Source organism: Malus sylvestris, chromosome 8, assembly GCF_916048215.2.
Source record: "Malus sylvestris chromosome 8, drMalSylv7.2, whole genome shotgun sequence".
NCBI classification, from domain to species: domain Eukaryota; kingdom Viridiplantae; phylum Streptophyta; class Magnoliopsida; order Rosales; family Rosaceae; genus Malus; species Malus sylvestris.
In genome coordinates this window covers 4,673,452-4,744,166 of record NC_062267.1, presented here as the reverse complement: position 1 = coordinate 4,744,166, position 70,715 = coordinate 4,673,452, and the positions used below count along the sequence as shown (strand labels likewise).

The 70,715-nt window shown below is 38.7% G+C and overlaps 6 protein-coding genes and 2 long non-coding RNA genes across 11 annotated transcripts in view; 5 read left to right on the top strand and 3 right to left on the bottom strand.

Annotated features, from left to right (window-relative positions):
• Positions 1-2,684, bottom strand: part of LOC126633354 (uncharacterized) — a 2,772-nt gene extending 88 nt beyond the window's left edge. The window contains exons 1-7 of one of the 3 annotated variants that reach the window (XR_007627035.1): positions 2,286-2,684; positions 2,108-2,207; positions 1,875-1,995; positions 1,240-1,361; positions 1,031-1,152; positions 593-679; positions 1-385 (exon numbers count right to left, since the gene is read on the bottom strand). The exon at positions 1-385 is cut by the window's left edge and continues 88 nt beyond it. Coding sequence is in view for 2 of the 3 variants with exons in the window: in XM_050303934.1 (XP_050159891.1) it covers positions 358-385; positions 593-752; positions 1,031-1,152; positions 1,240-1,361; positions 1,875-1,995; positions 2,108-2,207; positions 2,286-2,442 (810 nt within the window). In the remaining variant the exon portion in view is untranslated. Of the gene's footprint in view, positions 386-592; positions 753-1,030; positions 1,153-1,239; positions 1,362-1,874; positions 1,996-2,107; positions 2,208-2,285 lie in introns of all 3 variants that reach the window. The other 2 variants (XM_050303934.1, XM_050303935.1) reach the window with 2 other exon arrangements.
• Positions 2,685-15,290: 12,606 nt separating this feature from the next.
• On the bottom strand, positions 15,291-16,614 carry LOC126632493 (pathogen-associated molecular patterns-induced protein A70-like). The gene has a single exon (XM_050302912.1). The coding sequence runs from the start codon at positions 16,477-16,479 to the stop codon at positions 15,529-15,531; it is 951 nt and encodes a 316-aa protein (XP_050158869.1). The 5' UTR covers positions 16,480-16,614; the 3' UTR covers positions 15,291-15,528.
• Positions 16,615-18,529: 1,915 nt separating this feature from the next.
• LOC126631119 (uncharacterized) lies at positions 18,530-19,584 on the top strand. Its single transcript, XR_007626242.1, has 2 exons — positions 18,530-18,857; positions 18,937-19,584. It is a non-coding gene; the product is annotated as an uncharacterized LOC126631119 (long non-coding RNA).
• Positions 19,585-29,188: 9,604 nt separating this feature from the next.
• Positions 29,189-32,290, top strand: LOC126632607 (receptor-like protein 33). The gene has a single exon (XM_050303036.1). It carries the CDS (start codon positions 29,189-29,191, stop codon positions 32,288-32,290), a length of 3,102 nt encoding a protein of 1,033 aa, XP_050158993.1.
• Positions 32,291-37,949: 5,659 nt separating this feature from the next.
• LOC126632388 (zinc transporter 4, chloroplastic-like) lies at positions 37,950-41,236 on the top strand. Of its 2 annotated transcripts, none has more exons than XM_050302772.1 (4): positions 37,950-38,131; positions 38,218-38,275; positions 38,466-39,182; positions 40,617-41,236. In XM_050302772.1, the coding sequence occupies exons 3-4, from the start codon at positions 38,469-38,471 to the stop codon at positions 41,070-41,072; spliced, it is 1,170 nt and encodes a 389-aa protein (XP_050158729.1). In that variant the 5' UTR covers positions 37,950-38,131; positions 38,218-38,275; positions 38,466-38,468; the 3' UTR covers positions 41,073-41,236. The 2 variants fall into 2 exon arrangements, with proteins under 2 accessions (XP_050158729.1, XP_050158728.1); XM_050302771.1 differs by having other exon boundaries at positions 37,952-38,131; positions 38,452-39,182.
• LOC126632389 (uncharacterized) lies at positions 41,051-45,642 on the bottom strand. Its single transcript, XR_007626717.1, has 2 exons — positions 45,323-45,642; positions 41,051-41,279 (listed from the first exon to the last, which is right to left on the bottom strand). It is a non-coding gene; the product is annotated as an uncharacterized LOC126632389 (long non-coding RNA).
• A 682-nt stretch (positions 45,643-46,324) lies between these two features.
• LOC126633484 (probable beta-1,3-galactosyltransferase 12) lies at positions 46,325-49,097 on the top strand. The gene is made up of 7 exons (XM_050304100.1): positions 46,325-46,892; positions 47,149-47,301; positions 47,401-47,483; positions 47,572-47,671; positions 47,778-47,891; positions 48,087-48,229; positions 48,618-49,097. The coding sequence occupies exons 1-7, from the start codon at positions 46,468-46,470 to the stop codon at positions 48,704-48,706; spliced, it is 1,107 nt and encodes a 368-aa protein (XP_050160057.1). The 5' UTR covers positions 46,325-46,467; the 3' UTR covers positions 48,707-49,097.
• A 12,090-nt stretch (positions 49,098-61,187) lies between these two features.
• Positions 61,188-63,410, top strand: LOC126631576 (GATA transcription factor 21-like). The gene is made up of 3 exons (XM_050301697.1): positions 61,188-61,707; positions 62,197-62,661; positions 62,858-63,410. Exons 1-3 carry the CDS (start codon positions 61,450-61,452, stop codon positions 63,200-63,202), a joined length of 1,068 nt encoding a protein of 355 aa, XP_050157654.1. The 5' UTR covers positions 61,188-61,449; the 3' UTR covers positions 63,203-63,410.
• The last annotated feature ends 7,305 nt before the right edge of the window (positions 63,411-70,715 follow it).

Genomic DNA, 70,715 nt, shown 5'->3' with positions numbered 1-70,715 from the left:
TTGACACAATCACAGTATCTACAGTTACAAAACTTTGGCCTTTGAACCTCTTTCACTTTCCCCTGCGCTGTGGCGGCCAATGGGCAGTCACCACGTCACAGCCGCAGGGAGAGAGCAGTTCATTAGAGGGGAAGGGACATGCTTGACTAAATTCATGTTTGTTTTGCACTTGGATAATAATTTATTCAACCCAAAATTGATTAATCTAATTGCTCAAATGGCAGAGACACATGTTTGACTAAAACTGGAGAGTACTACGGAGCAGTCTTTACCTCCAATGACTCCTCATTTACAGAAAGTTTTCGAGCATCTGATAGCCGCTGCGCAGAAAACGCCATCATCTCTGCCTTGCCTCTATCACAAGCATTCTTTAAAGGCGTCTATTCTGTTATCAAGACCATTATGTAAGAGGAGGAAGTACTTTCCCGAATTTCCCCAAGTTTCAGCCAATAAATTCAATCACATCAGTAAAAAACGGAAACATGGGATAGCCATTTTAAACCAACAAGAAAAGGCAAACAATTTAACCTTTCATTTCATACAGATCATGATATAGTGAGAAAAGTACAAACGAAATACAAAACTATCGCACCTTTGACATTTAATCTTTCTATTCATGAGCATAATACTGAGCAGAACAGGGACCATCACTAAACACAAATGCTCCAACGAGTGTCCGCTGATAATGAAATGATTTGCACGGTAGATTTTTTTGTCAGCAACAGATTCAAATTTGGAGAGAAGGTAAACCCCTGTAAAGAATTTGCTTTTATTTTTCACTGAAGAAAGAATTGCTTCTATACTTTGTAGTAATCAAGAGTTCTCATTGGATCGGAATGATCCTTGGTGGAATGCTTTAGTAATATAGATATTATAATAAGCTACACTCACAAACGAAAAGGTTTACAACGGACTAATAAAAATACCATTTCTGTACACAGAATCACTTGTGCAGGGAGCGGTAAATGGACTGATTAACAAATCATACTATTTTTACTCAAGAAAATAAAGATTAACGAACATGGCCTACCTGCGGCCCAAAGCCAATATCTTGAGTGAGTATATTTTGGTGGGAACACAGATGACATTGTTGGAATTGCTATACACGGAATCAACTGGAACATCATGTACAACCTGATATCATTACACGTTCTGCAAAGAAACTCATCCATACCTCCATTAAGTGTTTAACACAAGACCACAGCGGAGATAATACAAAACTTAAAGCACAACACTAACCTGTCATATGCAATGCTAAGAAAAGCAATGAAAAGAAGTGCAAACAGACAGCTTAAACCGATCCGTCCTCCCAGTCTCTCCACTATAAAACTAGAGAAAAGGGAGGAGTATGCAATCATCATCTGCAATTCAGAATCTACTTCAACAATGAAAATAAACAGAGAGAAACGGATTGTGCATGACTAGGATCCAGATACTTGGTTAACAACAAAATCATGGACCTCAACAATTGATTACTTTCTTTCACTCATGCTCTTTCTAGGAACCTCCCGTGGTAAACAATTGCACCACAACACATTCATATTTCCCTTCTGAGTGAAAATTTGATTAATTGTTAAGTACACACTTCTGATTTTGAAATTAACGGAAGGATCAACGGTGCAACAGAAGTTCAAGACTAAAGACAACAGAATATACTTTCGAATTCATGTACAAAACTGCAACTCGGGAATGTTTCAGGATTGTTTTCTCAATTATTCATCATCAACTAATGGATATTTTTAGAGCAAGTGTCACTAATAACTCTCTCAAGCATCTCAACGAAAACGAAAACAAATGAACAAACAAACAACCAGAGCAAGTGTCACTAATAACAGCTAAAACCGAGTGATCTTGAGACTAATTGAAATACTAACCGGCAAGGTGTCCCACGCTACTCTACTATCGGCAGGCCTCAAATGATAATAAGCAGACCCAAATGCAACCCCTGCTGTTCCAGCATAGAATAGCGCCCAACCCCAAACCTCGCCTGGCAAACTAAAACCAGTTTCCAAACAACACCAACCAAAAAAAATCAAAACTCCATCGAAATCAATGCAAGAAACAAAATCACTGCATGAAGTAATACATAATCCAGAAAGTGCAAAACCTGATGTTGAAAAGCCCCCCTTGTACGCAGAGCACAAAACCCAGAACGCCAACAACCAAAAAGGGGAAAGTTGTGATCACATTCAAGGTATTAGGCACTCCTGCGAAAAACCCAGATCATAAAATCAAACAAAAACATAAATTTCAGAAAAAAAATGAGAGAAAATGAGAAAAATTACCCAGAAGATTGCGCATGTCGGCGTACAGATGGTGTTTGGGGGAGTGAGGAATCTTGGGAGTGACTAGCATTAACAAAACCCAACACAGAAACGCTCCTCCCCATATCCGCCGTCTCTTCCCTCTGATTGCAAGCTGCTGAGTTGCCATCCACACCATCCCTCTCTCTCTCTCTCTCTCTCTCTCTCTCTCTAAAAGTCACTCACTCACTGCGCTTCTTTCCTCTTTCTACTAATGATTCGAATATGTTCGACGAAGTGCCAACTTTCTTTTCGAAAAACGTTACTGACTGGTTGGTGACATGAAAATTCGGCACCTTCGCGGCGGTGGTTTGTGGTGGTGGTGGTGGAAAAAGCCCCTTTCGGAATGGACCCGTCGAGTCGTTTTTTGCTTTGGCTAAAGGCCAGACGTGTCAGGACCACAAATGTCCCACGTGGGATTGATGTTGGTAATCAATGGTGTAAAATTGTCTGTGACATATCAATAGATAACAGTAGGTAGAAGTCAAAAGGCCGTCGCGCCACTTCGTCGTATCCACCCGCTTCTTTAGCAGTAAATGACAGTCACGTACGGTAATAATTCACGGTGCCTGTTTGATTTTTCTTTGGGAAATTTTATTTAAACCCATTAATTCTCTTTCCACACCCAACTTAGAAATTTTGTCCCACAAACTTACCATTTTACCCTCAAATACAAAATTTACATACTTGAAAAAAATTACACAAACATGTAAACCCACCCAACCACCTACCCTGGCAATAACTAGATTTGATTCTGGTCATCATTCCAGAAACTGTCACCACCGATCTGCTCTTTATCTCGTCGTTTTTCAATTCTTCGTGCCCAATTACATGGGGCTGGATTTTGGTCTAACTATTATCTCCTTAAACCTTAGGGTGCGTTTGGTACGCGGACGGGACGGAACGGAACGGGACGGGACGGGACGGAACGGGACGGGACGGGACGGAACGAAGGTGTAATTTTTGAAAAAGACATGGGGTATATTTGTCTTAAAATGGTAAAACATTGTGTTCCACAGACGTGGAACAAACCCGTTCCAGGGGGGAGAGGTGGAACGCAAAAACACCCAAAATCTGTCCCGTGGAACAACCCGTTCCACCCATTTTTAGCGCACCAAACGCGGGACGGAACGCCTCGTTCCGTTCCGTCCCGTCCCGTCCCACGTACCAAACGCACCCTTAATGAACTAATTATAAAAACCCAACAAATTGTAGCTCAAAAGAAGAACAACATGGAGGACGAAGGGATTGCCGGAATTCTACACCCATCTTTTCCTTGATGGAATTGCTGGGTCCACAGTGGCATATTGAATCCAAGCAGGGATGCGATCAACCTAAACTCCATCTCCATGCTTAAACCGGAATTTAACCCTTGAATTGTGAGGAATGGCTGAATTTCCACCAGAATCTGGTATCTTGATACTCAAAACCCCAAACTGGTTCTTGTCCATCTTGTGCTTGGGGCCATCCCATCCATTAAAGTCCCCAATAAGTTGTGCCTCCCTAAGTTATTTAAGAAACATAACATGTATTAAAGCAATTAAGACAAATCCATGCCTCAGAAAGTTATGGAATTTGAGAAGCTAATGAACTCACTGAGCGCAGGGGCCCATTCATGGTACACAATTACACCTGCTTCTCTGTTAAATCCAAATTTCAAATAACCTAGAGATGAACTAATTATATATATGTTGTTAAGAAGTTTGTATTTCCTTGATGGAATTGACGAGCAGCCACCCACTAATTATATTTTTGATGTTCTTCTCCAACCCACCCATTCTCCAGTTGATAATATCTTGCTACACCCATCTTTTCTTTAGGGCATAATTGGAATATAAAATTTAACAAAAATTTAATGGGTGTAGAAATAGGTTTATTGGGTCCAAATAAAATTTCCCTTTTTCTTTCATCTTCTTTATTTTATCCTTATAGTTAAATTTTTAAGTTTTTAAATTTTTTTTCATTAATTTTTTTTTTTAATATTCAACACGTTATCAGTACCGTTTTGTTTTTTTTTTTTTTTTTGAGCTAGAGTCACTAACGTGATAGAGAGCTTTCCCTGTATTTTATCCCAGAAGAGAACACGCTGAAGTTTTTTTTTTTTTTTTTTTTTTGAGGGAAAGAAAACACGCTGAAGTTAAATGCCTTTATTTTTGCATAAAAGATTTAACTCAAGTGATATAAGATTAATAAAATTAATGTCAGATTATAAAATTTTACACATATTGCCAAAAATTAAGATTTTAAGACAAATCATATGACGATATGTGAAAAATTACAACACGTAGCCTCGAATTATTAGTTTAGAATATATGATCTTTCCGTGAATGAAAGTTTAGATGGAGGACATGCTACCCCATCACAGTAGCAGGGTGTAGACCTGTAAACCGGTCAGGTTTATCAGGTTTGGATCGGGTTCAATCCGACCCGTTAAACTAACGGGTCATCCGTTTCACCCGTTAACAATTATTATTATTATTTTTTTGCATAGAGTTTATTTTTTGTTGTTAAGACTTTACTGAAATTACTAAAACATCCTCAACTAATCGGTGCGAACGGGTCTAACGGGTTGACCCAAAGTGACCCGTTATTTAATAGGTTGTTAACGGATTCATCTGTTAGCGATCCAACCCGTTAAGCATTCATCCAAATACTAATATTAACGGGTTGGGTCGGGTCGGGTCGGGTCCAAAATGTCAGGTCTAGCAGGGTATACCACAAACTTTTTTGAGGATTTACAGAGGAATCTGTGTCTCCTTTTTTGGTTTTATAAGATCGCCCACTAACACAAAATTATTGGCAGCGAAACTCAAACCTTCATAGAGTGACATACAAGACAACAACCTTACCAATTGAACCAGCTCATAATATACATTTGATAATAGTATTTGTGTGCATGTACACTAGGAGTAGAGCATCTCAAATGTGAGTCCCTATTACTCCCATCACTACCTTTGAGTACTTATTTAGAGCAACTCCACCGTTGCAAAGGCCCCCTAGGGCTATTCATTATTTAATCCACCCAATGAACATTAACTGTCATTAATGCTCAAAATTCAAGCTTTCGATCATGGGTTTTTTTTACCATTTTGTTTATTTTTCAATGTTTAAGGAACATAATTAGGTCCTTGCATGCACCATCAGTGCACTGGTAAGTGCAGTGATCCTAGACATAATAGCTTCAAGCTCTAGCTGTAGTTTCAGGTGAGATTTCCTTGTTCCTTTGAATATTTGAGATTTTCTTGTTGGTGTTGTGATTCCGAGTGAAGACTTAATGGTTAAATTTTGTTCTTTTCGCTGTGCATGCTTTTTATTTCATTTTTCCAAAATCCGGCAAGAAAATCTAGCGAGCTCCGTGACCAAACCCGGTCAATCTCGACCACGGTTGTTACTCATAGTGGTAGAATCTTGTTCCTTTTTCATTTTAGCAGATTTTTTGTGCTTAAATTACAATATTTAATGGACTTTTAAGTCGAGATCGGAATCGGGATAAATCCCTGCCAAATATTCCGGTGTTCTCCCTCGAGGGGTCCGATGACCCATGTTTTAAATCATGGTTGACGTTGCCCTAACGTCAGCCTTGCATCATTTCCACCTCGGGCTCTCGTGCCGACTACTCATGCCGGGCCTCTCCCTCGGACCCGTTTGGGCTCAATCGCCAGCAAATGCTGGACTTCCTTGCTCGGGCGTTTCGGCCCTGTTTGATAGGCAATCCATCGAGCTACAAGCCCCGCTGAAGCTGCTCTTAAAGACTTAAAGGGAATCTGTGTGTCCCTAAAGGAATATTGCCTCAAACGAGAGAGTCTTTATGATAGAATCCCTAAATTTGAGGTTTTTAAGTGATTGGAACCCACGCCTGCTTTTCCACTTAAATTGTCTTGTTAAGTCCACTATTTCAGTTCTTATAAAGTTCCTATAGTGGGTACATACACCAAGTATCCAGCGAGTCTCTATACTTTAGAGACTCACTTTTTGATACATTGAAGATTCATTGTCCCTATATTAATTTTAGACTCATTTTATATGATAATTGTCCTTAGAGACTCAACTAAAAATGCCCAAGGTGTGAGAAGCCACATATTTGTGGAAGTGTATGTCATTTTCCATCCAAAATCCAACACATTTATGTTACAATGAGAATCCGACAGAGGCAGATTCCCTGCCCTCCCACTTCCCGTGCCCTCTTGTTTTGTGTGATCACGGTTAAGCCACGTCAACATTTGATATTTTTTTTATAGAGATAATAAGACAAAAATGAATAGTAATATAAAATGTTGACGTGGCTTAACCGTGACCACACAAACATGAGGGCACGGGAAGTGGGAGGGTAGGGAATCTACCTCCGAATCCGACACTGCCACCAGACTCACTGCAGAAACTAATCATTTCCAATCAAGAGGCATTCAATTAGTCAGAATATGCATAAAATATTCCCACAACTTTTGCTTAATCTGCCCTTATTTTGCCACTAGTTTAAAAGTGTTTTTAAAAGGAATTGTTATTAACACTCAAAAAATCTTATTTGACATTTCAAACTTTTTATAATTAGAAAGAAAAATACATTTGTGAAGAGTGTAGAATGAGATTTTTGGAATGCTAATAACAAATCCATTTTAAAATTATTGAAGTTGTTTTTAAAAAAATATTTTTAGATTTCAAAAGCATTTGAAGACTTTTTATAGGGAAGTGTTATTGACACTCAAAAAATATTATCCTACACTCCTCGTAAGTGTATTTTTCTTTCTTAATATAGAAAGTTTGGAGTGTAGAATGAGATTTTTGGAGTGCTAATAACAATTCCTTTTTTATAAAGCTTTTATCAAATACTTCAAGTACTTTTTCATGACTCATTGTTTCTTGTGTAAAAGGAAGTTTGAGGGAAGGGAAAGCTATCCTATCCCAAAGCTAGGCATACCACAAGCCTCGTTGAGGACATACAGAGAGGAATGTCCCCCTTTGTTGGTTTTTACAGATTGCCCACCAACACAGGATTGCTGGCAGTGAGACTCGAACCTTGGTGTGGTAAGACACAATACATGGACCTTACCAACATAACCAACTTGTGCTGACTTTTCAAGATTCACTTTCATTTTTACTACAAAATTGTTTTTAAAACATTTTCACCAAAAAAGTTTTTAGTCATTTTAAAAGCACTTCCAAACGAGCCCTTAAGCTTCAATCCTATACAACTTCCCAAGTACATATGTTTTTTTTCTTTTTATTTATATTTACATTTTTTATTATTTATTTTTATGGTTTTGATTAAGTATTTTAACAACTTGGTTATTTAATTAACTAATAATAATCAAGTTGAGCATCTTAGTAGACCTATCCATAAAACCACCGGTTAAAGTTGTTAAGTTTGCGAGACTCAAAGGTATCTCTGTGTGTGTTCCAAAATTTCAATTAATCAATTAGTGTATTAAGCTATAAGACCTATAAACGACAATGCTTTGCCAATAGGATACTCTCCAGATCCTTTTGGTGAGGATCTAGAGAGGATTTTGGAAATTCATAAATTGTGTCTATTTATCGTACATTGTGCAGTCAGCTTTTGTCAGGTAATGTTTGTATTTAATTTTAAATAAAAATATTTAAAATAATTTGTGACCACACGATGTACGATGAATGAATATGATTCATGGATCCCCCAGATCCTCACAAAGAGGATCCGGCGAGAATCCAGATTCAATGCTTTGCTTCCACAACAATTAGAGCATCTCATCCTTTTAATTTGTTTAATTCCGAAGCATCAAACTTCACAATCTCATGACAAAATGTCAAACTATAAAACTTTCATAATCTAGTTGTTGGAACTTTTCTTGAGGAGGTCTCGAGTTTGACCATAAAGGTTCGAAAACGATATACGTTTGTTATGAATTCGATACCTAGTTGTTAATCTCGCTGCAAATTCTATTGTGAGCGCCTTATTGTACCGATACATCTCAAACAATTATCTAGTGATAACGGTAGAAATTAATAGTAATGATGGAGATTAAAAAGGCTAAAAGTGCTTAAGTTAAAGATTAAAAGTGGTGTTTTACCCTTTAATGTGGTCCCTTTGATGATCCGCATTCAGAGGTGAACATAAGACATTGATAATATGAGGACCACAACCAAAGGAATAAGAAGACATTTAGTATGAGGTATATTAGTAGTAAACCCTAGCCAATTATATCCACATATTATCTTAAATTTGGAAGACCAAAATGCACATAACGGAACAAAATCCCCTATGCGGATAAGCACAAAGGAAGAAAACCAATCTGATTTGCCCAAACTGCCCCATACATATGTATAAAGAGACGGATCTACAACACTACTTTTTTTACAAATTTTTTATATATGTTTTTGCATGCCTTTCTTCGTAATGTGTTTCAACAATCTGAACCGTCTATCGTTTAGGTTCTTTCTCAAAGGTCATGCTTACCAAAAATCAACCAAATCTGAAACAATATAATCGTTGGATTAAGGGTTTAGAGTTTCTATATATAACTGTATTCCTTCATTTTCTTTACTACAAAAAAATGTCTTAATGATTTTTGGTTTGTCTAATTTTGTACAAGAATGATTTATGAATAGTGTTCTTTAAGATAGACGTTCAAATCGTTTCTAAACCGTAATCAAATAAAACTAACTAGTCTTTAGTTTAATGATGTTCGTTCCTACATAGTTAAAGGATGTCTCACGTTGGAAAAAATGATGTATATTTGTGATGAGTTTGATACATAATTATGAATAGTCATGTTGCAACTGTGTTGCCTTAATCCGGCAGTCCTTGTAAATATGAAAAAAGGTCATAAATAAATAGGAACTCAATTTTTGTTACAAGCGATTTTAGGGGAGGATTCTTCTTCGTTTTGGTATAGATTCGTAAAAGAAATCTCAATATCCTGTGGGCAGCAATATGTATATAGTCATATATCACCACCACTATATCAAACCCAACTCTGCAAGACAAGACTGCAACCAATGCCAATGAGAGTTTGAGTTAGTAAGAATTGTTCTCATCGTTAAATTAAGGTGTAAATTTGAATCTCGGGCAATCCTTCTTGATGAACAATTTGTAAAAACCAAAATACGAACTGAAGAGGCTTGTTATATATCTGATAGCCTCTCATTTCATAAACTTTACGGAAAACAAAGACTGCCACCAACCAATGCCAGCTACCACTCCTTACACAACACCCCAAAACCCACATGGGGTACAACAAAGTGGAAAGTTAGAAAAACAAACGTGACATTTTCAATCAATTTTTCACAGAATTATTGAGAAGTCCGAAAAATAATCGGTGATGATTGAACGTCGATTCTAGAAAATCAAATGACAACATGATATTTTCAATCAATTTTTCTTCAATAGACAAGATTATTAGTTTAGAATATATGATCTTTCCGTGAATGAAAGTTTAGATGGAGGAGAGGCTACTCCATCACAGGATCAGAGTATACCACAAACCTTTTTGAGGATTTATAGAGAAGTCCATGTCCCTTTTTTTGGTTTTATAAGATCGACCACTAACACAAAATTGTTGGTAGCGAAACTCAAATCTTCATAGAGTGACATACAAGACAACAACCTTACCAATTGAACCAGCTCAAAATATATGTTTGATAATAGTATTTGTGTGCATGTACACTAGGAGTAGAGCATCTCCAATGTGAATCCCTATTTAAGGACTCCCATCACTACCTTTGAGTACTCATTTAAGGACTTAAAGGGAATTTGTGCGTCCCTAAATGAATATTGCCTCAAACGGGAGAGTCCTTATAATATAATCCCTAAATTTGAGGTTTTAAGTGATTGGGACCCACGCCTGCTTTTCTACTTAAATTGTCCTATTGTGTTCACTATTTTAGTCCCTATAAAGTTCCTATATGTGGGTACATACACCGAATATCCGACGAGTCTCTATATTTTAAGGACTCACTTTTTGATACATTGAAGATTCATTGTTCCTATATTAATTTAATACTAATTTTATACTATAGTTGTCCTTATATAGAGACTCCACTGAAGATGCTCGTGGTGTGAGAAGCCACATATTTGTAGAAGTGTATGTCATTTTCCATCCATAATCCAACACATTTATGTATTTGGTATGTTTATTTAATTTTATTTGGTGTGTTTTTTGTAGTGAGTTTTTTATTATTTGGTATGTTTATGTAATTTTATTTGGTGTGAATTATTTGGTATGTTTATGTAATTTTATTTGGTGTGTTTATATAATTCCATTTGGTGAGTTTTTTAGTTTTATTTGGTGTGTTTTATAATTTCATTATACGTGAACAATTTGATGAATAAAGATTCTATTATTAGGATAAATATATTACGAAATTAAATAAATTTACTCTCACTTTAAATAAAGTACTAACTTCAATAAATTGGAAACAACATAAATAATAAATTACAACCCAAAGTGATTGGAAAACTATGGGCTCCGATTACAAAAAGTACCCTATTCATCATCACTTAACCAATCTGTGGTGCTAGGATCATCTTGTCTTGTTGTGCTAGGACCATCTTGTTTTGATCTCGCTTCTCTTGCACGCCTCCTTTGCACCACATCCGCTTTCTCCGACTGCCAAAAATATTTAGAATTTGGAGACATCCCTTCTAAACGCGTGTTCATAATGTTACGATCTCGTTGTACAATTCTTTCTTCTCTAAGCAACTCCCTTTCTTGCCTAAGTAGCTCTCTTTCCCTCTGTTCAGCTTGAAATGCTTGTTGAATAGCTGCAACTTTTGCCTCATTTCTAGCCTTTTCAGCCTCATATTTCGCCAATTCCCGCGCCAACGTCAATTCACCTTGACGAGCAAGTTTTTGCATGTACTTTCCATAATCATTCTTGGAAGCACTCCCTTTCCTCTTTGGTTTTTTTCCCACCCATTTGCTCAAGAAATTTGGTATGAATTAAAGTCCACATTTCTCGCAACTGCATCTCATTACCCGTAAGGGAATTATGAGTAACTTCAACCCAGCTAGTGCACAACGCAACATCTTCATGAAGCGACCAATTCGTACCTGCATCAGTAGTCATTTTGTGGAAAAAAATTGGATTGAAACTTTGAGAGAAAGATAGGAATTTGATTGAAAGTAGTTGAGAAAATATGAAATTGTGGTGTAAGGTAGATGGAGAAAAAGTGGTATTTATAGAAAAGTAAAAACAATTTTTTACAAATTTTTTTTCAGATTTTTTACAATTTTTTCGGATTTTTTTACAATTTTTATTCAAATAATTAATCTCTGCCGTTGGATTTTAAAATTTTTGAATTCCAACACTCCAGATTGTGCCACGTGTCATAACGGTAACTTTTCTTAATTTTAAAACTATTTATTCTTTTCTTTTTTAATTTATAAAGCATATTAATATCAACCATTGATCTCAGATCGAACGGTTGATATAAAATCAGCTTTATTTTTATTTTTATTACCGTTGCAAATCGGACGGCTCGTATTAAAGAGTCGTTGGGATCGAATGGACCGTGGGAAGCCACGTGGCTTCCCAACGGTCACTGGGTTTTCTGAGGCGCACGGGCTCGTGCACTGAATTCCGGTCGGGCGATGCGCCCCCACTTGTGAGTGAGGGGCACACGCCTGACACAAAAAAAATTTAAAAAAAAGGCCGGACGCAGGCCTTGCATCAGCTTGATGTCACAGGCCTCGGGCAGCAGGCCTGGCCCTCGGGCTCTCCAAGGCTGGAGGCCTACCCACCGGCCCTCGGGCCCTTTCCTGGAGCCTGTCCCCCGAGCAACCACCATTGGTGGAGTTGCTCTCAAGAGGCATTCAATCAGGCAGAATATGCATAAAATATTCTCACAATTTTTGCTTAATCTGCCCTTATTTCTCCACTAGTTTAAAAGTGTTTTTAAAATGGAATTGTTATCAACATTCAAAAAATCTTATTTGATATTTTAAATTTTCTATAATTAAAAAAAAACACTTGTAAGGAATGTAGAATGAGATTTTTAGAGTGCTAATAACAATTCTTTTTTTTTTAAATTATTGAATTTAAAAAAAAAATTTAGATTTCAAAAACATTTGAAGATTTTTTATAAAGCTTTTATGAAATACTTCAAGTACTTTTTCATGAATCATTGTTTTTTGTGTAAAAGGAAGTTTGAGGGAAGGGAAAGCTATCATATCCCAAAACTAGGGCATACCACAAGCCTCATTGAGGACTTACAAAGAGGTATGTGCCCCCTTTGTTGGTTTTTACAGATTGCCCACCAACACATGATTGCTGGCAGTGAAACTCGAACCTTGGTGGGGCAAGATACAATACATGGACCTTACCAACAGAACCAACTTGTGCTAACTTTTCAAGATTCACTTTCATTTTTACTACAGAATTATTTTTAAAACATTTTCACCAAAAAAGTTTTTAATCATTTTAAAAGCACTTCCAAACAAGCCCTTAAGCTTCGATCCTATACAACTTCCCAAGTACATATATATATATTTGTTTGCTTTTTATTTATATTTACATTTTTTATTATTTATTTTTAAGGAAAACTAATGAAAAGGGCTTGAAAACTTTGAGTTTTAATGATAAGGACAAAATAAAGGGTAAAGTGAATAGTACCAGGATTGACTTTTTAGTGTAAAAATATGGTTTTTCGTTAAAGTGAACAGTACCGGGTGCTTTTCGTTAAAGTTTCCTTATTTTTATGGTTTTCATTAAGTATTTTAACAACTTGGTTATTTAATTAAATAATAATCATCAAGTTGAGCATCTTAGTAGACCTATCCATAAAACCACTGGCTAAAGTTGTTAAAGTTTGTGAGACTCAAAGGTATCTCTGTGTGTGTTCCAAAATTACAATTAATCAATTATTGTATCGAGCTATAAGACCTATAAACGACAATGCTTTGCTTCCACAAAAATAAGAGCATCTCATCCTTTTAATTTGTTTAATTCCCAAGCATCAAACTTCACAATCTCATCACAAACCCCAGTGTCTTAACTAAAAAAGTTTCATAATCTAGTTGTTGAAACTTTTCTCGGGGGAGGTGATCTCGAGTTCGACCTTGGAGAACGATATACGTTTGTTATAAATTTGATATCTAGTTGTTAACCACACCGTAACTCTATTGTGAGCGCGTTATTATACCGATACATTTCAAACAATTACCTAATGATCAAGGGTAGAAATTAATAGTAATGATGGAGATTAAAAAGGATAATTTAGACCCGTTGTATCTAGAAGTGCTTAAGTTAAAGATTAAAAGTGGGTTTTTACCCTCTAATGTTGGTCCCTTTGATGATCCGCATTCAGAGGTGAGTATAAGACTTTGATAATATGAGGACCACAACCAAAGGAATAAGAAGACATTTAGTATGAGGTATATTAGTAGGGATTTGGATCCCATCCGGATTCAAATTATGGGGATTATAGGGATTCTCACATCCTAACCGTTTATCATATATCGTGCGGTCAGAAATCATTTTGAATTTTTTTATTTAATATTAAACACAAATAGTACCTAACGAAAATTGACCGCATAATGTACGATAAATGATCATGATGTGAGGATTCTTAAGATCCTCACAAAAGGGATCCTAAAAGGATCATCATCCTATTAGAAGTAAATCCTAGCAAATTATATATCCACATATTATCTTAAATTTGGAAGAACCAAAATGCACATAACTGAACAAAATCCCCCACGTGTTACACAACCTAAATATGCGGATAAGCACAAAGGAAGAAAACCAATCTGATTTTCTTTTCTTTTTTCTTTTTTGGAGAAAGAATACCAATCTGATTTGCCCAAACTGCCCCATACATATGTATAAAGGGACGGATATATAACACTACTTTTTTTACAAATGTTTTACATACGTTTGTGTAGGCTTCATTTCGTAATGTATTTTAACAATACGAATCATCTATTGTTTAGGTTTTCTCTTAAAGGTCATGATTACCAAAAATCAACCAAATCTGAAACCATGTAATTGTTGGATTAAGGGTTTAGAGTTTCCATGTATAATTGTATTTCTTCACTACAAATAAATGTCTTAATTATTTTTTGTTTGTCTAATTTTGTGCAAGAATGATTTATGAATAGTGTTCTTTAAGATAAACCGTTCAGATCGTTTCTAAACTATAATAAAATAAAACTAACTAGTCTTTAGTTTAATAATGTTCGTTCCTACATAGTTAAAAGATGCCTCACGTTGGAAAAAATGATGTATATTTGTGATGAGTTTGATACATAATTATGAATAGTCACGTTGCAACTGTGTTGCCTTATTCCGACAGTCTTTGTAAATATGAAAAAAGGTCACAAAATAAAAGGAACTCAATTTTCGTTACAAGCGATATTAGGGAAGGAGTCTTCTTCGTTTTGGTATAAATTCGTAAATGAAATCTCAATATCCCGTGGGCAGCAATATGTATATAGTCATATATCACCACCACTATATCAAACCCAACTCTGCAAGACAAGACTGCAACCAACGCCAATGAGAGTTTGAGTTAGTAAGAATTGTTCTCTTCGCTAAATTAAGATGTAAATTTGAATCCCGTTGTCGGTAATCCTTCCTTCTTGATGAACAATTTGTAAAAACCAAAATATGAACTGAAGAGGCTTGTTATATGTTTGATAGCCTCTCATTTCATAAACTTTACGGAAGACAAAGACTGCAACCAACCAATGCCAGCTACCACTCCTTACACAACACCCCAAAACCCACATGGGGTACAACAAAGTGGAAAGTTAGAAAAACAAACGTGACATTTTCAATCAATTTTTCACAGAATTATTGAGAAGTCCGAAAAATAAACGGTGAAGATTGAACGTCGATTCTAGAAAATCAAATGACGATATGACATTTTCAATCAAATTTTCTTCGATAGATAGAATTACTAAGAAGCCGAAAAATGATCGGTTAAGACTTAAGATTAAACATCGATTTTAAATAATCAAACGATAAAGATTGTTTAAAATCCTTGGTAGGCTGGAATGCTGAAGATAAATATTTTCATCACAAAATTTGCATGAATATACTTACTCCGTCGTTTCTTCTTACATGTAAATCACAGTTCCGTGACGTAGTAACAGCGAATTAATCTGAGGAATACAAGTTTGAACAAATAGTTCAACAGACAGAAAGCTGCAGAGCAGTAGTGAGCAGATCTACATTACACTCAGCCCACCCCAAAATTAAGAGAAATTAAAAATCCACCCAAATCCTGGAAAATAATTAAAATTCTCCCTCACTTATCACTCCCTCTAGTGATCATGTCCTTGTACCTTATGATCGAATCCAGCCGCTGCATCTTCAGCTGGTTCTTGAACTTGTTGATGAAATCATCCGCCTTGGCGTCCACCTCCTCGTCGTCCTCCGCCATCTTCGCCACCTTTCTCTCCCTCACGGTCGCCGGCCGGCGACTCTCAACGATATCATCCTCCTGGAAATGAGCAAAAGCAGACTTGGAGCTCGCAGATTTCTTCATCTTCTGCGGGAGCTTGACGGGCACCTCGCCGGACGCCGGCTTGGTGTCTGACTTGGTCCGGTTCACGTGGCGGTCCCGTAACGGTTTCAGCTGGCTGAAAATCTCCTCCAGGTCGCTCTGTTTATCCCCTGCTTCTGAAAAATCTGGAGTTTCTGGTTCTGGGTGCTCGTGTTCTTCCAAACGGTCGTCATCTGGGAACTCCTCGTGCTCGGGAGCTTGCTCGAAATGGGATTCCGGCTCATGGGTCTTGTGCGGCGGGGCTGCGGCCGCGATGTGCTGAGATGGGTTGTTGGAGAAATCTTGTGGAATGTGGAAATTGATGGACTTGAGCCGCTGCAGCAGAGAAGGGGATCTGGTGAACTGGGGCTGTTCAAGCTCGTGGGCGTGCTCAAAGGCGTAATGGGTATCCTCAGTAGTTTCCGGGGGTTTTTCGAAAGTGGCGGCGTGTGGCTCCGGGGATCTGTACTGGTAGAGGTTGATGGATTTGAGCCTCTGCAGCATAGACGGAGATCTGGCGAGGCCTCCGCCTTGGTGGTGGTTCTGGTGGTGCTGCTGCTCTGGGTCCTGGTGTTTCTGGGTGGAACCCAAGTTTGAAGCAATGGCGATGGTGCCAATCATGACATTGAGGAGGAGGAAGAGAACAGTGGGAGTGAACCAGCTGTTCATGGAAGCCCAAATTGAAGGCAGGGATGTCACGGATTCTTCAAACATGGCTGACTGTGTTAGAGAGAGAGAGGAAGGTGAAAAAAATGAGGAGATGAAGAAGAAGGGCAGATTAGAAAGCTTCCGTGTGGTGTGTGCTTCTCTGCCTCCTTTATTTGGGTGGAGATTTTCATCATCTTGTGTAGGGTTCTTGGTGTTTTGTGTGGAAATTTTACACGTTGATTTATTTATTTATTATTATTATTTTTATTGTTATGATCTCGAGGGAACGTGAGGGTGAGTGATGGGTGTGTGTGTGCGAGAAACGGACAGAAAAGAAGTGGTTGTGACAAAATGTGAGGTTGTGGTTGGATTAGATAACGGCTAATCGACTTAGGACTTATAGCGTTTGTTATTTTACCTTAGCGTTCAAGATTCTGAGTTCGATTTATCTCTTTTTAATGTCGTTTACATATTTTCAACAAAAAAAATTATGTTTGTGTAGAAAATAAGGAATATGCGGGATCAACGGGCTTTGTAGTGGAGTTTGCAAGAGTGTTCAGTCTTTGCACCTGAAGTTTTGAGTTTGATCCGGTTTCGACAAACATCTATGGCATTTGCTTGTGCACTTGAAAACAACTGCGTTTATGGAGGAGGGTCTTATTACCTTATCAGTCAAGGGCTCTCTCCAATCTTTACAGATAGTGGCGGACAATTGAAGTGGAGTTTTCCTTATACCAAATCTATGTAGGAAGAAAGAACAGTTGGGCTATAGGATATTCTTCTTCTATGTACTATTTTGCATGTCTAAAAGGTACTAAATTAGTAAACTTGATGTAACATAAAGTGAATCAAATGAACGTTGGATTCTTTATTTCTTTTGCGATTACCGATACACACGAAGGTCGAGATAAATCAACATATAGGTTCCACTTTACAATTTGTAATTTAATGCTCGAAAATTTGAGAATTAGCTAGATTGGATGAGTGTAATGTATTTTGTACAATTTCATTTCTTTTCACATTCTAACTTTCACGACTCGTTACCACCTTTCACTTTCAAGTAAGTAAACATGTTGATCGTTCACATCTCTTATAAGTGATTAGGGTAGTTTCAATGGGTCACATTAAAGATAGTGGAAGCGTTTGAAGTGTAAAGTTACTTTTTAAATCATTTTTGCCTGAAATAGGGGCAACATGGGCAATGGGCCGGCGTTGTCTATTAAATTTTGAATGTCAACACACAGCATGGTAACATGCTAACATGGCCCTCCCCCTCCACCTTTTCTTTTGTTTACTCCAAATAGTCCGTAGCAGTCTAACAGGCAAACACAATACAAATGGGCTCGTTTCTCGTTGGATTGGCCCAACTGCTAGAAATCTGCTGGACTCGGTTCGTGTCGAGCCTATCTAATTATCAGAAAGACGGGCCAAATGTTTACTTATAAACACCAATATTATTTTCAACTTGGTAATTATTACATACACGCGTTTCTCATTGGACTGGCCCAACTTGCTAGAAATCCATTGGACTTGGTTCGTGTTGAGCCTGTCTAATTATCAGAGAGACGGGCCAAAGATTTACTTCCAAACGCCAATATTATTCTCAATTTGTTAATTATCACTTGCACAATTCGATATGTGTTCTCAAAGATACGGTCGATATGGAATATTTCAACACGAATCCATACTGCCAAGGGGACTCACCCTATACGAGGGGCCAAGAGACCCACTCCATGACTCTGATACCATGTCGAATTATCAGAGAGACGAACCAGAGGCCAACTTCCAACAACACTTATATTGTCCCAAACTTGTTTTTTACCACCTACACATTTCGGCAGGAGTAAGGTTTTATCACAAAAGACCTCGGTATTAGTTGGAGTTGGATTAAGATATTTAAACTATTCTTTTAACATAGATACGGTCGATGCGGAATATTTCAACACAACTCAACTACAAAACTTCGTGCACATCATTTTTCAGGGATGAACGGTTGAGATTTAACTAAGTTTAACTAAAATCTTATTTAATTAAATCTTAACCATTCTCCTTTCTTGTTTTCATTTTTTGAGTCATAACTTCTCCCACTTCTTATATAAGTAAACATGAGTGCAGTTGATTGATTAAGCAAGTAAACAGTCGATGAACAAAAGTGTCGTCACCGTGTCAAATAATGTCGACACATTCTCGTTCACGATTACTTCATCTCTCACTGCTTTGTTCAACTGCTCTCTATATATCGTCCTCGCCAAGGTTTTGTATAATATACATACATACATACACACACACACACACAATATATATTTATCTCTGCGTCTATATGGAAGATTACTCGTCCTGATAGAAACATAATGGATCGACTTTCTGTCTCATTCCTTTCTGCAACTTATGCCAGTTGCTTTGCCACGACGATCTCGGATTCGTGGATTCTCGGTTTTGTTAAGGTAATCGTATTACAAACCTCCACACTTCGTTTCCGAATAGACGAAATGTTTACTCAAACTGTTTTGGTTTTGGGTGCAGTGAAAATCTGTTCATTTCTACATATCCGAAGATGATGGCAACATTCGGTGGACTCCATCAACTGAGAGTGGAGATTCGAACTAGGGACATGATTATTTAATTGGCATATAAAGTTTCGATTAATGTGTTAATTTCTTGAAAGTATATATCTTGTAAGGGAGGGCGAGTCTTGGCGCAAACGGAAAGGTTGCTTCTTGTGACCAAAAGATCATAGGTTCGAGTCGTAAAAACAACTTCTTTGCAAAGTAAAGGAAGAGGTTCCTCCTGACCATCGCAAAGTAGGAAACCTTGTTAGCTTGGGGTCGCGGTTTTAGATTTCTTTTAAGGGTTAAGGTTGGTTTGCTGTGTCCTTTTTCCATATGATTATCTTTTTTGAGCAAATGGGGATATTCGTTGACTTGTTAATAACCAAGTATATTCTTTTGTTACTCAGAATATCATTTGTGTTGAGTTCGTCTTTGACAACCAACCTATGAACGAAAGAGTAACCAAAAAGAATACTTGCTGTCGAACGAGTTCACGAAAGTCCTCATTTGCTTAAAAAAAAGATTGTTGTGTCGAAAATCAGACTGACGAACAAAACCTTAATTCTCACAAGAAATCTTTCTGTTTTTACTTTTTCAACTATATAAGGAATTTTGTTCTTCATGATTGATCGAACATTTTGGGAAAATCGAAATCAAGAATTCTCCTTGATTCCCAGAGATTTAGCCATTTTTCGACAGTATTCGGGTTCTAACCAAATCTTTCATACTTAATTTCGACACAATTAATGTAGGATAGAACACAATCAGGTAGTTTACTGATCCGGTCCCCATTAGCCTGGTCGTGCAAGCAAAATAATTACCACAATCACGTTAACTAAACAAAAATTTGTACTAGGAAATTAACTAACTAGGTTGCAATTGTTCGGCATTCAAAACAGACATTAAAAAAAAGTTGGTTCTGCTGTGAAGGAAGAATCGAACCCCGAAATTCGTGTAGTTGTCCATTGTAGATACAGCAACTACTAGCGTGGAAAATTTAGATGGATTTAGGGTTAAGAAATGCAAAGTTGCATACCTCCATCATAGGTTCTTCAAACTATGGGAGAGAAGATGGAGATTTGTATTATCCTATTGAGTGATCAAATTGGAAATTTCGGATTTTTAGAGGCCACGAGAACAAGTTGAGCCCATCTGGAGTGGTTTCTTTCCTCCTGTACTTTTTGTTTTCATATAGGAGGAGTGAAGATCTCATATTAATTTCATAAGTAAAAGGTTTATTTAGATATAAAGGCTGGACGAGGATGACAATGGTGGTGACAAGTCCAACTCTTCGGTCACTAGGTGGTCAGCAACTATGGAAACCTACTTCTGAATTGGAAATGTAAGGGTGACGGACCATTTTTTATCACATGACGACTAAATGAAAATTTATGTGGTATGTATAGAATGTTTTCTACGGTCAAATAAACAACTTGTGCTTCAATAAGCATACCGTTGTGGTAGATGTGGGAACATAAAACATTTCGACCAATGAAAACACACTATGTGTATGACTACTTTGTTTTGGATAAAATATGCAGACCGTTAGTCAAACTTAAAAGGGGCTAACGGACCACATTCTCTAGAAGCCCACAACCAACAAGTCCTCGAGCCCAATTCATCGCGAATGGTCCAAGTTGATCGCCACGCTATCTACCCAAATTACTAAGATATGTAATGTTATTGTGTATCAATCTCTTAGCATGACAAGACTCTCTGAAGCATGCTCCATGAATCTTAGAAGAATATTTCTTCATTAATGTGCAGACTAGATAACACTTTACTAACAGGTTCAACGAATCTGGCTACGTTTAACTTCTCAATTATAGTAATTATAATTATATATTGCAAAAAGTCAAAACATGAGTGTGTGTGTTTAATTTTAGGGCTTTCTTGATTGGTTTTGTAATGTTTTCTAGGCGAGATTTGCTTCTCTATATATAACGGGAGTACACCAAAATTGTGAAATTTTTAATATACCTAATATACCCCTCCCTGTTAAGAATTCTAAAATAAAACAAGTCAATTCTAAAATTACACAAACTTCTAAATTAATGATGAATCTTTCAATATTTGCAAATACCTCTGCCTAATTAGAATTCTAAAATAAAATAATTCAATTCTAAAATAAATTTGTCAATTAGTATTACGGTATTGTGATATTCTTCTTCACTTGTAAGTGAGAGATCTTATGTTAGATTATCACCAAATGCGAATTTGAACTACATTATTGCTAACCCATTATGAGGTTAAACTCACCCCCTCCCTTTAGTATAGACAATATCTTTTGTTAAAATAAAAAAAATTAAAAAAATTAAAAAAAATTAAAAAAATAAAAACAAAATTCCATAATGGTGAAGCCTTCAATATCTTCAAATTACCCCTCCCTAATTAGAATTCTAAAATAAAACAATTCAATTTAAAAAAAAAGGGAGGTGGGGTTTGGGTCGAGGTTAGAACCAAAGGAGAGGCTGGGATAACATACAGTTTTAAGGATCTTATGAAGCAATGATAGATGATATATGATCAATTGGTTCATATTTGATTTGATTCTCGAAATTAGGGTTTTAGAGAAATAAAAAATGGAAGCAGAAATACTTGTTTACAAGAGATGAAATTTCGTCCAATAAAGGCACAATAATTGAATTGTAAGTAGGGGCGGATGCATTGAGGGGCAGAGGGTCAGCTGATCCCCTGAACTTCGATGAACATCTATAGATATCTTGGGTGCTGATCTTCCGAATTTCGGTGAATGTTCATGGACACCTTGGGTGCTTCCCTTTTGAAGATTAGAGTTGGCTTCATACATGCCATTCAACTAACTTCAGGCCTACCAAGACTCGGTGAATGTCCATGGATACCTTGGGTGTTGCCCTTGCATACATTAACAGGTGTGCAGTATGCCTTTCCAAATGACTTCAGATCTACCAAGACTTGATGAAATGGCGATATGCATGCTTTTTTTGATAAAAAAAAAATTGCGCTCGCTATTCTTATTGATCCCCCTAATATTATTTCCTGGATCTGCCACTAATTGTAAGAGAGAAGATTTTTTTTTTCTTTCAGAGAGATGGTGAACAGACATGAGGAAATGGGCAATCCGGCAATGTGTAGTGGGCATAAGGAAATTGCCAATCTACAACACATTTTTGTTTATCCTTACATGTCATTTTACAAGAGGGTAAAATTGACATTAAATTATACATATATTAAAACTGGGTTCCCCTAACACTGTTTTAACAGTAAAATGGTGGTAATGCCCTTATTTGCTTATCTGTTCTCCGTTGTTTTCCCTCCTTGGCACATTAGAATTACTTATTTGTTCGTGCTGCCCACACGTCCATCATCGTCGACTGCTCCGCTTCCACTACATCTCCAATTTTCTTTTCGTTTCCATCTCTCTCTCAAACTTGCCTTTTGTTGCTCTGAAGCTCGGCTTCTTTCACTCTGAAACCTTGCGTTCTTTTTCTCACAAGCTACCAACGAACCAATAGAAGTTTCTTGGTGAAAAACCAACCAACAATACATTTTTCTTCAGGTTTTGAGTTTGATTCGAAGAAAATTTTACCCAGAAAAGCTCCCGTTTCCTGATAAGATTTACGGCTTTCTTGGTCTTGAGTTTTTTGTTGTTATCAGAACAATATCGATATCATCTGGGGGTTTTGTTTTGTTTGAATTTCTTTTCTTTTTTTTTGTGATTTTTTATTTACAAATGGATTTTATGTTCAAATTTCCTTTTTGTGATTTTGGGGATTTTGTTTGTAGCCTCCGATTCTACATGTAAGTGTTTAATTTTATTTTGTTTCAATTTCACGAAACCCTAGATTTTTGTTTTTTGGGCTTTTGTTTTCAGCCACTGACGCCCTCAGATTCGCACAAGGCGTGTTCTCAAACGGGTTGTATATTTGTCGTTGGAAGCACCGCAATCTCTTGGAGGTCAACTAAACATACCTTAGTTGCCACTTCGTCTAACCATGCTGAAATTCTCGCTTTACATGAAGCAACTCGGGAATGCTTTTGGTTGAGAGCAGTTGTGGGCCATATTCGAAGCTCTTGCGATCTTTACCTCGCCGTTGATGTCCCGACGACGATTTATGAAGACAACATAGCATGCATTGATTAGCTCAAGACGGGTTACATCAAAGGAGACAACACCAAGCATATTGCGCCGAAGTTCTTCTTCTCACATCAACAACAAGAGCATCAGAAGATTGAAGTCACGCAAATCCGTTCACAATATAATATGGTCAACCTCTTCACCAAATCACTGCCGAAGATGACGTTTCAGAAGCTTGTTCATGGAATTGGTATGCGTAAACTTTCTAAGTTGTAACATTACTAGTTCTCTTTGGAATTATATCAAACTCAGGGGGAGTATCCTGAAGTATACTTACTTGATCTTAATGTACTCTTTTTTCCCTACGATTAAGAACATTTTTCCCACTAGGTTTTTACTACCTAAGTAGGTTTTAACGAGGCATCCATCTTGGGCTAATCATATCCCTGATGATGTCATGTAGGCATTTCTTTTGACTTTGCATTGCTCACGCATTTTTCCTTAGACTATGGATTTTGTCCCTTATCGGATTTTTGCCATAGCCTTAGGGTTTTTTAGTGAGACTTTACTTCTTTATGCAAGTTTCTACCTTATTGAGAATAAGCACGTTCCTTAGAATCAGTGCCGACGAGTTGACTTCTTCAACTTCTACATGATATCGAATCTACCTTGAGTATTTACACACTCAAGGGGGAGTGTTGTAAACTTTCCTAGTTCAAGTGTGATTGTGTAAATCCTAGATTAGATTTGATTCTAGTTATCCTTTCCATGGAAGAAAATGCCGATAATATCGGCGAAATATCGCCGATATTATCGGTTTTTCGGGTGATGGATATTCTAAGTGGTATCCGAATGGTTTTCGGCCAAATATCGGCGAAATTTTTTTGAGTTTGGTGCAATCGGACTCCGAGGCGACGTCGGAGAAGAACGCCGGAGACGGTGTGCCTATTCCCGGGCCGATTTCGTCCCAAAAACCTTGCAAAAACACGAATTTTAACATCAATTTCACATATAAACTTCAGATTTCACGCATGCATAAACGATTCAACATATGTGAAGTCGGTTTAGGGTTTAGGGTTTAGTGTTTCAATGGAATCTCACCTGACGAAGACGAAGACGAACCAGATGACTGAACGTGATCCTTGCTCAGCGGCGCACCGCCAGAGACGACTGAGCCAACTCCGACTTCGCCAGAGCCACGATCAACGGCGAAGGGAGAAGAGAGATCGAGAGATCTCTGTGTGTGTGTGTGTGTTTGGGAGAAGAGAGATCGGAGATCTCTCTTTGTATGTGGGTGTTTGGGAGAAGAGAGATCGGAGAAGGGAGAAGAGAGATCGGAGAATGGAGAAGAGAGATCTCCGATCTCTGTGTGTGTGTGTGTGTTTGGGAGAAGAGAGATCTCGGATCTCTGTAGATGGAGGGTGTGTGCGTGTGTGTGTGTGTGGAATGAGGGAGAAGTGTGTGTGTGTTATCCGAGATAAAGAAAAAAATACATTGAGGGTGTGTGTGTGTGTTTGTGGCACACGGTTTGACACATGGTTTTGTATAAAACCATGGTTTTGTGTGTGTGTGTGTTCACGTGTATGGTTATGTGTGTGTGTGTGTATGGTTATATGTGTGTGTGTTATCCGAGAGAGTTTTGGCACATGGTTTTGTATAAAACCATGGTTTTGTGTGTGTGTGTATGGTTATGTGTGTGTGTGTGTTATCCGAGAGAAAAAGAAAAAAACTTTGAGGATGTGTGTGTGTGGCACACGGTTTTGTATGAAAGAATTGGAAGTGACTTTGCTCAGAAGAACCAAATATTCTGTCAGAGAAGAACCAAAAAATCTGCTTACTTTATCTTCTTCTCCACGTGAAGACCAAATTCTGTCAGAGAAGAACCAAAAATGCAATGTATAAAGTGTAAAATATTGTACTAATTCATTATATATAAATGATTATGGTGTGTTTAGACTTCTTTCATTAATTACTACATATTTTCTACACTCACAATGTTTGTCAGCTCGCTATATAATCAACTTGATAATGTTAAATCCATCATGCAATGCATTTCCTTCCAATTTTTTGTGATAAACTAATAGATAATTGACTAAATAAACATCCTGCAAAGTTTCAATAAAAATTTCCAAGTTTTTCTTACAATTTCCGTGGTTTCCATGTAATTTTTATCGATATCGATATTATCCCGATATTTCCATCGATATTTCCGTGTTTTCGGACTACCGATATTTCCGATATTACCGATATTTTCTTCCTTGATCATTTCCTATTACAACTTGTATTCCTTGGGGATGAATGATTTCTTCTCTCCCTTATTACTATAAATAAATGCACTATGTAGGAGGGATAACAACACACACATTCCCCTACAATTCTATAAACATATCTCTCTCAATCTCTCTCCCTCTGCCGTCGGCCCCTTTCCCTTGTCAGATAAAATAGGCTACAACATGATAAAGTTTTTTTTTTTTTTTTCATTTTTGTTTGATGATATATTTACATTAAGAGTAGAGAAATGAGAAATTAATGGCTTTCTTGTGCAATACTCTAATGAATTGTATGTCTCTCATCATTTGGGTAGAATGTTAACTCAATATACTATATTCATATTCATGAGTACTATCTTGGGTTTGCTTGATCATTGGGACTCAGATTGTTGAGAATGAATCCCACATTGATGAGAGGAAGGACCTTAAGTAAGTTGGGCTACTCTTCATATTTGTCAATTGGTTTTATAATGGAACTTCAACTTCCTTCAACAATGCACAGAAGAATTAGGAATTCCCACCAGCTCTTGATGAACAATGTGTGGTTCAGCGTGGTCAGAAGAGCTTGACGATGGCCTTGAGCAGCTGGTGTTGGTGAGGATTCCACCGTAGCTATACCACGAACATTACTATATCTTGCAGCGTATAAGTGCAAAGTTAGGGCTTGCACTTCCACATTGTTTATTAAGTCTAGAGCTGTTTCAAAGTTGAAAATTGGAAATTAATTAAACGCTGATGCAACTTCAGCTAGAAATAAGTTAGTTGAACATAATATATGACTCCTTTTATTTATAAGCATTTGTAGTCCTATGATGGCTTGCACTTCAATAAAATATCACCTCACCCTCACTTATAAGGGATTTTTCAGTGTGATCGAAACACGAGGCTGGTACACCACATATCACTATACAAATGGTGAAATATGTGTGTTAAAAAGTTAATACCTTAAAAATACAATTTTCCACCACTGTATAAAAGCACGTGGTGTACCACCCGTATTTCAGTCATAAGGAAAAATTTCTTCTCACCTATAGACAAGGATAATGCTAGGGAAACCAATTTTTTTAAATCAAATTGCAAATCAAATGATGTGTCGCCAATAAAAAGTAAGCACATTAATTGACACTTAATTAATAATCTAATCATCTACAAACACATCATTTGAGCACAGACAAAATCTAACCCAAACAGATCCAAACAAACTTGGCCCTTCCCAATTAAGCCAAACTGAGTAGGGTCGCTTGGATGAGCCATTCCGGTCACCCTTTGGTCGTGCTCAGTAGATTACACGAAGCTCACGTACTATCACAGAAAGAAAGCATCTGCAAGTGAGAGTACGGAACGACATATAATATGGGTGCTCTTCGTTAGGTGACAAATTTTTTATCCCTTGCAAGTTTCTTTCGTATATAAGGTTTTTTTTAAACCACACCAAATAATGTGGAAGACCACAAATGCGACCATTTGAACCATTTGGGGGCATCAATTCCATTGATATTCTAAAAGATAGTAGAACATATTTGAGTCAAGGAAAAAGAGGAGGTAGATAGTAGCTGCAACAACAACAGCCCTTGTAGAGTCCCAAACCAAGTATCCAAATCAAGAACTACTTCCACATTTATTGGCATTAATGTTGTAGTGCTAAGTTAAGGTTGTTCGTGGCAGGAATTTCCGTGGGGGATGCTTCCTGGCCGACGAGCACACAGCTGCCTGAGAGGTCGGCGCCGGTTGATGCTTTCTGTCGGGCTTCTGCTTTACTAGCGGGCTTGTCGGGCAAAGCCTGTCGGGTAAGGCTTGTCGGGTAAGGCTGAAAGAGAAGGACAAAGTTAACTTTGAAAGGTGCCTTTGTGGGGCCTTAGGTGTAGGCCTTGAGGCTCACAATCAAGATTAACTTTTAAATGCTCAGGCGTGCCACTGCCATCTTCAGCATGGCAGCTGTAGAACGGATGTTTGAGTTTTAATTATATATATTCGAGAGACTATGTTAGTTATTGACAGGTGCCTTTGTGGGGCCTTAGGTATAGGCCTTGAGGCTTCCCATAAATAACTAACTTAGTACTCGAACACATAGGTTCCTTTTCTTGGTTATATGAGTCTTATAACCATCATACTTCTGATTACCTGAGCCCAAAGAGCAGAATGAATCCAAATATGTGCCTTTGTGGGGCCTTGAATAGGCCTTGAGGCTTCCCATCAGAACTCCTTCTATACTCAATGTTCTCGCCCGAGAAATATGATGAATCCAAATAGGTGCCTTTGTGGGGCCTTGAATAAGCCTTGAGGCTTCCCATCAGAATTCATCCCATACCCGAACGTTATATGGTAATCATAATATAACAGAAATAAAACTAGGTGACGGGTCGATTACTTGCGCCTCAAGTAACTTCGGACTTCTTGTTATCAAAGCTTGTCGTGGATGGGTTAAGTCCACATCAGGTTCTTTTTTATGCCTTGAGGCCAAGGACTTTTTAGAGTGATTAAATCTTATATGCCGAGGGCTTAAAACTTAGATCTGGCTTGAACTATGAAGACATATTCAAATCGGATTCAAGCGCTGAGAGAGAGTCTTTTAATAGCCATATTACTAGAAATAACTTGGAGACAACTTGTAGTATACAACATATTGCTAGGCTAATGAATGAAAAGACAAAAACAAAGAGGGTCGGGCAAGGTTGATCGTCTTGCAACTTCCTATCTTTGTGGTTTATCAGAAGATTTGAAAGCTTAGAAAAGGGGTTGGGAGGTGAGTTTACAGAAAGAAATCGATACTACAACAAGAGTTGAACAGGGTAGCAGAGCTATTACAAAAGGTTTATCCCGAAAGGGATGAAGGCTTGGGCTGACTACAGCTTCGTTTTAAAGGCAAATATGGCTTTGAGCAGAGTTTGTGCTTGTATTTGTTTGTTTGAGTGTCCTTGACTCTGACTTCTCTTTCTCCTTTTATAGACACCTTGGCTTGGCCTCCTGTAGCAATAATCTTGCCCGAATGCAATTTGAAGGATAGTGACTCATCAGCTATTTACTTGTACTGCCACCATAAAGTACTTTTGGGCTGATTAGCTGACTGGTCTATACCACTTGGCCCTTGGGTAGGTGAGCAAGTGGTGCAAATGATCTGCACCTAGTCGGCAAAGGCCTTTTCTGCCTTCTGGACTTGGGCTGTGCTTCGGGCTTCTCCTTCTCTTTTTGGGCCAACTCCCTTCTAAGCCCAAAGTTTAAGTTTTAACCCAAACAAAGGTTCTATTTCTACCATTATCTTGTTACAACTGATAAACATTTAGTTTTTTATGGTGTACTAGATCTTGTTATAAGTCCATGGCCGACCTTGAGGGTAGTCCAGATAGGCGCCAAAAAGAAATTATATGCCCATTATGGAAAGAAAAAAAAAAAAAAAGGAAAAAAACTGCCCATTGTCAGTAGCTTGAGGTTGGTGTGTTGGTAAAGGCTCTGTTACATGCATCTTCTATTTGTTATAGCTCGCCTCTAGCCCTCAAATTCTATGGCCGGCCACGTATATGCCTTCCACAAAAACTAAAAGGTATTGGAAAGCTTGCGTCAACATTGCAGTCCCTCAATCAAAATCCAACCCAGACAGCAGGAAAAGGACAGTCAGAAAGAGATCGAAAACCTGATTGATACTTTGATACTTAATAAAATTAAGTTGATGGGCATCATCTTACCAGGAAAATTAGTAAACTAATTAACTTTAATTAATCATTCTTCTTTTGCCCTTTCATATTTTGTTTGTATTGCTTTGTCTGTTTGGTTAGGTATAAAAAGGAAAAGGTTTTAAATTGAAGCCAACGCGCAAATGCCATGAGATTAAAACCCACCACATCAACATTCAAACCTCCTGCATATTTCCTTCATCTATCTTCTGCTTCAAATTTTACCACAAAATGAAACTTCTGCTCATTTCCTTTATGTTCTTGATCGGGACTGTTACTCCAGCCGAAAGCAAGTGCAACGAAGATGACCAGTCATCGTTGCTCCGCTTGAAGCAAAGCCTTAACTTCAGTTCTGATTCCACCAAGCTTGTTACTTGGAATGCAAGTATCGACTGTTGTTCTTGGGTTGGAGTCAATTGCAGTGCTAATGGCTATGCAGTTGGTCTGGACCTCAGCGGGGAACGGATCCTAAGTGAGATTGACAATTCCAGCAGTCTCTTCAATCTTCAACATCTTCAAAGCCTCAAATTTGCTGATAACGGTTATTTCCACTCTCAAATTCCATCTTCTATCGGAAAGCTTGCAAATTTAAGGTATCTGAATCTATCCCACAATGGTTTTTTGGGGCAAATCCCAATTGAGATTTCTCACTTGACAAGGTTGATTGTTCTTGATCTTTCTGAAACTAACTTAAAACTTGAGAACCCCAATTTAAGCATGCTGATTCGGAATCTCACCGAGCTTGAAGTATTATATCTTGATTCGGTAAACATATCAAGAAAAAGGAGTGACTGGTGCCAAGTAATATCTTCTTCACTTCCAAAGCTGAGGGTGCTGAGCTTGTCCTACACTGAACTTTCGGGCCCTATTGATGACTCCCTTGCCAAGCTTTCATCTCTATCTGTGATTAGATTGGATTATAACAACATATATTCTCCGGTTCCATCATTCTTCGCCAATTTTTCAAACTTGATTTCCTTGAGTCTCAGTGGATGCGAGTTGTATGGAACATTTCCCCAAGAAATCTTCAAGATATCTGCACTACAGCATATTTACTTGTCCTACAATCCGCTGCTTCAAGGTTCCTTACCAGAATTTCCGAACACCGGATCTCTTCAAACTCTGGACTTGAGCTCCACAAATTTTTCGGGGTCATTGCCAGACTCTATTGGCAACCTCAAAATGTTGTCCATGATAGATCTCTCAACCTGCAATTTCTATGGATCAATCCCAGAGTCAATGGAAAATCTCAGACACTTGTATTATTTAGACATGTCAGACAACAAGTTCAGCGGTTCCATTAATTCCACTCATTGGGAAAACCTTGTCGAGTTGATGTTTGTCAGCTTGATGTACAACCAGCTTGATGGCGGAATTCCATTGTCTATGTTTTCTCTTCCACTGCTGCAAACATTGCTGCTTTCCAACAATAAGTTCTCGCACCAGTTCCATGAGTTCTCTAACGTCTCTTCTTCTAACCAATTAAGCTCCTTGTTTTTGGATTTCAACAATCTCGAAGGGCCAGTACCGATGTTTTTTTTTAATTTGAGAGGTCTTCAGTTTCTTTCACTTTCTTCAAACAACTTGGCAGGCTCGTTTCCTCTAAGTGGTCTTCAGAAGCTGAGAAATCTGACTTTTCTTGATCTTTCAAACACCAGCTTGTTCATTGATCATACCGGTACCAATTCCTCGTATTCATCCTTGCCTCAATTAGGTGCAGTGATTTTAAGTTCTACCAAGTTGAGAACATATCCTGATTTCTTGAGATATCTACCCAATTTACACAGCTTGGATCTTGCAGAAAATCAAATTCATGGAGAGATACCAAACTGGATTTGGGGGCTCAAATTTCTTAGTTCTCTAAATATTTCATGCAACTCCTTGGCAAGTTTTGGTCCTGTACCCAATCTCACTTCTGCTCTAAGCGTGCTCGACCTTCACTCTAACCAGCTTCAAGGACAAATCCCAGTTTTCTCAGCACCTACAATGCAATTTTTGGATTACTCCAGAAATAATTTGAGCTCTGGAATACCGACTAACATTGGTGAGTTCTTGACGACCACCAAACTCTTCTCACTTTCACGCAATAACCTCCACGGCATCATTCCGAGATCGTTGTGCAATCTGTCAACTCTTGAGATTCTTGATCTGTCCAATAATTCACTCAGTGGTATGATTCCTGAGTGCTTGACTACAATGAAGACGCTTGCAGTGCTTAATTTACGGAGAAACAACCTTACGGACAACATTTCTTACAAATTTGATGAGCATTGCAGTTTAGAAACTCTAGACCTCAGTGGAAATCAAATCAAAGGCCGGCTTCCAGAATCTTTAGTCAGCTGCACAAAATTAGTGGTATTAAACCTTGGATACAATCAGATAATGGATACTTTTCCCTGCTATTTGAAGAGTGTTTCCACCTTGCGAGTCCTTGTTCTCCGATCCAATAAATTCTACGGAGGCATTGGATGTCCGAGTACCAATGGCACCTGGCCAGTGCTTCAAATCATAGATGTAGCTCACAATAATTTCAATGGCGAATTACCTGGTGGATTGTTGACAACATGGAAAGCTATGATGGATAACCAAGCTGATGCAAATCACCTTCAGTATGCGGACACAGGCTTTGCTGTTATTTACTATCAGAACTCAGTAACAATTGTGAGCAAAGATTTGACGATGGACCTGGTAAAGATTCTAACTATCTTCACCGCAGTTGACTTTTCTGGCAACAAATTCCATGGACAAATACCTGAAGAAATTGGAGAACTCAAATCATTGTATATTCTCAACTTCTCCAACAATGCTTTCACAGGTGAAATCCCATCATCGTTGAGTAACTTGGGAAACCTCGAGTCTTTAGATCTCTCAGTGAACAACCTGAGTGGGCAGATTCCACCAGAATTTTCAAAACTCCATTTCCTTGCATTCATGAACCTCTCAACCAATCACTTGGTTGGCAAGATCCCAAGCAGCACTCAGTTTTCAACATTTCCAAAATCTTCCTTCGAAGGGAACACGGATTTATGGGGGCCTCCTTTGACAACATATGACAGACCACCGATGTCGTTGCCACCAATGTCAAATGGAAGCGATCCGAATTCTGGCAATGAGATTAATTGGGATACTCTAAGTGTTGAAATTGGATATTTTGTTGGCCTTGGAGTTGTCATCGGGTCACTCGTGTTTTGCGAGGGATGGAGGAACTGGTATTACGAGGCTGTGGAGAACATGTTCTTTAAGATGCTCCCTCATCTGGACAAAAGAAATGGTAATCGGATTCGCGGAAGACGTGTCTACAGAAATCGATCCAAGGGGAAGACATTGGAATGACGATGGTAATCGGACAAAAGAAATGTTCTCTTAGATTTTATCTTTTAATTGTTTTTTGTTCGTCGCTTTGATTTCATGTTTGTCCAGTACTTCAATTCAGTAATTTCAAAAGTTCATTTCAGTATTTTAGTTTCGTAATTTAGATTTAGTTTCTGCTTTGCACTTTAATTTCTATTTAGATTATTTTAGTTCGTAATTTGAGTTCTTTAATTTTTATTTAGTTTCTGCTCTACTCACCATATCCATCACATGCGAGTATCTCGGCGCTATCGATTTCTCGCCCATCACAAGAACATTTGAATTCACCTATCTATCACCTCACAGGACCTGTAACGCGTTTCACAGTCAGGCATGAAGAACCTACGACCGCGACAAGTTTCTTCCTCAGTCACAACTGTTTTGAGAGAAGTCAGACAACCGCAAATCACATTTTACTCGCTCGGCCCCCAGGCCGGGAGTTGGCACACCGACAACACACACATTAGAAAGACGAAGAGATCCCGAAATCCTCAGCTTGTTGGCCGACATTGTTGTGATTGGCTCATAGTTTGAGTTGGCAACAATTTTGATAGGTTAGCTTTATATGCTACAGGGAAATGGCTGTAGCAAAGTGTTGACTTTGTGTTTGTTTGCACGTAAATATGTATGCTTTCTATGCATGAAAAAAGTCTACTTTATAGGCTAGGTTTTCTCTTTACTTTGGAGACATAATCATCATGGAAGCCTTCCGTAAAAGCTGGGGGATGAAAATGATGGCCTTTATTTAAATGCAAGGAATTGCTTGCATTGTATATAAAAATGCTTGCCGAGTGTGAAGAAAGAAAAGGGTGCATCCGGAAAACACAGAGGGAAAAGAAAATAGAGTGAGAGTGAGAAACTTTAGGGGTGAGTGAGGCTTTTGGAAAAATTATGTGAATGTACAAGAGATTGGGGTTTGGGTTATGTTGATTTAACTCATGTGTACTTGTACTGTTATTCTCATAGTGAAGAGCAATATCTCTCCGAGGACGTAGGCAGATTTTTGCCGAACCTCGTAATTCTCTTGGTGTCTTTATTTCTTGTATTTTAAATTGTTCAACTGTGGGTTTATAAGTTGGTGAGATAACAGGCCAAAGCACAACAATTGGTATCAGAGCTTTGTTGGAAGCTTTGGTTCATTGAAGGTCCAGATTTGTTATTCATCATGATGACTACAAACATGTCATTTTCAGTTGAGAAGTTTAATGGGAAAGGCAGTTTTACTCTTTGGCAGATGAGAGTAAAGGATGTCTTGACTCAACAAGGCTTGGCTAGAGCTTTGAAGGGAAAAGATGGGAAGCCTCAAGAAATGACAGATGACCAGTGGGAGGAGCTGGAGGCGCGTTGTGTTAGCACGATTCGACACTGTATAGCTGATAACATTATCAATAATGTTATGGATGAAGATTATACGCCTGCACTTTGGGAGAAGTTGGAAAAACTCTATATTGCTAAGAGTTTGACCAACAAGTTGCATTTGAAGCGTAAACTGTACAAGCTGAAGATGGATGAAGGTGGGAATCTCATGGACCACATGAATGTGTTCAACGAATACTTGGATCAATTGAGGAAAGTTGATGTCAAGGTTGAGGAAGAAGATAAAGCCCTCTTTCTTCTTACCTCACTCCCAAATTCGTATGAGAATCTTGTGACAACCTTACTGCATGGAAAAGATACAGTAAGTTTGGAGCAGGTGCAGGCTTCTTTGGTGTCTTATGATACTCAAAAGAAGAAGACCATTGTTGATGATGGGTACGAGATTGCATTAGCTGTTCAAGGTGGGAATGGTGGAAGAAAAATGAAAGGAGGTTTTGAGAAAGACAGTAGGTCCAAATCAAGTTCTGGAGGTAAGGGTCTACAATGCTACGTCTGTAAAGAATTCGGGCATAAAAGGATAAATTGTCCTTTGAGAAAAAGAAAGGATGATCTTGGTCCGAGTAGTAGCAATTTTGTGGCAGAAGACTTCAAGTATGCCCTCTAGGTACTCGAAGCAACACTTCTCTTAGTGATGTTTAGTCTCGAGTGTTGCAAGGGATTTACAGCAGGTGGAGCTATGGGATTCACAGGTGATAAGATGGTCCTGAAGGAAGAGAAGTGTGGGGAATTTTGTTTGACTTGATGGGTTGTTGCTGGAAACGGGTGCACTGACGAGTTTCCAAGTTGCAGACAATAAAGAGGGGGAAATCCTACAAGAGGAGACGAGGATGTGTCGAGATCCTGTATGAAGCTAAATGGTGTTTTTAGCTTGCAGCAGCTGCACATGCATTGGCAGTGACTGAATCGGAACAGGACCAACGAGGTTGATTCAGGGTGTGTATGCTGGTACGTAAGGCCAATGAGCTTTGGTGATGGGTGCAAGGATTTTTGCATGGTATATTCGCTAAGGTGGAGATTGTTGTGATTGGCTCATAGTTTGAGTTGGCAACAATTTTGATAGTTTATCTTTATGTGCTACAGGGAAATGGCTGTAGCAAAGTGTTGTATTTGTGTTTGTTTGCACGTAAATATGTATGCTTTCTATGCATGAAAAAAGTCTACTTTATAGGCTAGGTTTTCTCTTTACTTTGGAGACATAATCATCATGGAAGCCTTCCGTAAAAGCTGGGGGATGAAAATGATGGCCTTTATTTAAATGCAAGGAATTGCTTGCATTGTATATAAAAATGCTTGCCGAGTGTGAAGAAAGAAAAGGGTGCATCCGGAAAACACAGAGGGAAAAGAAAATAGAGTGAGAGTGAGAAACTCTAGGGGAGAGTGAGGCTCTTGGAAAAATTCTGTGAGTGTACAAGAGATTGGGGTTTGGGTTATGTTGATTTAACTCATGTGTACTTGTACTGTTATTCTCATAGTGAAGAGCAATATCTCTCCGAGGACGTAGGCAGGTTTTTGCCGAACCTCGTAATTCTTTTGGTGTCTTTATTTCTTGTATTTTAAATTGTTCAACTGTGGGTTTATAAGTTGGTGAGATAACAAGCCAAAGCACAACAGATACCGATTTTGAGATCTTTATGTTCTTGATCATGACGGTTACTTCAGTCGAAAGCAATTGCAATGAAGGCTACCAGTTATCCTTGTTTCCCTTGAAGCAAACCCTTACCTTCAATTCTTCTGCTTCCACCAAGCTTATTACTTGGAATGCAAGTATCGACTGCTGTTCTTGATCCGGAGTAACTTGCAGCACCAATGGCTATGCAGTTGGTCTTGACCTCAGCCGTGGATCCATCATTCGTGGGATTCGCAACTCCAGCAGTCAGCTTCGATCTTTAACATCTTTAAAGCCTCAAATTTGCTGACAACGAAGATTTTAAATCTCAAATTCCTTCTGCAGTCGGAAAGCTTACAAATCCCAGTTGAGATTTCATTGATCGAGTTACTCATTGACTGCTCACTCATTCAATATTCTATATGCTCAATCCCTCTGCAACTTATGCCAAAGGAAAATCCGTAACAAATTTCTCCAACACCAAAGATTCATCTTTTTGCAATTGACAGACAGCAGGTATCATATAATATTTTCAGTACCAAAGTCCTGCGTCAGCTTTCAGGCCACCTTGTAGTGGTCCATCTCAAGATTCATCGACACCAAATGAGGAGGTTGCGCATGCGATCGGATTATGTCATCATGCTTTGTAGAAGTGGTGGTCACGAGAACAAATGAAGGTGGGTAAGCAGCCAAAAAGACTTTCATGTAATGGGATGCTACTGAAGAGACATGTAATGTAAGTCTCGCATAAACAATGATTTCAATGCGCGACTAATGTATACACCCCGGATTCGCCGAAGTGGCATCTCAGTTGACGGTCTAGTATTTTCCTTTGTAGTATTAAAAAGTCGTAAGTTCGACTTACATGAATAATAAACTCGATGCATAACTATAATAATTCAGTTATTGTTTGGCCTACTGCAAATTACTACACCTTAAATAGGATATCATTGTGTCAAACAAAATGTTAGACGAACTTTATAAAAAGCAAGCTATGAGCAAACAGTTGGGCCTTACATATGTAATTACCCTTGTTTGGGTTTTATTGTTGGGGTGTGCTATCCACACAACCCATTTTACTTCTCACACACCCCTTGATGATTTATGTTTGTTGATTTTCTTTAATTCATCCGATTTGATGACCGAAAATTAAAAAGGTGTGTAAGAAGTAAAATGAGGTGTGTAGATATCACATCCCTTATTGTTTTTCATGTCCTGGTATGAACTATGAAGGTTCGTGATCATGAGTCCTGCTCTCTTAAGGTATTCATTTCAAAGAGATGTGAGGACCAAATGTAAACTAACCATAATATTATATTAGTTTATATCTAAATATTTAAAATATTTGACAACTTAATAAAACAAAACAGGAAAATAAATTTTCTAAAGGTTTATAGATTTTAAGTTGGTTTTGTTTTATTAAGTTGTCAAATATAATAAGTATTTGGTTCTAAACTAATATAATCTTATGGTTCATATGTATTTCGTCCTCCGATTTTGAGATCTTCATGTTCTTGATCATGACTGTCGTGATCATGGCCCTACTCCGATATAGTTGACCCAAAAAATCATGAATGTGCAAGTGGAAGTGGGACTAACATGCTAAATACAACAAACACTAGGAAGATTATTACATAAGCTGTATTGAACTGAGATTTTAAAAGATTTAATGGAGTTACACATTTGAGTTAATTTTCACCAAATCTCACGGGAAGAAGGTGAACGAGATACCTTTTAAAAATGAAAATATTTTTGTTCACCGTCACTAAGTGATAGTATTGCTCACCATCCTATTTATTATTGTTAGATAAATTTAAATTTTGAGATCTGTATCGTAGATAAACACATATCTCAAAATATAAACTAATCCAACGGCATCATGTAAACGTGGTGAACAAAAATGTACGCTTCAAAAATTTACCAAAATTCATAACACATAAATATCTTTTCAAATCAAATTTGCGTAGAGTACACCTGAACTTTAAAACTCTTTAAATTTGAATTAAATTCATCTGAATTTTTGTAAATTTTCATAGAGCTCAAAATAGAAATTCAAGCAAAACATAGCCATTTTTTACATACCACAATATTCTATGTTCGAAAACGAGACATATAAACTTGAGCTATATAACGAGTGAGCAGTTATAACCCCTGTAAAGTGAGTCGATCAAAAAACCCCTTTAAAAAATGCGAAAAAAAAAAATGTGACTCCAATGGCGACATTCGACGGAACCCAAAATGATTTGTAAAAGAACCCAAACTGACAAATCATTTTCTAATATTCTATATACGGCAAGTCATTACCTTTTCCATTACGTTACTAGTTACTCCTGCCTTTTCGCTTAAAACTTTAAAAAGTAGAAATCTCAACTTTTTTGTTCACCCTCGTATAATGTGGTATATATGTTTATCGTTTTATTTATTATCATTAGACGAGTTTGAATTTTTAGATTTGTACTTATTCAATACACGAATCTTAAAATTTAAATTCATTTAACGATGATAAATAAGATAATAACTATACATCACATTACATGATGTGAACTAAAATGCGGGGAAAATGTCGACACTCTCGCGCTCATAGTTTAGCAAAAAGTCGCAATCCCAGCCCCTTCACCGTCCCACGCTCCCTCCCCTTCGTCAAAAAATGTCGACACTCTTTCTCCATCAAATCTCTCTTCTTCTTCTCTCTTTTTCTACACTCTTCCCAACACGCCATGACCGCACTCGTATCCTCCGCCGGATCAAAATAAATCAACTCAATCGGGATTCGTGTTCGTCGATCAGATCATCAATTTTCACAAGATTCCATCTTTTATAATCCCATGTCATTCGTTGAGGTTCGCTCTCTCTCTCTCTCTCTCTCCCTCTCGATTTCCCGATTTCTCTGCAATTCTCTGACTGAAACGCTGCGTTTTCTGTGCAGGATCTTTGGCCCTGGCTCGGCCCTCCGGGTTTCCTAGAAAAATCTCGGCTTTTCAAAGGTAATTACTCATTAATTTCATCTCCCACTCTGAAAATCCCAATTGGGGTTTCTGCAATCGAATTAAGGCTAAGATTAAAACCAAATCAGCTAATTGAAGAACAAGAACAAGTCTCGATTTTTCTGAAATCTGCTTTGTTTTTGCGGTTCTGTTTTTCATTTGGGCGCTCAAAACAGAGTCCCTTTTGCAGTCCATGGCCAACACGAGCTGCGGGAGCGCGGAGATCGAGGCCTGCCGCAACGAGTCGTCGGCGTTCGTCCTCAAGCTAATCGCTGTCGCTTCGATTCTCCTGGCCGGAGTCGTCGGAGTCGCAATTCCCCTCGTCGGTAAGAACCGCAGCTTTCTCCGCACCGACGGTAGCCTCTTCGTTGCCGCCAAGGCCTTCGCCGCCGGGGTAATTCTTGCCACCGGGTTTGTCCACATGCTCCCGGACGGGTCGGCCGCCCTGAACGACCCGTGCCTGCCGGAATACCCCTGGACCAAGTTCCCCTTCTCGGGATTTTTCGCCATGATGGCCTCGCTTGCCACGTTGCTCGTCGACTTTGTTGGGACCCAGTATTACGAGAGGAAACAGGGGAAGACTCGCCCCGCCGAGGACCAGGTGCGGGTCGCGTCGGATGACCCGGAGATTGAGGCGGGTACGGGTCCCGAACATCCGGCGAGGGAGTTGAATGGGAAGGTGTTTGGGGAAGAGGAAGGCGGTGGGATGCACATTGTTGGGATGCATGCGCACGCGGCGCACCACGGACACAGCCACGCGCACGGCCAGGCCGGATGTGATGGGCACGTGACGAGGGAATCCGAACCGGAACACGGGCACGATTCGCACGGGCACGGGCATGGGCATTCTCACGGGTTCGGGGATGATGACGAGGACGGTGGTGTCCGCCACGTGGTCGTTTCTCAGGTACTTTTTATTCGAAATGCATTATATCTACGTTCTTTTCCTTCTAATCCACTAAATAGGGAATATGTGCTATTACAAACAGATAGTTATTTTAAAAATTATAATAACTTCAGCTGTTGGATCAAATTTCAATGATACGAATTCACTGATTTGGTAGATTAAGAAAAAACGATCAGGAAATGATCCCTTTCCCTTTTTATTTCGGTTTTATTTATATTTATTTTACCCCCTTACTTTTTGTTGTTTGCGCGTAAATGATTGCTCTTTTATTTAAGGTTCTGAAAAGAATGTAGCTTTTAAAACTTTGTGGCTTATGGAGTTATGCTACTCTACTTCGCACAGTGGGTAAAAATTATGCGTATTCTGCCACGTGTCGGGTTAAAGTACCCTATACTTGGTCGAGTGGGGCCTACTCATGATAATGGTGTTCTTGGAGGGTCAAAAGACTCAATACTTGAATTGAAGGGTCGACATGAACCTTTGTGGTTGTGGTGACAACTTTCACTATTGGGATTGATTTGGATAAGTTGTCTCTCTAAGTGAAGTGACACGATCAATCGCTTATGCGCCTACACGGGATATGAGCAATTGAACGTGACACTTCATTATTAGATAGAGATGTGATATCCACACATCTCATTTTACTTCTCATACATCTTTTTAATTTTAAACTGTCGGATCGAATGAATTGAAAAAGAACAACGGACAAAAATTATCAAGGGTGTGAGAAGTAAAATGAAGTGTGGATAGCACATCCCTATTAGATATGAATGTCGAAGCGCATATGGCATTGATCTTGACATTTTTTTTTTTTTTTGGCAAGCTCTTGACATTTTCTTGAATTGAAGGGTCGACATGAACCTTTGTGGTTATGGTGACAACTTTCACTATTGGGATTGATTTGGACAAGTTATCTCTCTAAGTGAAGTGACATGATCAATTGCTTATGCGCCTACACGGGATATGAGCAATTGAACGTGACACTTCATTATTAGATATGAATGTCGAAGCGCATATGGCATTGATCTTGACTTTTTTATTTTTTTATTTTTTTTGGCAAACTCTTGACATTTTCTTTTATCAAAAGTAGGAACAATCGAAAAAAGTAAGAGAAATAAAAATGAAGAAGGGAACAATCTATTAAGTTGATTAAACATGTTAAACTTTTTCGTGCCGATGCCATCCATTTCGAAGGGTGTGGGCAGTCGAGAACTTGAGATTGGAATGTTCATGAGCTGAGTTAGACTGGAAAATAATATAACATATATTTATCTAAAATGTTGGGTCGTCATACTATTTTGGAGTACAAGTTATTGAAATTTCACCTTGTTTAGTAAACGTTAGGATCAATAGCGCCCGTTGGCTGATCTGGACATTCATGCTTGCGGATGGGTTATTGTTATTGCGGCGTGTAATATATTGTTTCTTGTGCAGATTTTGGAACTTGGGATTGTATCACATTCAGTGATCATAGGCCTATCACTGGGAGTTTCACAGAGCCCATGCACCATAAGACCCTTGGTTGCAGCATTGTCATTCCATCAGTTCTTTGAAGGTTTTGCACTTGGAGGCTGCATATCTCAAGCCCAATTCAAGACCCTAGCAACAACCCTAATGGCCTGTTTTTTTGCCGTCACAACCCCGCTTGGGATAGGCGTTGGGACCGCCATTTCTTCGTTCTACAACCCGTACAGTGCGGGAGCTTTGGTCACCGAGGGCATCTTGGATTCCATGTCGGCCGGAATTCTAGTGTACATGGCGTTGGTTGACCTAATTGCTGCTGATTTTTTGAGTAAGAGGATGAGCTGCAATTTCAGGCTTCAAGTTGTATCTTATTGCTGTCTCTTTGTTGGAGCTGGATTGATGTCATTACTTGCAATTTGGGCTTAATTAGTTTCTTATTTTTTTGGGGAGGGTTAATGTTTTAGCATTCCAAGTGAAATTGAAATTCTTTCCGCTTGTTTCTGTTATAGGGAAGAGTTAGTTGTACTCATTCGGATTGTGATGGCTCAAATAAAATATAAAATCTCCCATTACTTTTGTCAACAATCAAACCTTATCCCACTCGGTGCAATCGGCTGTATGAATTTTAGAACGCTACTGTGGATGCAAATTTCTTCCTCCTTTATCTTGGACAATTTTGCACCTACAAAACAATTAACACCTTAGGTTAAGGCCAAGAGCCTCACGCGCTCACGATGAATGGGGGGGGAGCTTTGGCCGAAGAACCTCCGATGCCAAAGTTAGAATTTAGAGAGAAATAGTGTTTAGAGAATTTTGGGATTTTTGCCAAAGTGTTGGAATTAGTGTTTGGTGAAAATGGGAACCAATTTATAGGAGAGGAAAGGATGGTCGGCCACTTAGTAGGGTTTTAGGTTTTGTTTTGGTTTAATTAGCCAATTAATTGGCTAATTAAACATAAAAGGAAATGCTTTTGTGGTTATGGAATTTATTGGCTAATAAAAAGGAAGAAATGGTGAAAAAGGTAGAAAAGGTGATGGATAAGGTTTTGAAATGAGGATAGCCGGCCCTTTTGTGGGAGTTAGGGTAAAGTGAAAGGTCTAAATGCTAATTAAGGGAATAATTAGCTAATTAACCCATTAATTAGCTATTTATCATTATTTTAGAATGAATGTTTTAGGAATTATGGAATAAGTATAGTATTTAGCTAATTGATTAGCTAAATAATGAAATAGGAAATATATGAATAGCTTAGGTTTTAAGTTGATACCTATTTTGGGCACTTTTGACTTGGTTGAGGGATAATTGCCCGCTGTTTGCGCGTAGGAATCCCGGTATGCCCCAAGGGTAGTTTTGTCTTCTTTTGTCAAAAATCCACATGTCGCCTTGTGAATATTTTTGGCTCCACAAATGCCCCCACACCTGTTGGGCTACTCGCAGAAAAGGGCAGCATGTGTAGAGATCTTATTTCTTTAGGAAACTTAGGACTGCTTCCTATTTTGATGTAGATTCTCTCTTTAATAGGAAATTAGATCCTTCTAGGAAAGGGAAATAAATTTCTCTTAAAGCCTATTTAAGTCCACCTTAAGTGAGTTGTTAAATCAACTTTGGAGAGCGATTTATTCTACCCTACAAGAGAGAGATAGCTTAGAGGATATTTGTTCCCCCTCTTCTAGCAATTTTCTACATCTTGCTCGTGCAAAGGACCGTATTTCGTTGCTTTCTTCGTCTTTTTCGTGCCGCACTGAGGTAAGAAAAAATTAATTTTCTTTGTCTTCTTCTTGGATGGTGTTACCTCGGGGCAACCGTCCGGGTGGTGCGGCACGTCGGCTGGCATGGACCAGGAGTCGGCTCGGCATGGGCCGATGAGGTATTGTGGTAGGGACCACTGCTTTAAGCTGCTCGACTTGGCTAGAACCAAGGGCAACTTGTATGGCTGAGGCCACGAGCGTTGTGGCGCAGTGCTAGGCGAGTCACATGGCTCATGTCTTTTTGGGCTTTTGGACATGACGCGAGCTAGGTAGGTGATTGAGAGAAATGAAGAGGTTGCGGGCCTCATGAGCTGCTAGAATGTTGGGTTGAACTCCCCTGCTGGGTACCACAAATGGCGTTGGCTACTTTAACTCTCTTCGTCAGGAGAAACGTGGGTTGCTCCCAAAATAAAAGGTGAATAGGATCAAGGCGGATGCATTGGCTCGTCCAATCACCATTGTGGATCCTGCTGCAAGTGAAGGTGGAAAAATGGATCTTCCCTGCTTGTTCAAGAGATGCCGGCTGAGAAAAAACCAAAGACTTCTTCCTGAATTTGCCTTTGTTGGGGTAGCAGAGCTCTCAGCTGCCCCCAACCATGACTTGCTGGTCTAGGCTGTTCTTCCATGTGTTTGGCTCGTCTATGCCGCAGATGCAGTGCATGTGGTGCGTTCCTAGCAGGTGAGCGAGTTCTTCGCAGGCTGCTGGTTGAACTTGAGCTGGATTGAGTGACTGCTTCTCTTTGTCCGTCGTGCTGCCTACTCTGATGTGAGATGGATGATGCTCCTTGTGGGCTTAGCCGTGAATGGACACTTTGCCCGGAAGGTTGCTCATGTTAACTATCGGAGTATAACCCCAACCGTGAATGTATGCTCATCCGTGGCCCTAGTCGAGCGTGCATGCTCCTCCGCGCGCTAAGACGGGAATGTACACTGCCCAAACGTTCGGCTCGTGGCTGGTCGAGTGGCTGCTTGCCGGGACGCTGCTGGAAAGGTCTGTCTGCCCTTGTCCTACTTCGGGATACCTTGTCCGGGGCACGTTGGATCCCGATGTGTTGTAAAAGTTGATTCACCAAGGTTGTCTGTTGTGCAAGGGCGCTCGTCAACTCTATGACTTGTCGAGACAAGTGTTGTTCGCCATTTGGATTGGAAGAGCTTGGAAGGAATGCGCCTCATTGGGCAGTGGAAGGGTGGTAGACTCCGGGAGCGAGATTTGAGTTGGGAAATGTCAAATCCGTGAAAAAATATGGTGAGAATGCCCCCAGCTCGATGGTAGGTCCGGATGGTTAAGATAGTCTTGGGCCAACTTGGGCTGCTTGGAAAGCCACGAGAGCAGGCTGGGCCGTGAGAGTGGGCTGCTCGACTGGAGCTGGTTGGGCCACGGGAGTGGGCTGCTCGACTAGAGCTGGCTGGACCACGGGAGTGGGATGCTCGTCGGGAGCAGGTTGGGTCACGAGAGCAGGCTGCTTGGGAGGAGCAGGTTGGGCCACGAGAGTGGGCTGCTTGACGGAAGCAGGCTAGGCCACGGGAGTGGGCTGCTCGACGGAAGCAGGCTGGACCACATGAGTAGGTTGCTTGTCGGGAGCAGGCTAGGTCACGAGAGCATGCTGCTTAGCATGAGCAGGCTGGGCCGCGAGAGCAAGTTGCTTGGCGGGAGCAAGCTGGGCCGCGAGAGCAGGTTGCTTGGCGGGAGCAGGCTGCTTAGAATATGATGCAAGCGAATACGAGGCTTGGGCCCGGGCCCGTGCAAACTTGGATGGCACGACTTGGGCCGTGGCCTTGGTGTTGTGAGCCTTGGATGGCACGGCTCGAGCCGTGGTGAAGGCACCATGGACCTCGCCACGGGTGGCTACCGAGATAGCCACCATGGTGGTACCCATGGTGAAAACTCGTGGTGGTGGTGCTACTCCACTTATTGTCGCATTTAGCCTCACGGATCTCCGCAATCCCATTTTTTGAACATTAGAATTTTCACTTGTGAAATTTTCTAAATTTCTAGCGATTATATTTTGCTTATACGTTTTATCAAAGAACCTTTGCAAGTAAAAAATTCTAATAATAAGATCTTATGAAAAATATTCAAATGGACTAGAAAATAAAGAAAAAACCTTTTTGTGCGAGAGTCTTCTACAAGTATGGATTTCAACTCTCAATGAAAGCACCAATTTGTGGATGCAAATTTCTTCCTCCTTGATCTTGGACAATTTTGCACCTACAAAACAATTAACACCTTAGGTTAAGGCCAAGAGCCTCACGCGCCCACGATGAATGAGGGGGGCTTTGGCCGAAGAACCTCCGATGCCAAAGTTAGAATTTAGAGAGAAAGAGTGTTTAGAGAATTTTGGGATTTTTTGCCAAAGTGTTGGAATTAGTGTTTGGTGAAAATGGGAACCAATTTATAGGAGAGGAAAGGATGGCCGGCCACTTAGTAGGGTTTTAGGTTTTGTTTTGGTTTAATTAGCCAATTAATTGGCTAGTTAAACATAAAAGGAAATGCTTTTGTGGTTATGGAATTTATTGGCTAATAAAAAGGAAGAAATGGTGAAAAATGTAGAAAAGGTGATGGATGAGGTTTTGAAATGGGGATAGCCGGCCCTTTTGTGGGAGTTAGGGTAAAGTGAAAGGTCTAAATGCTAATTAAGGGAATAATTAGCTAATTAACCCATTAATTAGCTATTTATCATTATTTTAGAATGAATGTTTTAGGAATTATGGAATAAGTATAGTATTTAGCTAATTGATTAGCTAAATAATGAAATAGGAAATATATGAATAAATTAGGTTTTAAGTTGATACCTATTTTGGGCACTTTTGACTTAGTTGAGGGATAATTGCCCGCTGTTTGCGCGTAGGAATCCCAGTATGCCCCAAGGGTAGTTTTGTCTTTTGTCAAAAATCCACATGTCACCTTGTGAATATTTTTGGTTCCACAGCTACTGCGTTGGATTTTGTGTCAAGTCACCTTGACTGATTTTCTATCATCTTATCTTTAATTGCGATTACTCTTACCTTACTTTATATATCTTTGTTTTTAATCATATAATTTTTCATGTACACATCCAACGAAGCACCTCCTTTGCGTTACACTTATTTTGCCGATGTTGGTTAAACAAAGTGTCAGTATTCTCATCTTTGTCACACTTATAACAATGAAACAAAAGAAAGTGTCTCTAATGCAATTAAAAATTGATTTTTTTTAATCAACTTTCAGTCCAAACTATGTGTCACGATCACTAATCTAGTGATTCTTAAAACAGTTTAACTTATCATGTTTTTAATTAATGAACTTTAGAGAATTGGCTAAGATGAATTTACAAATCTCAATTGGTAGAACTGATGAAACCAAGTATTCACAACATATTGATCAAATACTAAAATGTAATCGTTTCAGCATTTCAGTATTTATTTCGGCTACTCCTACTTTACCTTGGATATCCTCATTCCGAGAAATGATAAGATTAGGAATGAGGATATCCAAGGTAAAGTGGGAGTAGCCGAAATTGAAGGAAATATGAGAGAAAATCGGTTACAGTGGTTTGGACATGTGCAAAGAAGGCCTACTGACGCTCCAGTTAGAAGATGCAACTACATGACAGAGGTCTAGAGCCGAAGGGGTAAATGAAGACCTAGGAAAACTTTGGAAGAGACTCTAAGAAAAGACTTAGAGTATTTGAATCTAACGGATGACATGACACAGAACCGAGCGCAATCAAGTTCTAAGATTCATATAACCGGCCTCACTTTGTAGGAAAAAGCTTTATTATTGTTGTTTTTGTATTTCTAGGCAGATTTCAATTAATGTTTCATGTGATATGTCAAACAATTAACATGTCGATGTTGATTGTCATTGTTACATCATCCATAATATTATTATAAACTCTGTATTTTGTTAAAAGACGGCTTGCATAGAGAATTCATGTCAATAATGAGCGGCATTGATACGTTATCAACAAAAAAAGGGACGTCTCACACAAAGTTTCAGACTTTGCGGCTGAATAGATTTGACTTGAGTCTCACTCTTCACCCACCATGAGATCAGGACACTTCACACGCAAACACTGTGAGAAGTGACAAAAATGCCACTCTTTTTCCACCGCCAATCTTCTCTCCCCACCGCCACCGCCACCTCGCCCTCCTACTCCTCCAAGCTCCTCAAGCCCCTAAAGCCCCATCCTGCCCCTGTCCCCACCCGCACTCCCCTGCCCATTATCGTCTTTTCACTCGTCTCCCTCTTCATCGGCCTCGCAGGAACCATCTTCGCCGTCGCCGCCTTCCGCCGCCCGACCCCCATTCCCATTTTCCGATGCGGAAAATCGGACGACACATTCCGGGGGTTCTACTCTCTGTCGAAGTCTCGGCAGATCGGTGATAAAAATGGTGGCTTGGTTGATCGGCCCAAGCTTCTTGGGTTCGTCGGAATTCAGACCGGGTTCGGCTCGGCCGATCGCCGTGCAGCGTTGCGGAACACTTGGTTTCCTTCCGACCCAGATGGCCTTTTGAGGTAAATTTCAGCTTTTTGCAGTAAAGTTACTAAATTTTGCAGTTGATCTGATGTTGGTTTTTATCAAATTTTGTTAAGTTACTAAATTTATAGTTTATGTGCACTTGTGTGATAGCACTTCTGGGTTTTGTATGATCAATAACTTAGCAATGATTTTGATTAGATTAACTAAGATTAAGATCAACAATCTGGCTCTGATTAGAATGTCATTTAGCTCCTTATATTGGGAGAGTAAATTTGTAACATTATCTTGTAGGTTGGAACAGGCCACTGGTTTAGCATTTAGGTTCGTTATCGGGCGATCGAAAGATGCAAAGAAGATGGCGGAGCTTCAGAAAGAGATCGATAAGAACAGAGACTTTTTGGTTATTGATAGCAATGAAGAATATTTAAACCTTCCGTGGAAAACGTAAGAGTCATCGGTTTTTATTGAAGTTTTTGTCATGTCGATGACGGATTCGTGTTCTTGGCAGTTCATGTCATATTGCTTAATCACGCTGTTTCGCAGGTTGGCATTTTTCAAAGCAGCATTTCAACTTTTCGAAGCAGATTACTATGTCAAAGCCAATGATGACATTTATTTGCGTCCAGGTATATATTATAGTGCCAGGCTATACGCTGTCATGAAGCCGTGAATATGAATACATTGGAATTTACTGATGTTTCCGTAATTTTTCAGATCGACTAGCCATGCTTCTAGCCAAGGAACGAACACATCCACAAACCTACATTGGATGCATGAAGAAAGGACCAGTAGTCACTGACCCTAAAATGAAATGGTTTGTTGGTTTTCAACTTGTTGTCCCAGATTGTTTACCTTTGTGCTCGGTTAACATTTTTTGTAATAATCTGTCGTAATTCATCAACTGTCTGTTTATTGTTCAGGTATGAGAAATCAGGACATCTAATTGGGAATGAATACTTTCAGCATGCTTTTGGTCCTATTTATGTTCTGTCTGCAGAGGTGGTAGCTTCATTAGCAGTCGCTAGAAATAACAGGTCAGCCACCTGTTTTTTATTCGTTTTTCTTTATGTTAGCCATTGTTTCTTTCAATTGTCAGCTTTTGCCTCGTTTCAATAAGTTATATATTGAATTTTAGAACCTCCAAGTGAAATATCGCTTAGGCTTTAGTTTTAGCTTCTCATTTCCTATGGACGTCCCTTTGTTTGATAGATGTATTTCCTGGCTTTCAGTTTGAGAATGTTTAGCAATGAGGACGTCACGACTGGATCATGGATGCTTGCTATGAATGTCAATCATGAGGATAATCGGGCATTATGTGACCCTCGTTGCACACTCACATCCATTGCAGTGTGGGACACCCCAAAATGTTCAGGTACTTTATCCAACAGATCATATTGTTCGTCACAAATATTTAAAGATAGTTCCTAGTTATACTGAGAGACCAATGGTTGATTTCTGGTATGATCATGTACATAGACGGAGGCTTTTGTTACCTTTAATAAGAAAACTGATGACCTTTCTGGCGTTTGTGATAAGTAATACCAGAACTCGAGTGTTGAACATAACAAATGAAAAGCACTAAATGTCTTGTTTACCAAAGAATTTGATCGTTAAAAAAATAACGTTTCTGATAGTTTTGAACAGACCGCGTGGCTTCTTCTATGTGTACTGTGTTGACCTTAGTCAGAAATAGAAATGTTTTGAAACGTGTGTTTATCTGTAAGATGCAGTGATGTGAGAAAAATCTTGAAAACTTGTAGGTTTGTGCAACCCAGTCATTAGGCTGAGAGAGCTTCATGCGATGAGAATGTGCTCCAAAAGCCCGACGCTGCCTCCTGATGACAGATAATGAACTACGGCATACAATGCCCTCCAACGACAGTAATAGAGGAAGGTCAGTTGGCTTCATTGACAGTATCTTGTTTCCTAAAAGATAAAACGAAGTCTCCTGCAGCCAGCTACGGAGAACTTGCTCTCAAAGTATTTTATCCATTTATCGGTCCTTGTTGTACAAGTGATGTATTGTAAACAGAGCATTTTTCAACGAACCACTCCGTCTGAGGGAAATCGAAGTGTAATCTTCGATTTCACTGCATATGTGCAATACCAGTCATACAAAAAATACATAAATATACCAGTGTGTTTGTGTAGGAGACATGGATTTGAAGACTATATGTTGGTGTTGTAATTGTCTTGTGACAGTCCAGGTTCTGTTTTGTAACATACAGAAATTGTCGCTATTGATTTTGTCACGGAAACTCGAAATGATACAATTTTCTCCAAAAGACAAAATACTCTAGCTATGACTTTATAACATGAGAAGTGCTAGGAACAGTCGCTCGCATGACTGATCTTGGTTGTTTTTGCTTTGTGAGTCTCATAACTATGAATGGCTATGAATGGCTGGATCACTCCACCCTTACCGACACATTTTTGTTTCACAAGCAATTTGGACAATAACTGGTACAATAATACAACATATACGTGTCCATTAGCCTTTAAATTAGAAATCTACTTCCGGGCTTAATTAAGAAAGACATTGAATTTTTCAACCATGACCTTAATAAAAGAGAAATTTAATTTCAGTACAACTTGATGAATTGGATGGTCGCTTCCAAAGGTAACGTATCTCTACATTTGGTTACCATCCCATCCTATGTAAATACAATCTCAAATGCACATCGTCCCACTCTTTGTGAGAATGACTTGACTAACTAGTTGTCCTGTTTAAGTTTTTCTCGGATGAAATTCTGGGATAACCGGTACTCAGAGTGTTTTAACCGTCAGATCTTTATTTTAAAATGCGAAAATCAAAATCTAACGGTTAAAACAACTACAGTACTCGGAGCACCAAAGAATTTTTGTTATCCGAGTTTGGATTTGGATCCTCTCCAAGACAATTGGTCGGGATCCTCTGACTGGTGTCTGTGAGCCGTTGGATTTTCATCCAAACGACTACAAACATGGAACCCTTTAAAAGTTATAATAATTATAGCCGTTAGATAAAAATCTAATGGCCTACAGACACCTGTTAGGAGGATCCCGACCAATTACCTCAGAGAGGATCCAAATCCTCCGAGTTTCACCACCACAGTTTAAAGTCGTACAAGTACCCCAAACACGGACCGTCGGATCTGCTTACATAAAAAGGTCAAAGGAAATGTCAACGGTCGTACACAAGACCAGCGATACAGATCAGCCGCACAGAATCACGAGCCCTTCACTTTCTCCCAAATCTGACAACTAAGGACGGTACTTTTGTCTGTACGTACGTCAGCTCCGATTCCTCGGTTTCAGTTTCGACTTCACCACGACATAAAATACGGCCACGTCATCACCGCAGGCCCACGTCTCTCACGTGGCACAGTCCCTGCCAGCGTGTCACGTGCTTTTCTCCCCCATTTATAATCCATTTGTCCTCGCTTTTTCACACACAACACACACTCACTCCGCTCTCTCCTCTGTTTTACTCTTATCGGAGTCCGACCGCATGGAAGCAGCTGCCCCTGAGTTTCCTCCGCCGGAGCCTGCCGTCTCCGTCGACATCGCCGGAAAGTTTCCGGAGCTCAGTGACGAGCTCTTGCCGGAGATTCCCATCAAAGAAGAGTTGATTGAGGAGGTCATGCAAGAGCTCTACAAGGAGATAACGACCACCAACTCCCCCGCCGCTGCCACCACCACTACAGCTACTTCTGATTGCAAAAAACCGTCTTCACCGGCGACATTTCCTACGCCGTCGCTGGTGGTCGGGAATGGGAAGAGCGAGAGCTGCGGGGCGTCAGTTTCTGACTCCGCATCAACGGTGATGGTTGGAGTGGAGTTTGTGGGGCCCGCCGGAAAAAAGGGTGGATCGCCGGAGAATGGGGCGCGGAGGAGTGAATGCGGGAGGAGTAATCATGGGTTGGTGGTTGGGATGGGAGGAATGGACGGCTGTGATCATGCAGGGGAGGTTGATGATGAATGGCTGGAGAGAGTGCTGATGAGCACGTGGGGCCCGGTAGACCTTGATCCATGGTTCTGATGCTCAGCTGGACGTTTTGTTGTTGTAGAAAATGTCCGTACACATCAAATCAATAGTTTGAATAGTGAGGTTTTATTAAGAGTAGAAGAAAGGAAGCTACAAGACTCAAAAATGGTCATAAGCTACTAATATTTACGTGTGCAAGTTAGGCCAGTTGATCAAAGTATTTGCGTTTTTATTTGTGTTCGAAATTTCAAATTATTAATCGTAAATTAGAGTTGATAAACAAAAAAGGTAAATCTTATTAGATATTAATTTCTCTTCTCTTCTTTCATTTTCTTTCTTTTCTTTTCTTTGCTTCTTTTCTTTTTTCTTTTCTTTGCTTCATTTCTTTTTCTTTTGGTAATAGTCTCTTCTAGTTTTCTTGAAATGGAGAGTCATCATTTTCTTTTTTGTTTGAATTATTTATTTTTTTAATTTATGCTTTATTACGGCACCAATTAAGCAAACACTTAAACATTATTATGTTTTGTGTGGCATTTTGCTTTTATGGCCTTAGGAAATTGAAAAATTTATTGTCATTTGAAAGAAGAATCCATCTTTATCCCTTGACATAGCATTCAGTGCAATTTTCTTAGGATAAAGACTTACATGGAACGAATTCATGGTCACTTAGCATTTTGATCTAATAATGTATTTTTACATGTAACTTTTTCTCCACAAAGCATTGTATAATCAGATCGAGATGCCACATCAATGAACCTGTTCCATATAAATTGTTCTCCTTCCTTAAGAAATTTCAACAATGATACCTATTTCCATCCCTTTTCTTTTAACTTATTTACTTTTAAAACAAAATATGAGTATGGATGTGCAAAGGAAACTGCGTGAATCATTTCTTATTCTAAGGGAGATATACAAGATTAGTTGCTACTTTTTTAAGTTAGCAAATTGAGTTCCGCAATATATTTTAGGGATGTGCTATCCACACACTCCTTTTTACTTCTCTTATACCCCTTGTTAATTTATGTCCTTTGATCTTCTTTAATTCATCATATCCGACGGCTGAAAATTAAAAGGGTGTGAGAGAAGTAAAAAAGAGTGTGTGGATATCACACACTTATATTTTATTGGAAAGTATTGTTTAATAAAGAGTTTGAAAATGAAATTTAGGCCCCACAAGATAAGATAAACCTAAGATATTAATATTCTAAAGTGAAAAGTAAAATATGAAGAGTTGGTTGAAAAGTGAGTTGGAGGAGTAATATCATGTAGATCAACTTTTTAGAACACATTTACAAACTATGTGAAGTCTCACAAATAAGAGATAAACACTTTAATCAGTATTTGGGTAATAATTCAATCATTAACCATCACGTCATATGATTTACAAAATACTGTTTAATAGAAGGTCTCCCTAGCATTACCCGAATTGGAATGACAAAGTTTTAAAATAGCATAAAATTGCCAAATAAATTAGCAAATGACGCTTTTAAAGAAAAAAATTTTGCTAACTCCTTTCGAGATGCTAAGCAAAGATGTACGAGTCCACCGTCTCTATTATTTGACTGACAAAATAAATAGATGGGTTACATTTGCCTGTTTTGCAGCAATGGGAAAATTAAGTCTGATGAGCTAGCTTAGCTAAGCCAATTGCCAAACATGCATGTATGTAAAAGCAAACTTGAAAACAACTTCCTCTGATAAGGCCAGTTTCCGAACAAACCCATCTACTTGTCTCTTGTGCAAAATGTTGTACATGCCTACATGTGTGCTTTTTTGTTGAGTTGGAAGAAGCTAAGAAAATCTCAAATCTAATCGGTTGTGAATTCGACAGAAGCACTTTTATCATCTGATCAAGGTGCTTTCCATGGAAAGCATTTTTCTCAAAAAATCTGAAATAGTGATTGAGCTCCAAGGCACTTCACTTTCCTAATAAAAATGATGGTGGTTGTGCTTTTATCAAGAGCTTGTGACTGCTGTTGAAGTCGCCTAAAGTGAATTCTGGCTATGAAAAACACATTTGAGTGCATCAGCATTTGGTATAAAAGTCCAAAGTATTTTCTAGTCGTACGAGTGTTACTTTATAAAGTATTTTCAAGTGCTTTTTGAAGAAGCATTCAATTTTAATAAAAAATTTCAACATGTTTATAGAATAACTTCTAGCAAAAGCATTTATGACCAAAAATACTTCACACAGAAGTTGACTCAAATGAGCTCGTCTATAACCAAAGTGTTTTCTACAAAAACATTTTCAAGCAGTCCCTAATAAGTAGTAGAATTATTAATTTAAGCTCTTGTTACTCTCTAGTGAATTTGGATATTCTCTGGACTTCAGTGTCCAGAGCTTAAGGGCCAGGAAATTTGGGCCCTTAGTGTATGTGAAAGATAAATTGGAGTTCTTAGTTTGTGTAAGGTAAACAAGCAAAATGAGTTAATGGAGACTATTAGATTCAATATGAGTGGTTCGGATTGCCCCGTTGCAGCGCATATGGTAGCATGATTAGCATCTTGAATTCATGCTTCACAGACTCACAGTACTAAGTACATGTGACATTGCTTCGGTACGTATATGTAGAGGTTGACCCACTGTCCTATATAGCGTGCCAAACAGGCCTGGACGCATTCACCTAAATTGCTGCAAGAGATGTGGCCACAACATAAATGGAAAGTTGCATGCTTTACAAATACAGCACCTGTTTTCTGCACCATCAAAATTGAATCCCAACGCAATGAAAAGTAGTAGTAATTGTGGCTTTTGCTTTTCTTCGGCTTTTGGCCTTGCAGTCTTTAAACGATAGAATCTTTGCTATATGTGTCACTTATCCTTATTAGTCTCTCTTTTAAGTGTTGGACCGCCCTCGAGAAGGACTTTTGCTCTGACGCTATCTCAAGTCAATTCAAATATAATGTGACAAAGTTAAAACGTATGATGGCACCTCTAGTGTGTCGTGTCTTCACATGTGGATGAGATATTAGTAATCCATCTTCAAATTAAGGAGGAAAACACAGGTGTAATCGATTATAGTAAAACGCAATTGAGCAGATCAACAAGTTTCAAATTGAAGTAACATAAAACCTGTTAGTCTAAAAGACTTGTCGAGAACAACAACATGTCTACAAACCGCCTAATTGACAGCAAGGTGAAAAACCTCATTTGCTTCGGGATCCCATTGTAACAACAAAGATTGTGCTAAACTCCGATCACGAAGTTTTTCTACTTTCCTCCAAGTTCGAATTTCTCTCTCTATATTTAAAAGCACAAAATGTTTTACGGGCAAAACCATCAATTACCTAGTTTTATTTTCTTCAATTTTATAACATGTCCTCCATTTTCTCGCCAAGTATTGGAGAAGAACTTGTATGAAATATGTTGCACTGTCATGTGGCGTCCGCGTTCAATAATACAATGTCGTGTATACATTTTTTTTTTCTAACATGTCATTGCATTATTAGACCGAAACACCGTAGTAGCGATAAACACGTGTCATACATGTTATCTCTCCATGTAATGAGATCATATAATTTGAAAGGGACTTGACAGAGCAAACCCCATTGCAAATTATATATGCTGAGAGTCTTTTGATGGAAAATCTGGAAATAATTATGCAGAAAGCTTTAGGAGTTTCCAACACAGCAAGTACGCACAGCAGCTTCTACTACTATGACTATTACAACTTCCATCTGCATTCTGCACTGCTGTTATTAATTAAAATTAATATTAGAGATTTGGTTTGTGATGGTCCACACTACGACAGACCAAGCCGGTAGTGGTCGCTGTCGTCGTTTCGGTGCAGGACCATCGGACCATATGGTGGTCCTTCTCCTTCCTTCCTTTCATATATATATATCTTCATTTTCTTTCAGGTTTAGGGTTTTGGGGTAGTTGAGGACACTGAGGACTGAGAAGGGTCCTAAAATTAGATAATTAAACTTTTGTGTTAGAGTGGTCTCCAAGCAATTCCATGTTTACATGTTTACATCTCCACAGTAAAACCATATTTATGGTTTCTCTTTGTTTTTTGTTTTTTTTTTTTGTTTTTTTGAAAAATGAACAACTGGTGGCAATATTCACTCATTCCAGGAACCGGGAAGACACACAGAGACATTTTAACATTTTTCTGACCACAAGTCTGATTTCACATCAGCAGCGGATTTCAAACCTATATTTATGGTTTCTGAGGCCGTACCATAAACTTATGGTACTGGGCCCAGTCTTGGTTAGGCTCATTTGGTATTTGTGTGAATGAAGGCGAAGTATGGGCCAGGAAATAAAATTGCAGATTGTAAACTTAAACTTTGACCCATTCTTTGAGATCCAAATACACCAAAACAGTTAACACCCAGCTAAGGCCTTCAGCCTTTCACAGTGATTTAGAGCAACTCAACCGTTGCTTATTGCTTTGGGGATAGGCAACCCAATTCACTATCCCCCTCCCAAAAACACTCTAGCCCACTAGGGTAATTGGACCCAAGGCCCAAGGCGAGTCTAATGGCGAAATCAGACAATAATCGCCTGGTCCGGCGCCCTACCTGGGTGACATAAGGCTGACATCATCATTACGTCATCCACAATTTAAATTATTAAAAATTTATAAAAACTATTAAAAATTATAAAAAAACTAATTAAAAATATAAAAATTATAATTTTTTTCTATAAATACGTAACCATGTTCTTCTACTTTATACTACATTTCAATATCTTAGAATACTTTCAAATAATCTTTTATTTTTATCCGAAATTAAAAATGAAGTTATCATTTATTATTTTATAAAATAAAAAATGCTAATAATTTAATACAAATTGCCTAGGTTATTCAATATAGGAGTGGAGATACACTTTGTGCGAGTCGTTGCTATTCATTTAAGGGGATTGAGTTGCCTATTGCCCAAGAGGGCCTTCCTACACTGGAAGCGCTCTTAAGTGAGTGTGATACGAATAAGGCAGTATTAGTTTAATAACAATATGGAAGTAGTGTGAGTTCAAGGGCGAAGGCAACTAGTTGTTGCCCTGGGCTCTAGTACACCCCAAGTTTTATCGATGGCGGAGGCAGCTAGTTGCTGCCCTGGGTTCGAGCACACCCCAAGTTTTTTCGATGAAAAATTTGCTGTTAAAATAAGCATGTTATGATCTAATATTGCCTTGAAACAAAAATTTAGCGTACCGTCAACGCTTAAATTTCACTACATATACAAGGAAAATAAATTATCCCACCCCTATTTAAATTCCTAACTCTACCATTTGTGTGACTTTGATACTGGTGAGTTTTACTGTTTATATATTAACCTTGAAAAGAAAACCCTAAAAATTAACAAATAATAATCAGAGTTCAACAACAATTAATAATCAGGGGGAATAATTTCAAAAATAATATAAGGGTAAATTACATTTTACCCCCTCAGGTTTGAGGTCGATTGCAACCTCTTACAATATCTTTAAAACATTTCAATTTCATACATCTATTAAAAAATCCGTTAAGTAAACCGTTAAGTGATGACGTGGCAAATATGAGATCCACATTTGTGTTGACGTGACTGCCAAATTTATGTCACTTGACATAAACAATTAATAAAAAAATAAAATCTAATTTAAATATTAACATATTAAAATATTTAATTAAAAAATAAAAAAAATACAAATTCTTCATCTTCCCCACCCCTTCTCCCACCACCCACCTGAGCCACCCCTTTTCCCGTCACCAACCCCATCCCCCATCACTACCCCCTTCCCCCATCACTTTCGCATGAAGCTTCACCACCACCATCCCACTCTTCCGCTTCTCTCTCCTTTCTCCCGTATTCCCTCTCCCTTGCTCACTTTCACACTACAATAGCAGCAAAATGCAGCACCACCAGTGGCAGTGCTCACCATTTCCCAAAAAATCAACGGATAACAAGAAAAGGGAAATCGAAGGGCACCCCATGTTTGAATCCGGATGATATCCTGCAACAGAACTCGTCTAAGAATCTCAACAGGAATTTGGGACTAATCGGGATTTTAGGGTTTCAATTTTCAATTAATTTGGGGCCAACACTCATCTCCTAGTTGTAAACATGTATAGCACTGACGGAGGAAGACGATGTTGCAAATGAAAAGGTCATCCATGGTGGTCTTTTCAAACAGGGCCTGTGCGTCTGCGAATCAGCCCAGTGGAGACAGCGACGAGCTTTCTGACGATGGGTTAGTGAGAGAAGGAAAGGCATGCCTTCGTGAGAGCAACTCCAGCGTTGCTGGTTGCTCGGGGGACAGGCAAGGAGAAAGGGCCCGACGGCTGGGGGATGGAGATCCAGCGTTGCTGGTTGCTCGGGGGACAGGCGAGGAGAAAGGGCCCGAGCGACAGGCCCGGCGGGGATTGCTAGCCCTAGAGCCTGAGGGCTGTGTGACGTATGGCTGATGTGCGGCATCGGTGTATGCGCTCGGTGTTCTTTGCGTCCTCCTTCCTCCTTCCTCCTCGTCCTCCTTCCCCTCCTCGCCCTCCTTCCTCCTCGGTGTTCCATGGCTGCTGAGAGAGAGAGAGAGAGGACCGGTCCTCCTTCCTCCTTCCTCCTCGTCCTCATTCCGCTCTTCGTCCTCCTTCCTCCTCGGTGTTCCATGGTTGTTGCTGTGAGAGAGAGAAAGAGTACCGTTCAAAATTAGGAAAAAATAATAATATTTTATGGATTGGGTGAGAAAAAAAATAATAATATTTTATTACTAATTGCCAGGGGGAAGGGTTCCAAGGGTGGAGATGCAAATGACAATTACTATTTATTAAGGGCAGTTACTGTTCACTAGGTGGATTGAATAGTGGATTGCCAGGGGGAGGGCTCCAAGGGTGGAGTTGCTCTGAGGAAAGCTTGGGATTCGACTTGCACCATGGAAGAGAAATGTAGAAGTTGCAGAAGCTTGGAGGTGGGCCAGATCGTCGAATTTTAGTTCGCCGAGGGAGCAACCGTGAGATAGAGAGAGGTTGCTGGAGAGCATCGGGAACAGAGGGAGGGGGAAGATGAGGCCCTTCTGATTGTAGTGGTGAGCATGGGGAGGTCGAAGAGGGGGGTGGGAGGTCGGAAAGGGGGAGGTCGTCAATGGCGGATGTGAGGGATGACAAAGAATTGAAGGGCGTGGGGCTCACTCATTTTTTATTTTATTTAAATGATAAAAACTTTATTTGTTTATTATTTTTTATTTATGTGAACAAATTTGATTGACACGTCATCAATTAACAGTGTACTTAACAGAATTTTTAACGGAATGTATGAAATTGAAATAAAATTAAAATAAATGTATGAAATTAAAATGTTATAAAAATATTGTATATAGTTGCAATCGATCTCAAATCTGAAGAGATAAACTGTAATTTACCCATAATATAACTTAATCGAATTTTCCACTAATTTGTAAAGATAACGAATTGTGAGGCTGGAGATGAATATTTAGTTTGTGGTTTGGTAAGCTACCACACGGTTTAAGCCAAAACACAGCGATGCATGCATGCCCACCAAGCAACGACACAAGGAGTCGTCGTGTCACGTAGCTCAAATTGTCCACCCAATTACAAGAGATTTTTCAGTGTGATCGGTACATGGAGTGGTACATTACGTGTCATTAAACAAATGGTGGGATATGTGTGCTAAAAAGTTAATAACTTAAAAAATAAATTTCCCCCCATTCCTATTAAAACAAGTGGTTTATTACTTGTATTCCCATCACAACTAAAAATTTCTCTCCAATTACAAAACCAAGATTTTGATGATAACTACATTCCTATATAAAATCATCCCCCATATTTTTGTTGCATGCTAAATGATATATATTATGATCAACTGAGATCTATGTACAAATATATAATGTATAGATCTGTAGCGGTATGATGACAATATTAATCAAGCAATCAACTTCAAACATTCGTGCACACTACTTACTCACACAACTCATATTACGTAGCATGTTTCTTGATCTCATAAATTCATGAATTACAACGAAGATGTTGATTTTTTAAGCTTTTGTGATCATGATTAGGTATTTCATGGTCGTGATTAGGAATCTAGATAGCACTATTTGTATTCTTCTTCTTCTTCTCTTAGTGATCGAGATAGTGTTAAATATATAAGATGGGATCCGATCGATATGATGGTTATGGTTGAGGAAAAGAAGTAAGCCATACTAGATATAGGAATCGATAACTAATTGTACGAACAAGATAATTTCATGGGGTGTGATCAAGATTCAAGTGATTCCAAGGATGAAAGTCTAGCATAAGTTCTCGACCTTATGTTTGGATGACGAACTTTTACCTACCAAAAAAAATTTAGACTCAATTGTGCTTAAGTACTAGAATTCTTCTACTAAAGATTACATATGCACTACAAACAAGGTAAACAAATAACTTTTTGAACAACATGTTTTTGAGAATCATTTAATTGAAAATTTTCTCAAATGTATTGCATCTTGGCATTTTCAAATCCCTCAATCAAATTTTTGTACTTCATTCCTAACAAATTTATATATACTAGTTTCATGGAACTTTAAAGTACCTCATCCAGACACACGATTTTGAGAATATTACCACTCTTTGCCGATTAATTTTTTTAACATGCATGTAACTTGGGGTAATTTTTTTCTGTATGTGTGTACTGTAGATGTGGAGTTTATACTGCTTTTTTGAACAAAATTTATTAATTCGGGAGTAGCTAAAACAATATATTGTTAAACTGTGGAACAAGGACAAAGATTGTCTGCGCTTCTTGTTCCCGTGCTCTCTTACTTTGTGTGGTTACTGTTAAACCACGTCAACATTTTATATTGTTTTTTTATAGAGATAATAAGACAAAAATGAATAGTAATATAAAATGTTGACTTGACTTAACAGTGACCACACAAACAGGAAGACATAGAAGGGCACGGGAACAAGGAGTGCAGACAATCCTTTGTCCGTGGAACAAACCTCATCAAGTGGTATTGTGCTCGCAGCCAGCTTTAGATTTAAAAGGGGTCCCCTGGTCCTGCACCACTGTATAAACCAAATGTGATCTTATAAAATGCGGCAACGATTTTTCTCTGACGATGTATGTATTGGGGAAAATGAAATAGAAACGGACAAGAATTAACGGAAAAATCTTGTGAGACGACTAAATAAATGAATTTAATGAAATTGCCTTCATATATCCTTCAGATGAAGTAATCATTGCTTGCTCCATGTGACCTGGTCATCAGTGAGAAAAAAAAGAAAAAGGAAGTTTTAACAAAATACTTCATATACTGTTCACTTTTAACAAAAAACCATATTTTTACTTTTAACTAACATTATTTACTATACCTTTAAAAATGATTTTTCGTGAAAAGAGAAGTTTTTTTGAACTTTTCGTTAGTTTTCCTAAAAAAAAAAAGGGACAGAGGGAGATTGAAATATAAAGATGAGCAATGAAAATATCAGAAAAATACCAGAAATTGAAAGTAAATTCGAGGGTGATGGCAGGGTGGTGGTGGGGGGGGGTGTCTGAGAGAGAGAGAGAGAGAGAGGTTGTCACTGCCTGTAGCCTGTGCCAGCATTTGATGAGTTTTGGCAAGGTTAAGTTAAGGATGAGATCATGAGAGACGCTCCCATATGCAAATAGGCTATCCATATACATTCCATTCCATACCCATCTCTTCATATATATCTGAACAGTTTTCTAGGTTTAATTTCTCTGAGTACTAATATTTATATATTGAAGGAAGTTGAAATTTCACTTTGTTGCCGAGCATATATTAGGCTGTTACAAGATCTAATTGGCTGAAACCTTCCCAACCATCCATGTGACACATTTCTATATCCTCACATATTAGTTAGACTGAATTGTGAACGCTCAGAGTTTAAACTCGAAATTGGAAAAACAATACATATATAAGATCTTCTAGCTATTGCCAGTTTGAGAAGTGGAATAAGATTGTATTATTATTACGAAAAGATTAAGATCTTATTACGTATACTCTAAACAAGAAAAAAAGTGTATTGGCGGTCACTACTTGTAAGAGTTTACTTAGAAGATGTTAACAGTGCACAGAGGAATAACAGTGATGATTATAGATACTTGAACCTCTAAAACCCTAGCTAAGACCCACACACTCACACCACACGCACATGATAAATAGATTTTTACATGCGGTAAAGTTTTACATGTTGTGTGTTGTATGTATGTATTTGAAGAAGTTTTTATTTTCAAGTTGTATAAAATAGTGGGGGGTGAAAACCGCAGAAAATTAATAGGGTTTGTCATACATACTGTACTGGAGTGCCATCGCGAGTAGTAGCAGTCAACACCTCCTTTGTATTTGTCATTTTCTTGCAGCAGCAGCAGCTTGTTTATCTATCTATCTGAGTCCTCTTGACACGATGTCACGTGAATGCCTTTCAGCTCTCTCTCTCTCTCTCTCTCTCTCTCTCTCTCTCTCTCTATTCGGGTTCTTGCTCTTTCTCTCTTATAAGATTTCAGAATATCTCAGGACCTTTTGATCAGCCTTTACCCTATCTCATATTGTCCTCCCTTGCTGGACACTCGACACACAACACCCTTTTAACCCCTCTCTTTCTCGCCCTAGATCTCTCTCCCTCTCTTTCTCTCTCTAGATCTCTCTCCCTCTCTCTAGATCTCTCTCTTTCTCTCTCCCTCACATGATGACTCCAGTCTATCTGAACCCACCACCCTCTCCTTTCTCCCATGTCGAGCAAGCAAATGATCAGGAACAACGCCTGAAACTTTTTATATCATCATCATATACTAATCAAGCTGCAGCTTCATCATGTTCTTCTCTGATCTCATCATTTCCTACTTTCTTCGACTCCTTTGAAGATCAAAGAGCTGGGAGTTCTAGCACTACTACTACTACCACTACTCTTGGTCATGATCAATCACTATTATACCATCACAAGGTAAGAAAACCTAGCCATATAGCTACGAACATATATATTAAACTTAATTATCTTAATTAAATTTTCATATAGCTCGATCTTCCTTTAATTGATTCTTCACGAGTCCATGATCAAACTTGGTACTTCTGTGATCTGATGATCTCATAATTGATTAATTTTGATGGGTTTTTCTTAGATAAAAGTTAAAACTAATAGGCAAATGAATTATTCGTTCTCCAGAATTAGCTACCATCTATATACATATATAAGATTGATTTTTTGTCCGAGACTCCAAAAGCGATATTCGTTCTCTAATTTTTAGTGTTTTGTATCATTGTATGATTGTCACATGCATGTACGACACACACTCATAATTACATTAGATAAATTGTTAATCAGTTAATTAGTAAGTTAATAAAGACTTTTGTACGAGACGCCAAAAGCCACGTTTGTTTTTTTTTTTTATATTTTTTATATTTTTATTTATTTATTTATTTATTTTTATCTCAGGCTGATAAGCACATACGGGATTGTGGAACAAGAACTTATGATCAAGCATCCAAGTCATCTTCTTTAGTTCAGCCTCATGTGGTGGACGTTATAGGCAACAAGGACCATAGATTAATGTCGGCATATGCTGATCATGAAAGGGAGATCAATGGTAGAGGAGGAGAAGAGGAGGGTAAAAGTAATAATAATATTAGGCCAAGGGCAGTAAAATGGATGTCCTCCAAGATGGGGTTGATGCAAGAGATGACCAACCCGGATCTCGCGCCGGCCGGTACCACTGGAAATCATATACCTGCAGCTGCGGAGATAGCTGAGCATAAATTCCGAGTTGTTCAGTATCAAGAAAACAGTGACGAAACCAGCTTTTCCAGAAATAACAACAAAACTACTCCAGCTGTTAGGGTTTGTTCTGACTGTAACACAAACACAACGCCACTTTGGAGGAGCGGTCCTCGCGGCCCCAAGGTAGTTACTGTCTGTAAGATTTTTATATTGTGAGACTGAATCTGAACCGAACATACTGACACAAGAATAAACATGACTAATGGTTCAAATTAATTTACTGTTTGACAATAGATAAATAAGAAAATACATGTTTGGCTAGATATAATATGCTCTTGAATTAAGTCTATTCATCTGTGTGTATATGTGTTTGTTGCAGTCGCTGTGCAATGCATGTGGAATCCGACAGAGGAAAGCGAGAAAAGCCATGGCAGAGGCTGCGGCGGCTGCTGCAAATGGGTTTGTAGTCGGCGCCACTGACACTTCATCTGCCAAGGGTAAGGTGGCCAACAAGGAGAAGAAACCGCGGGGAAGCCATAGCAAGAACAAGAGCAAGCTCATCGTCACCGACACTCCATCAGTATCTCCCAACAACAAAATTAATAGTAATAATAATAAGATTTGTTTCAAAGGTTTGGGCTTTCAACGAGTGTTTCCACAGGATGTTGCTGAAGCTGCAATCCTCCTTATGGAGCTGTCTTGTGGCCTAATTAATCACTCTTGATTTCCATTTACATTTTTGCTCTCCGTAATCTTTTATTTAGGAGGATTTTTTCTCTCTTTTATGTGGTTTTGCTTAAAGTGTAGGAGTAATAAAAAATCGAAAGAGCTACTTGAAGAACATGAGTTTGCTGAAATTGTAACTGTAATCTATTTTACGCATTGTTAAACTGTGAGTTAATGATAAAAATTAGCATATTTGAATACATAAATTAGTAATATGTTTATTTATAGGGAATGAGATGAATGAGAATAATTCTCATTCTTTTTCCTTAAATTTCATAATCTAATATCGAAAAATTAAAAATCAAATCGGTTGATGCACAAAACCGGAGGTCTTGGAACAACGTAAATCCGACCGTGATTCCGCAAGTAATGTAAATAACACAAGATGTATGTGGTTCACCCCAAGGTTTGGGCTACATCCACACTAATTATGTATTTATTTGAGGGAGAGAGAGCTCTGAGAGTGAGAGCTTTGAGAGGGGGTGAGAGGGCCTAGGAATTGGCCTCCCTCAATTGTGAGGGTGAGAGGTCCTTTTATAGAATAAGGACTCCTCACTTATTAAATATTTGCCCCTTCCTTTATCACATAATTACATTTAAGTCCCCCGAGTATTTGTACGAGATCTAAATACGAGGCCCTAAATATGGTATAAAAAGTAGTCCCCCAAGTCTTCAGTCAATAGAATCTTTTGGCTGGAGACTTGAAATTCAGTCCATGTGTGGGCCGAAGTAACTAGATGTTGTCTTGAACTGATGCTCGATATGAGGCGGTGCTCAATATGAAATGATGCTCAACTAGAAGTAGCATATGTTGCGAGGCTGCTAGGCTCGTGGCTTATGTTGCCTTGGTTGGCTCGGCTTGTGGCGTTGAAGGTGAGGGAGTCCCTTTTATAGAATAAGGGCTCGCTCCTCAATATATAAGTGATGGGCTAAGAGTTGATGCTCGCGGCGATGCGGTTGCTCAGCTAGCGACGATGTTCTTTTAATGATGGTGAGGGAGTCCCTTTTATAAAATAAGGGCTCGCTCCTCAATACATGGATAATGTGCTAGAGTTGATGCTTGCGGCGAGGCGGTTGCTCAGCTGACGGCGATGCTCTCTAACGAAGGTGAGGGAGTCCCTTTTATAAAATAAGGGATCGCTCCTCAATACATGGATAATGTGCTAGAGTTGATGCTTGCGGCGAGGTTGTTGCTCAGCTGGTGGCGATGCTCTCTAACAAAGGTGAGGGAGTCCCTTTTATAAAATAAGGGCTCGTTCCTCAATACATAAGTGATGAGCTAAGTCCCCCAAGTATTTTTTATGAGTGCTCTCTAATGAAAGTGAGGGAGTCCCTTTTATAGAATAAGGGCTCGCTCTTCAGTACATAGATAATGGGCTAAGTCCCCCAAGTATTTTTCATGAGGCCCAGTTAAGGCCCAATATATAGTGTATAGTGTAGTCCCTCAAGTCTTCGGTCAATAGAGTCTGTTGGCTGGAGACTTCAAATTGAATCCATGTATGGGCCGAAGTGGCGGTTGTTCGGAGGCAGTATTTGTATACCCTGCATTGAAGCTTTGTAGGTGAAGCTTTGCAAGTGAAGCTTTGAAGTTGGAGCTCTGTAAATGAAGCTTTTGAAGCTAGAGCTTTTGTAAATGAAGCTTTTGAAGATGATTGACATGAGTAATGCTCATGAATATTTATGTTGATTGACATGAGTGATGCTCATGGATGTTGACATGAGTGATGCTCATGAATGTTGACATGAGTGATGCTTGTGAATGTTTATGTATGATTGACATGAGTAATGCTCATGTATAATTTGAAGTATTGGGCGTACTTTTGATCACCTGGTTGGTGGCATGAAGGAGAGTACGGGTTGTACATTTCATTACCTGGTTGGTGGCATGAATAGCTAGTTGCCAAATGATATTAGAGTACGAGTTGTACATTTCATCACCTGGTTGGTGGCATGAATGGCTAGTTGCCAAATGATATTTAGAGTACGGGTTGTACATTTCATCACCTGGTTGGTGGTAATAACGGTGGGTTGCGGAATAATTTTGGAGTACTGGGCGTACTTTTGATCACTTGGTTGGTGGTAATAGCGGCAGGTTGCCAAATAATTTTGGAGTACTGGGCGTACTTTTGGTCACCTGGTTGGTGCTATTTTGGGCTTATGGGCCTTCGCCTTCCACATAACATTCCAGCCCATTTATTTTGGGCTTTGCCTTTTATTTTTTTATTTTTTTATTTTTTTTATTTTACTATTACCCTTTGATGGGGTTTATACAGATATCTTCGAAAAATATGAAAAATAAATTACATCATTCAAAAATAAGGAAAGTAAACCACATCACTCTGGTGGGGTGTTTATTTCTTGCTTTTGCCTTCTTTTTTTTCTGCTTTGTTCCCCATTACTTTTCTGCTTTTCTTGATCCTGATGAGTATGGCAGACAAGGAATGATAATAGATTTTAATACTAAGCAAAGAATCTTATCTCCGCTTTTGCTTTCTCTTTTTTCTGCTACATGGTCCACGAGTCCACCGCCAAAGCTCCATAATATTCTCCCACCCTTTATTGAGGTGAAAAATGAAGGGGCACGTGTCATGAAGAAAATCCAAGAACCCGTAGTGGAATGAGCACTTCTTCTTCTAGTGCGACGAGAGAAGGAAAAAGTTGCTTGTTAGGGAGGATGGTTTCTTGTTCCAGTTTTAGAAACTCAGTCCGCACGTACTCCTTTACACTCATTGTTATGCTCAGAGGTTGAGTTCCTTAAAGCTCATCAAGCTCCTCTTCTAACATAGGTATTAAGTTGGCGAATGAAGCTGGAGAAATTGTTGTGCTTGAAATATTTAGGCAACAGGAGCTCTGAGAAATCAGCAGGAGATCATACTATAAATCCAGTGCCCTCTACATTCCATGACACAGTATTCCTCTTCCCACCATCATCTCCTCCGACATCTTGTTCTTCTAGCAGATCGAACGTCTTCAACAGAAACGGGACGGCGCTTCTTGTTCGGGAAGAAGTTTCAGCCATGTATGGCTGGTAACTAGCTTTTGAAACTTTTGTTTCCAGATAGTTCCTATTCTGATCTCCATTCTCGCAGAGAGAGAAAGACTGATACAGCACGTAGAGCAAGTGCAACGACCATGCCACTATCTCTAAACCCCACGCCACACCTCGCAGGCTCTCGCTGCCACCATAAAGTTCACGCGAATGCTCCACGATGACACGCATGAAGTTGACCTGAGCGGTGGCAACGGTGCTGACGGTTTAGGACTTTGAGAGAGGGGGCTTGTCCTGGGGAGACATGACCGGGGCGAGGGAGGATGAGTGTTGTGGGGCAAAAGAAACGCCAGGCCTGGAGCTGGCGGCCATGAAGACGATGGGTCGGAGAGGACTTTGAAGTAACTAGATGTGGCTTTAGGCGGTTTCACATTTGTTGTTGCCGAAGCAGAAGCAGTAACAGAAGGTGTTTTTACCTCTTTCAACTTTCCAGCTCCCTCATAGTGTACCATTGACCGAACGTTGATAGGCTCTGCCACGATCTCAAGCATTAGACGGTAGCCTGAATTCTTCTTGCGTTTGCGTTTTGGGTGTGTGTATGGTGCGGCCTGGACCATACGACTTGGTAGGATGCATGATGATATGCCAAAGTTTGGCTTGTTGGGATTATCAGAATGGTTGGTGATTGGTGGGTCCCGATCAGAAACAACCTGAGCCATTGATGTTAGATCTGTGGTTGTTAATGAGACATCAAAGTCGATCAACATCTGATTTCTCTGCAAATTCACGGTGGAGGTCGTGAAGTTTTCACAATGGTGAGATGAAAAAGAAATGAAAGAGAACCGACACAACTTTTCATGTCGATTCCCACAGATGGCGCCAAATGTTGATGCACAAAACCGGAGGTCTTGGAACAACGTAAATCCGATCGTGAATCCACAAGTAATGTAAATAACACAAGATGTATCGTGGTTCACGCCAAGGTTTGGGATACGTCCACACTGATTATGTATTTATTTTAGGGAGAGAGAGCTCTGAGAGTGAGAGATTTGAGAGGGGGTGAGAGGGCCTGGGAATTGGCCTCCCTCAATTGTGAGGGTGGGGGGTCTTTTTATAGAATAAGGACTCCTCACTTATTACATATTTGTCCATTCCTTTATCACATAATTACATTTAAGTCCCCCGAGTATTTGTAGGAGATCTAAATACGAGACCCTAAATATGGTATAAACAAAATCAATTAAGAACTCCGTACTTCTCTTATTCTTAAATTCTCAATTCCTTACTTCCTCTCATTCTAAATAAGTAAAATATTTTCATATGTAACGGGCTGCGCTTATTGGATAAGAAAATTTGAAAAATAATAGGTCCAAAAGGAAGGTTATGAAATTTAGGCCAGAAGTGAATGTTGTGAAATGAAAGGAAACTTCATGGGCGGCTCATGTAGTCAAAGATGATCAAACTGAACCTACCTCATGACAGTGACCTCCTTCTCCTTTACCAACTTTAAGAACTAAAATGGAAGTTTATTACTTGCACCTACCATATATCATGATCACCTAAAACTTGGTGAAAATTCATCAATCTTTACCGACTCGAAAACTAGATTTTGGATGTCCTACATATGTAATTTCACATTTAGTCAATAGATACTTTGTCATCTAAACTATTAGGCAGTGAATTCGTACACAGGACCTCAATTGTATGAGCGAATGCTCTTAATTAACTGAGCTATAAACTATTTGTTATTTTTTTCCTTCATGTTTTATTTGAGTTCAAACTTTATGCACCCAAAACTCTTTGTGGCCTCTCTTTGACATATCTACTTCAGTGACACGTGTTCTTTTGATTTAAATTTATCTTTAGTTTATACATTACGAAGTGAACCCCACAAAAACATGTGTACAAAATTGTTTTAAAAAGTAATGCCAAAAATCTGTCCCCTTAACTTTTTAAGGAACACTTTGTATGCGGTCTCTAACCTATCAATATTCTTTAACTGAAATCTTGTTAGTTTTTAGTTTTTTATCAAAGTCCTGATATAAATGTAATAATGTATTTTTATGTAGGTTACTATATATATATTTTTAAATTAAAAATTAAAAATTGTAATTGTTTATATTAAGAATAAAACCCATATTTTGTGGGATTAAAAATAATAAAATATAAACTATACACTCTAATATATTGTGTGTGTGTGTGTGTGTAATTGTTATTAGCCCTCCAAAAATCTCATTATACACTCCTCACAAGTGTATTTTTATTTCTAATTATAGCAAGTTTGGAGTACAAAATGAAATTTTTGGAGTGCTAATAGCAATTCCCTATACATATATATAAACATGGGTACATTCATTAAAATTAACAAAAAAATATTATTGGATCAAAACATGGGTACATTCTTCAAAACCACAAAAAATATATATATATATATATATTAGGCTTAATAACATTAGTAAATTTCTTCAATTAAACTTAACATGGATACATTCTCTAATCAACTAAAAAGGAAAGTACCCATATAAGTTTAAAAATGGATTAAAAAAATTGAATGGATTTAATATAAAGAAAAATGGGTACATTGCATATTTAAAAAAAATGTGAGTATTAAAACCCTAAATCAATTACTAATTTTTATTTTAAAAAAATTATGCAACTGACATGTAAATTCATTATTATATTAATGTTAGGGACTTTGATCAAAATCCAAAAACTAATAAGGTCTTAGTCAATGAACATTAGTAACTAGGGACCAGATACTAATTTCTTATTCTTTTTGTTGAGGAATAAGTTGAAGAATTAACATTGTTAAATGAGATTTAAATGAATGATCAGATATCAATAAATGAAATAGATCACAAAAAGATCACATAAAATTTTGAATACAGAAGATTTGAACTCGTTTTGTTTTCCCTTTTACAGCTTCCTACCATATAATGAGGACATTGAAACAATGTCCTTTTTTGCTAAGAATCAATCCAACAATGCCACTTAATGATAATTGAAACTATTCTATATTGTGATAAAACTGTAGATACCAATCATTTTCCACAAATACCATGATGCCACTGCAACCTAATTTGTACTCTCAAATGTACATAGTGCCCTTTGTAGTGGATTCCCACTCCCCAGGGATTAAAAACTAAAAGGCTGAGACCAAGTCCTAGATTCACCTACTCCATCAGGATTCCTAACATTAGCAAAAAACAATCTGGTCCGTTGATTCTGACAGTTTGACGGTCATTAATACACCAGACTAAAAAAACCGTCAAGTACTTAACCACAATAACAGCATCTGACTCAGTTCGGTTGAAACGTACATTGTCAGCCACAGACATCTTTTTCCTCCCAAGGATGATCCCCTGTCATTCTTTACCAAAATTACACACCAACCCCGGATTTAGATCTTCTCCGGACCTCAAGTCTAAGGATCAGAAAATCTAAACTTTTGGTCCATGTGAAAGAGAGATTAGAGCTTTTGATTTGTGTGAGGTAAGCTTATGAAATGAGTTACTAATGAACGTTAGATTCAATTGAGTGACTCAAATTGTTTGATTCTTAAACTCCAAACAATAAAATTTCGAGTGAATTTCTGTCCCGCCAGCCCACACTTCACCAAATACAGTTAGCCCCACCAAATAGTCAATCTGGCAAATAAATCACAAGATTGGAGTCGGAATATTCAACCAAATCTCCATTACCACAAATGTGATAATTCTTTTTGTCTTTCATCACTATTCATTAACTTAGATCTAAAGCGTTTGGAAAAATCTTGAGTGCAACTGTGTGTATATTTGCATACATAACATAAAGAGAACGATATACATCTTGTTACACCTAAGTTCAAAGATTTGTAATATTACACGAGTCATAAGACTCATAATCTAACCCTGGATTAATTTTCATACTTTGTTCTCCTTGTGTGTGAGGTGATACATGAAGATAAGCCTATTGTGTTAGAGAATCTGCCAACAAATTACAGAAAAGATTCTCATATTCTCACTCCAAATCCAGCAGATATGCATCAAACACTCCATTGGTTCATGTTTTTTCTCCCTCCCTTCCTCCCTCAACACTATCTGGACAAAGCCATTCATTCAGATCCATTGAAACTCAATCTCCTTTCCTCCAATCCCTTCCATACATTCATGATTTTATGAACCATAATTTTCTATATTTTTGTGGAATTTTCATACCCTCCAAAAAAATTCTGTCCTTTTCTCAATAGGTGCCCAGTTGTCCCAGTCCTCCACCACCCACCACCACCACCACCAGATCTTGAAACTCCCATCACATTTTCTCCAAATTTAATATACATTATTATATTTAAAAAGGCAAATTTGTAACTTTACGTTTTTACACAATTTTTTGCATAATACTTGTATTGAGCTCAATTCATAATATATTTCAATGATCCAAACGGTATATCTTTTAGACATTTTGTCAAAGATCATGTGCATGAAAAATCACCAAAATTCGAACCATATGACTGTAGGGGTAAATTTAGTGTTTCTTTGTAGGA

What these genes read in the sequence shown, in the direction of transcription:
- LOC126633484 (XM_050304100.1), top strand. Translation starts at nt 46,468, where the DNA reads ATGCCACTCTTTTTCCACCGCCAATCTTCTCTCCCCACCGCCACCGCC. An exon ending in ACTGACCCTAAAATGAAATG is followed by an intron (nt 47,672 to 47,777) that starts GTTTGTTGGTTT and finishes TTTATTGTTCAG; the next exon opens with GTATGAGAAATCAGGACATC. An exon ending in GGACACCCCAAAATGTTCAG is followed by an intron (nt 48,230 to 48,617) that starts GTACTTTATCCA and finishes GAAAACTTGTAG; the next exon opens with GTTTGTGCAACCCAGTCATT.
- LOC126631576 (XM_050301697.1), top strand. Translation starts at nt 61,450, where the DNA reads ATGATGACTCCAGTCTATCTGAACCCACCACCCTCTCCTTTCTCCCAT. An exon ending in CACTATTATACCATCACAAG is followed by an intron (nt 61,708 to 62,196) that starts GTAAGAAAACCT and finishes TTTTTATCTCAG; the next exon opens with GCTGATAAGCACATACGGGA. An exon ending in GCGGTCCTCGCGGCCCCAAG is followed by an intron (nt 62,662 to 62,857) that starts GTAGTTACTGTC and finishes TGTTTGTTGCAG; the next exon opens with TCGCTGTGCAATGCATGTGG.
- LOC126632388 (XM_050302771.1), top strand. An exon ending in AAAATCTCGGCTTTTCAAAG is followed by an intron (nt 38,276 to 38,451) that starts GTAATTACTCAT and finishes CGCTCAAAACAG; the next exon opens with AGTCCCTTTTGCAGTCCATG. An exon ending in GCCACGTGGTCGTTTCTCAG is followed by an intron (nt 39,183 to 40,616) that starts GTACTTTTTATT and finishes TTTCTTGTGCAG; the next exon opens with ATTTTGGAACTTGGGATTGT.
- LOC126632607 (XM_050303036.1), top strand. Translation starts at nt 29,189, where the DNA reads ATGAAACTTCTGCTCATTTCCTTTATGTTCTTGATCGGGACTGTTACT.
- LOC126632493 (XM_050302912.1), bottom strand. Translation starts at nt 16,479, where the DNA reads ATGTTTGAAGAATCCGTGACATCCCTGCCTTCAATTTGGGCTTCCATG.